Source organism: Vespula pensylvanica, chromosome 5 (assembly GCF_014466175.1).
Source record: "Vespula pensylvanica isolate Volc-1 chromosome 5, ASM1446617v1, whole genome shotgun sequence".
NCBI lineage: Eukaryota > Metazoa > Arthropoda > Insecta > Hymenoptera > Vespidae > Vespula > Vespula pensylvanica.
In genome coordinates, this window is record NC_057689.1 from 4,709,420 (window position 1) to 4,779,896 (window position 70,477).

At 37.7% G+C, this 70,477-nt stretch overlaps 2 protein-coding genes and 1 long non-coding RNA gene across 4 annotated transcripts; 1 reads left to right on the forward strand and 2 right to left on the reverse strand.

Moving 5' to 3' along the window:
* Window positions 1-8,089: 8,089 nt before the first annotated feature.
* On the forward strand, window positions 8,090-57,693 carry LOC122629395. Of its 2 annotated transcripts, XM_043812779.1 has the most exons (3): window positions 8,090-8,475; window positions 51,276-51,313; window positions 54,836-57,693. In XM_043812779.1, the coding sequence occupies exons 1-3, from the start codon at window positions 8,385-8,387 to the stop codon at window positions 55,769-55,771; spliced, it is 1,065 nt and encodes a 354-aa protein (XP_043668714.1). In that variant the 5' UTR covers window positions 8,090-8,384; the 3' UTR covers window positions 55,772-57,693. The 2 variants fall into 2 exon arrangements, with proteins under 2 accessions (XP_043668714.1, XP_043668715.1); XM_043812780.1 differs by lacking the exons at window positions 8,090-8,475; window positions 51,276-51,313 and adding an exon at window positions 53,752-53,843.
* On the reverse strand, window positions 32,764-33,746 carry LOC122629396. Its single transcript, XR_006327253.1, has 3 exons — window positions 33,497-33,746; window positions 33,235-33,424; window positions 32,764-32,958 (listed from the first exon to the last, which is right to left on the reverse strand). It is a non-coding gene; the product is annotated as an uncharacterized LOC122629396 (long non-coding RNA).
* A 35-nt stretch (window positions 57,694-57,728) lies between the features above and the next one.
* LOC122629194 (glutamine amidotransferase-like class 1 domain-containing protein 3A, mitochondrial) lies at window positions 57,729-59,626 on the reverse strand. Its single transcript, XM_043812327.1, has 4 exons — window positions 59,411-59,626; window positions 58,479-58,768; window positions 58,237-58,400; window positions 57,729-58,108 (listed from the first exon to the last, which is right to left on the reverse strand). Exons 1-4 carry the CDS (start codon window positions 59,564-59,566, stop codon window positions 57,894-57,896), a joined length of 825 nt encoding a protein of 274 aa, XP_043668262.1. The 5' UTR covers window positions 59,567-59,626; the 3' UTR covers window positions 57,729-57,893.
* Window positions 59,627-70,477: the final 10,851 nt, after the last annotated feature.

Here is a 70,477-nt window from a genome sequence, read left to right on the forward strand (position 1 = left end):
ATTCCAATAGATTCTACGATGAAAATTATTATATCTGCTTTTAGTTTATTTACACCATCATAGGTTTCATTAATTTTAATGTTAATTAAATGTCATTAATTTAATGTATATTTTATGTATGGTGCAAATTATTTTTTTTTGCATGTTGAATGGCAGAGTAAATTATAAAGTCTAATTCATTCTTTTTAAATAAAGACATATATATATTTTTTTCTTTTTTCTTTTTTCATCAAATTCAATAATACTAAGACTTTCATGTAATCTTCAGCGAAAGAAAAAAAAAAAAAAAAAAAGAAAAAAGAATGCACAAAAATTTGGCAATTGATGCAAATTAAAATAATTATTGGATCATAATATGTTAAATAAATTTCAAGTCACTTCGCACTTCGAATAAATTAGCAGTCAATCAAGTTACATTCAATTAACGAAACGACGATCTCCACGTTATTCAACGTGTTAACATTATGAACATCGTATACCAACATGTATTATCTTCTTTTTTTTCGATAAGCGTCGAATAAATATAGAAGATCGAAAGTTATTCTTTTTTATCTTTTTTTTCTCTTTTCTTTAAATCAACAAGATTTATTTTCTCTGCCAAAGCTTGAATATTTTTCGATCGTCCGATTACAAGTGTAATTTACAAGCCATAAGCGACCGGCGTGATGGTAACGATCTTTAACATCGTGCGGAAACGCTATCGAGACACGCGATCGATATTCTCGAAATGTAAAAGAAAAAATCGAGAAAGAAAAAGAAAGATAGAGAGAAAGAGAGAGCCTGTGAGTCGACACACAAGATATCTTCAAAAAATGACGGATATGTCGTTGTTCGTTTCGTGCTATTAAATTTGCTGGCTCGCGAACCTCCGTTAAACATTTTTCTTCCACCTTCCACCCCTTATCCACTTCCAATTCGAACGTAAATATCCTCCGACTGCAAATATCGTATCTACGTACATATAAAAGCTCGAGACAAAGGTAATAGTAAAAGAAATATGCTATTCTCGCGAGATCAGAGACGCAAGGAAAAAGGAGAAGGAGAAGGAGGAGGAGGAAGGGGCGGAGATAAAGTGGAGTAGGGGGAAGGTATAAAACCAAGAGCAAGAACGATTCGTGACTCCGATAACCCCTGCATGATTAATGAATCATTGTCGTGGAGAGGGATTGCATATGATTATAGGAGGAAAGGAAAAGGAAAAGGAAAAAGAAAAAGAAAAAGAAAAAGAAAGAAAAAAAATAATGCGATTCACGATGCAACTGTATTTGCTTCTTACCTTTCGTTAATGTTATACTGCATAAACGCATAATCATTATTTCTTTTCTCTCTCTCTCTCTCTCTTTCTTTTCTTCTTTCTTTCTCTCTCGTCATCATTGTCATCGAAACGAAGCAAGTACGATCGATCGAAGGAACGATCGAACTGAATCGAGTTACTATGTGTATGTGAGAGATCGAGAAAGACTATTCTGTACGCTTCTGTCAACGATATTGCAAATACTCGACCGCACCCACGCTTTAACTGACAATTTATTACGTCCACCTACGAGAGGTTGATCTTGAAACACGGTTAACGGAGGATCCGGAAACGTTCGGTGTTCGGTCCTGATTGTCAGCGTAAAGGAATCTCATTGCAAGGTCTCTCCTGAATAATTAATGAGAGATCTTATAAATTTATACGGGATCGAGAGACGTTAGTTATCGTTTAATGTTCTTCCGGGTCGATGCTCGATAGGATTTATCGAATATAAATAATATATGTATGTATGTATGTATGTACATATATAGGTATATACGTATTTACGATCTCACAATCGAAAAACAACGAAGGAGTTTGTAATGAATCCTATTCATCGATCAAAATAAGACGTTCGACGTTAATGATAGAGAAAGAAAAGTTGCTGATGATCGATTTATAGAGATAAATGATTTATCAGATGTTTCTTCTCATCCTTTTTTTATTATGTTTTTTATCTTTTATCTTTGTCTCTCTCTCTCTCTCCCTCTCTCTCTCTCTCTCTCTCTTTCTCTCTGTTAAGTACATACACACACTTTTTCTATTATTTTTTCTTTTTCTTTTTTTGTTCTTTTTTCGCACAAAGAAACAGGATTGTCACACGCAATGAATGGTGTCGCACGGTTCTTTGACACTGCACTTTCGTGGGTGTGAACACACAAGCTTGACGGACGTATAAATTAACGGTTCTCTTTCTTCTACGTTCAGAGATATATAACACGCAAACGTGATTCCCCTTCCTTTTGAAATCTCTACAATAATCGTGCGTGTCCCTTTGGATCGTGACATTTTTCTCTTCTCTTCTTTTCTTTTCTTTTAAGTTTCTTTTTTTCCGATCTCTTTTTCTTTCCTTTCGCGTAGATTAAAAAGTGATGAAACAGAAAAGGAAAAGGAGAGATTTAGATTAGAAATAGAAATGTAATAGAGAATTCATAAAAAAAATGCAATAGATTGAATATTATAGGCGTGGCTTCATACAGACTTATGCCCGATAAATTCGACAAGTAAATACTGTTCGCACTTTCACACGATCACCAGTGTTACCATCGGTGCAATCGCAACTTCGTTACACGAGTAAAACAATCAGGAGCATACTTTTGCTTTATACATACATACATGTTAGTACCTACGTGTCTCTCGTAATAATCGCGTGAGCTCGAATTCCAGTTGATTTAGCGTGCTATTTCTTTTTATTTTCTTTTTTTCTTATTTTTTTCTCATTTATCTACATTATATATATATATATATATATATATATATATATATATCCAGGATATATGTTCATAAGGATAGATTATGGAAATTTATGTTAAGGACACGTCTTTACAGGATCCCTTGAGATGCGTTTGATCTTTTTGATCATAAGGAGGTAAATTGTGAGACGTGGATTATAAACGCGACTAGGCTCATATAATCGATATCTATAGCGAATCGACGAATAAGCTATATTAAAAGTCGAAGTAAAGAGGTGAACATATATTTATGTCTCTCTCTCTCTCTCTCTATCTCTTCCTTTTTATTTCTCTTTCTTCCTCTTAAAGGAACACTAGGCGCATGAAATTACAGCTTCACGCTTTCCGCAAATTAAAGAGCATTAGACATTAAGGAGACGCACTTCATCTCGGCCCGGTAGAAGTAAGAACTACCGCAGGTGCCTCTCGTAGATGGTCTCACGACTTGCGAAACCATTTCGAAAGGCACACTAAAGGTTTCACATCACAAAGAAGTATTGCGATCGTTTCGTTCGAATCGAATTTGCGAAAGTGATGCAGAAAATATCTTAATAAAATATTATCGATCGTATTTATGCGAATAACTTGGACTATTTCGCTTATTTAGGAAGATATGACGATACGATTGGAGGTTACTCAATGAATTCAAGTGCAATACTAAAATTTATTGCTACGAGCGATACGCGTTATCGCGTTAAAGAAATCGAACATACATATGTAATATTCATGGTTAGTGGACTCTCTTCGGTGGTTCAGGAATGGAATTAGGAAAAAATTGACCGAACGAACAACTCTTAAGAATATAGAAAGCGTTTCGATCAATGATTTTTGCGATAGCATTGAAATTCAATTCGAGATTTAGTACGTAGATATTGGTACGTAGATACTTTCGAATAACAACGACGAACGACAATAATTCGTAATGAAAATTTCAAGCTAATTCACGTTCATTATTCGAAGACAGTACGTTTTAATTCTTTTTTTTTTTTTATTATAGCGTAACGAAACGTTTAACAAGCATTTAGAGCTATTTTATCGTCACGATAACGTGATTGCAAGGTATACTTTTAATGCGTGGAATCCGTGTACCATTCGCGAATTAAATGCTGGTACCGCTAATGGCCGTAATGATCGTAATAAAAGAACTGCGTAAAGACATTTGTACCTTTCGCGCTGAAAGAAATAGCAAATTGATCTCCCTCGATGACGCTCAACGTTGAGATTGTTTTTGACGTTATCGTTCGATACATTATTCAAGAGAACAATGATTGTTTTCCGACTTTATTGTTATATATATATATATATGGTGTGAGTTATTGTTCGGAAGAAAAATCAATATAGAGTATTTATCGTCTATTAACGTAAAATAAAACGCGAGTTATTAAGGAAACTCGGTTACGTCGTCCTTCATAATCGATCGCACGAGAATACAATCGAGAATACGGCGATGATCTTTCTATGATCTTACGTAGAAACGCGTCTCGAATTGATCTCGATAGGAATGGGCATGAAACGGATAACGAGCTTATTATTCTCGTTCATGTCTTAAAAGATAAATTGTAACTTTCTATAACGTTAGCTCTTCGTAAGAGAGTTGTCCTGTTTCTTTTTTCTTTTTTCTTCTTTTTCCTCTTTTTTTCTACGTTAATTAAGACCAGGGTCAAGCACTTTGACAGTCACACGAACGCATCTTGCGAAAGTACTGTTGCTCCTTCATAATTAAGAAGAAGAAAAAAAAAATGTATGAACGACCGAAAGTTAGGAGTGGGAAGAACGATAGCGCGAGGATCACAAGGATTTCATCATTTCCCGTGATACTGCTAATTATTAAGGATGTTTGCACCACCTGAGATTAATGCGTCGAGCATCGAGCATGCCTCGTATTTATGCTCGAAGCTATAACGAAAAGAAAAGACGAAGCGAGAGAAATAGAGAAAGAAAAAGATAGAAAAAGAACGAAGATATTGCGAGGCAAGATTAGATGAGATTAGATCAAACTTTCCAAATCGATTATTATTACTTAATTAACGAAATAACGAAATAATTATTAAACTCTATAATCATTATTCTTCGTTTTTCCTTTCTTTCGTATTTTATTAAAGATAATGATCTACGATCTTAAACTTAGAAATATATATATATATATATTTTTGCTTTACCTTTCTGAAAGATGTTTGAATGAATATACGATAATCTTAACGTCTCTCGATGAGAAGATATCATCGTGGACATCGTTCACTCGAGGCCAAACAGATATTGCGATCGTAAACTTCGTGCTCGATTTACTTTTCATTTGCATGAAAGAGAGAGAAAAAGAGAGAGAAAAAGAGAGAGAAGAAAGAGAAAGAGAAAAAGAAAACTTGTCTCTATGGAGACCAAGGAGATCTCACGGTTTCGTAGCAATCTGTTGTAGTTTACTACAAGCTTAGAGAAAAATAAAGAATGATCTCATAAAAAACAACGACGGAGTTACTTTCCCGTGAAATCGATCCTTCGGTATAGAAATCACGATGATCGTTCTTAAAATATTATATACCATTATGTTGCATACACGTTCAATGATAATAGATGAAGAGTATATACCTATCTCGTTATTAAGTATTCTGTGCCATCTAATCGACTAGAAACCACATTGAACGAGTGTCGTGGGTGTGATAGATCGAACGAGATTGATCTAACACACGACACGATCGTATCGTCGTTGCATCAGTAAGATCATCGCATCTTTCATCGTGTCCTGTATACGAACACGACCAGTTCCAATTTACACGTCTTACTATATATAGTCGATTTACTTCTCGATATCGACGATACTGTAGATACGATGACGAAGAATCGATGAACAGTACGACGAGAACAATGCTAATGATATATCTAACTTTCAAAATATATACGATTTTTAATATTCAAAGGCCGGATTCATTCTATTTGATTTGTATATATCGATAAATCCGTGTAATTGTGAGTTCCTAAGATTTATGGTGGGTGTTAACGTATGATTAATTTTCCACTGGAAGGTCAGCTCCTTCCGTAAACTGTGATTGTGTGTATGTGTGTGTTAAAGAGAAAGAGAAATAGAAAGAGAAGAAACGAATCGCGTTTTACATGCGGAAACGAGAGGATCGAAGGATCCTTCGTTTGATATTTAAAAGGACAACGAGTCTACCTTCTTGATAATATTTTACAAAGGATAGACTACTTGAGAGAGTATACGGGACCGGTTTGATCGAAACGACGAAGAAGGCGAAAACGTTCTACGAGGGTTATTCTACGTCCGGCTGATAATTAATGACACAATTAAAAAGTTCGAACACTCGGTGCTAACGATCGCGTTCAGTCTACTCAAAAAGGAGATCATCATCGACAAATCTTAAATAGAGGATCTCTGACTGGATCTTTTGACTGTTTCTATTCATCTATCTATCCCTTTCTCCGTCTCTTTTATTTTTCTCTTTCTTCTTTTTTTACTCCTTCTCTTTTTAGCCTGAAAACGTTGAAATATTCTTGACATTATTGCACGTTCAGAGCACGAAAGTGACCCATGGAACGTAGAGCAGAGCGCGACTTTTACGAGTTAGAGAGACCGCTGGTAACCATAGTAAGTCCCCGTAAGACACGCGTTAAGCAATGCAAAACGTATTCTCGAGCGAACCGACTCGGGAGGATCGCTGAGAAATCTTGCGAAACGCGACGAACGAATTATGTCCAACGAGCGTGGATAATGATCTCGAGCGTAATAATGCTTCATCTCTCTTGGGTAAAGAACGAGGCGCGGACAGTGATTCGAACCGACTATCCTGAACCCCAAACGTCACTATTGGATGTTGTATCATATTCGTGAGCTTAAGTATCAAAGAGGAAGCGTCAACTATTCGAGTGTTAACGAGTGTAAAACTCGAGTGTTCTGAAATACGCTTCGGCCAATCGATTACACAAGCTTGAGTTTGACCGAACGTTTCCGGTCAAACGAAATTATTTCTTGAACAGGACGCGCCAATTCCCTGTCAGTTAAGTCGAAACACGAAAAGACGTTTTTAAAGTTTGGTCGAGGAAAAAAATCGAGAGTTTCCTTTTCTTTTTTTTTTTTTTTTTCTTTCCGATCGTTCTCGCTGCAGAACTCTCTGTAGAAAGACCGGTCTGTTTTCTGGCCCTGAATCGTCCAACATCGATCGTAACTCTCCAACGATTTTACACGATACATCGATTCATATTGCCATCGATAAGGCCAGTTACGATAAAAGTCGATCGAAACGGACTATCGAGTTACTTGCGTCAAACGCGTTATAAATTGTTCTCCTTGTAACGTACTATTTTTTTCTTCCTTTTTCTTTTTTTTTGCTTTTTTTCTTCTTTTTCTCTATCTCTTTCTCTCTTTTTTCATCGAACCGTCGGCTGCTTTTATCATGCATATTTCTAATAAATTGTGGGGATATCTTATCGGCGGATCGCTACAATACTATCTACGCGTGCGATACAACGCTACTCTTTTGTAAGAGAACATGATAGTATTTTTAAAAGCAGACTAGTAAATAGTCTACACATTTGGGAGTAGAAGACCGATAATAGATCGATGACAACTTCATTGTTCGCCCGATGAAAGGAGAAAGGTGCTGTCCATAAAACAACGATATAGATTTGCGTAGCGTTATGATCTTTATTATACTTTAGTTACGACGAATGAACGTGTTCGTACAAATCGCACGTACAACTCTCTCGGTATCCTGGGAAATTACCGGTATAAATTGTTCTTGACATTTCCTATGATATTTTAACGCAATAGAAGAACTATTGTTTCATGGCCCATCCTTAAGTCTCGAGGAAAACGTAGTCCTATTATTATTGAGCTAACTGTACTGTAAAAGGCACCGTAGAAAGTTATTTCCACGTTCTTCCGTGAAATCAAGCGGGAGAGCTTGATTATCCGTTTGAAAATATATTGGAAGAGAAGTTTTCAAACATCATTCATCATTTCTACGATAATACTTTTACGCGCTTTTTTTTCTCTCTCTCTCTTCTTTTAATAGTTCTCAATGGTGTTGTTCAAAATGAAAATCTCGTTGCTGTATCTTTTCTTTTCTCTTTTCTTTTTTAAGCGTGAATTTTTAAGAGCAAAAAATCTTTAAGGATCGTCGAGGGAACTTTAGTCTCACATTAGAATGGAACGTCGGGAATTTCTTACGACAATGACAATAGATAATGGAAGTTGTAGTATAATACGCGATGGTGGCTTTGCGATGCTCGCAGCTCTATGGAATCCCCCTTCCAGAAGAGGTGCTTTCCTGCGCGCCGTATAAAACCGGTGAAAGCGCCAGTCGGCCCTCCAGACTACCGCACAGTACGACAGCGACAGGAGCTCAGCCGTGGTGGATTCCACGAGACGGATATTAGATTAACACAACAATCGTACATAATTGTAATAAAATCGCGGACAAAAGCGTGATTTGAAAGAACTAGCCAAAAGGAACGAAAAAGAAAAACAAAAAAGAGAAGACAGAGAGAGAGAGAGAGAGAGAGAGAGAGAGAGAGAGAGAGAGAGAAATAGAATTATAATATCATAGAACAAATATCGAACGTGCTTTCGTGTCTATTCGTTTCCGCGATTTTTGTGATTAGGCTAGCTTAGGATCAGGTGTGTCATCATGAAGACTATCCTTTTGAGGACTTTGATCGTCGCTGTGATTCTTGGGACAGGAGTAGTGGGATATCCTCCACAGGAGAGACTTATGCCAGGTAAGCTACGAATAGTTCGTGATTTGTAATTTTAAATAGAAACACTTTCGAGACCATTCTCACGATGTTCTTTAATTTTTTTTTTATTTTATTTCCTTTTTTCATTTCATTTTTTTTTCTTATTTATTACAAAATTATTCCTCGCTTTTTAGTTATTAAAATTGGTCCCACGTGATAAAGAAATTTCATTCTCTTATACGTCAATAATAACGAGTATAATTTATTTTATTTATCGATCAATAATAACATCGAATGACATTTATAAAATGAATTTTATTACCCTTTACTTGCCGTTTTCTCTGGTCAATGAAAACGCACGGTTGGCTTTGGCTCGTTTATCGTTGTCGATCCTAAGTCATACACTGTCGATGACTTAAAGTTCACGGCTATCACTTGCACAACGTGCTCCTATAGTTCGAAGTTGGACGGTCCGTTTCCTACGGGCTTTGCCATACGTCAATTAAAAAAATATACTTACGATTGCTCGTCGATGTATCGTTTTCATTATCCGCAATGATTTTCTATGAGATAACATAAAAGTTTCGAAAATAAATTTTTCTTTATCTCGAATTAATATTTTCTTTCATATAGCATACTTTTAACGAAAGTAGAACGTTTCCTTTTGCAGGATAACTAATCTTAGTAATCACGGAGAATGTAAGTACCTTCTCCTTCATGAAACGTGTCAGTATTTAAAACTTCTGTAGTTCAAGCGTATCCCGTAGATATCACGTTTTAAACTCTCCCTATGATCTTTGCAATCTCTCGGGAATTGATGAAACTAAGGTGCACTTTCCTTAGCCACACCTTTCGAATCTTTCATTTCGCGTTGGTTAATGAATAATTAGCGAAAGTTCCGTACGTTCTCAAAGATCGAGATTGAAAAACTTGAATGTGTGCGTACTTGTATGTGTGCGCGCGCGTGCGTGTATTGAGTTCTTTTTTTTTCCTTTTTTTCTCTTCGTCTTAAAATCTTTCTTACAACATCAATTTATTAACGCGATACAATTCGTATTTCTCCGTATACGTACACGAGTGATATCGAATCGAGTCGAATCGAACGTCGAAAGGAAAGAATTTCTTCTAAAATAGTCTAGAAATAGAATACCATTGATCGTCGATGATTCACGATAATGAAGAATCCATCTCGGTGCAGTGCCTTTAATTGCATCGATTGCACCGTGAATCGAAGAAGGTTAAAAAATCATTAAGGAGTTACGGAATCTATTATCGATTGATAACTTGGAAATTGATAAACTTATTGAAGATACTTGTTTGAAAAAGATTTCTTCAATGGATATATACGTACAAAAAAAAAAAAACAAAAAAAATCACGTACGGTTGCTTGTTTTTTATTTTCATTTATTTGCGATATTACAACTTTCGCGTTAATAATACGTAGATAAAAGAAAATAATAATAGATTATTTTTAATATAAATAATATTAGTTATTATTTTTTTTTCTTATATTTCCACAAAAAGACTTTCGACGTTCATTCGTTCATATTTCACTATTTGTATTTGCTATTCAACTCGGTCGTACTTTCTCAAAGGAAGATAATGGAACCATCGTGATCGGAGCCGCGGAGAAATGTGAAGGTCTTTAGAGCGCAGCACGTGAACGTGCGAGATGATAGTCGAAGGAAACTCGTGAGTTTGCACACGCGTATGCACACGAACAATCTTCCTCCTACAATCGCAAAAGAAATGTCGACAGTTACGAAGACATATCTACGTTAATAGGTGCGAATAATTGACTTGGTGACGACGATGTGGAGCAATAAAGGAGAAAATAAAAATTAAAATAATAATAATAATAATAATAATAATAATAATAATAAAAATAGTAATAATAATAGTTTAATTTCTTCGACGAGCGAGAGCACCGGAATCACGTGTGGCACGTGAATACACGTGCTTTTGCACGTGCCGTCTTTAAGGTCGCAGTATACGCGAAGGATCGAAGAGAGCTACAAGAGAGAGAAAGAGAGAGAGAGAGAGAGAGAGAGAGAGAAACAGTACGTTGTTAAACCTTTTCCTCGTACGGATTAAACCATCGAAGGAAAAGTCACGTGCTTGTGGACTCGGCCGATCGTCTGAAATCACGCGACCAGCGTCTTGTCAATTATCGACGAAGCTCGTCTTCTTTAGCCGTTATACATCCGTGATGTGGTCCATGAAGGCCACGACAAACTCGTTTCTACGGGTAACATCTTCGTTTTTACCTAGAAAGGACATATATTCTGTCCCGTAATTCGATATGTTGTAAAATGTTGATATTTAAATTATTTTATACATATTTTCGTGAAAATAATGAAGTACTTTTATCTTATCAAATTGCGTTATAATTATTATTAATAAGATATATATGACATTGACATTGACCGAGCATAGATTGACTCATAAAAAATGACGCACACAGATACACATACGCGTACAAAAACAATTGTTAGGTCTTCGGTCTTTGCTTTGGAGAAAGCGTTGTTAGAAATGACACATGGGAATAATTGCAAGGTTTATATTATAGCGATTTTTGTTGTCCATGGTACAGCGTTGAAAAGATCGTACTTACATTGCACCAACTATACTTCCCGTCATTGACACTGATTCTGTTCCTTGTCCTGGCACGTGATATCTAATTAACTGGTTTTACGCGGCGACTTCAATAATTATGGGGGCGTGAAGTTCAGTTTTACGACATTCGTCCATAATATTATACATGTCTATTTCTTTCAAGATTTTATCGATTTCGATCCGATCGATCTTTTTGTATATAATATGAAATATAAGGTATTTCTTTATCTCTTAACGAACCTATTTCAATCGGAATACCTAATGTTGTAACTAATTATACAAAAATGCAATATCAAGAGATTCCCGTAAAATGTCCATTTATATTTTCTCGTTTATAACGAAACGCGTAAATACATACAGAATACATATTAGAAAGATCACATATTAATTCCATATTTATTAGCCTGTTTCAGTACTTAGCGATCGTTCGATCAAGTTTCCGTGGTTTTTCCTATCCAGTTTGCGTTGTATTATACGTCGAAAGGAATTCACAGAAATTCTCGTTAATTAACCCGCTCATTGTTTTTACGGTAAAACGAAATCGACGACAGAAACGAGATCGAGTTCGATCTTCCGGTATCGATTTTCGTGGAACACGAAATGTCGTATGTCCTAAGTAAAAAAAAAAAAAACAAGAAGAAAAGGAAAAATTCAATTTCTAATGCGATCGTCGTGGGAATCATGTTGATTTAAACGTCAACTTTCGAGCGACAGTTCGAGCGTCGAAAGTGTTATTAAAGTCCGCAGGGCGTATGTTAATCGTAGCAAAGCGCGACGTTATAAGAGCAGAGTAACCCCTAGAGATTCGAATCCAGCTTCGAGTCGAGCAATTAACAGTCGTCGAGTCGTTAAATCGTATCACGTTTTGTACGCTGATATATCTCGTAATTTCGAGATCCTATAAAGATAGAGATAAAGAGAGAGACAGACAGAGACAGAGAAAGAAAGAAAGAAGGAAAGAGGATGGGGGCGAAACGGCACACGTCCGGTAACAAACTTTTTCGATCCTTTCATAAATAGAAACATTCTTTGCGACCAATTATGAACCATACATTAACCAGTGCTCTCCATATATCGCCAAAGGCAACACTCTTTCTTTCCTCCGAGTCTCTTTTTTTATATGGAAAAAAAAAAAGAAAAAAGACATAAAAAAGAAAGAAAAAGAAAGAAAAGAGAAAACACATAACGCGTATTATATCTTGTCAACGTAACAATGATACCTTAGCAATATTTTAAAAATCTACGCTCGTATTTTCTCGTTAAAAAGAAAAATGTTTGCTCAAGTTGAAAGTGGTTACACACATATACCCACGCATATTATTGCGCACGGCTAATCCTCGCTAATCCGTAATATCACGGGAATGAAATACCTAAGTTGAAATTCGCGGATAAGAAATAGCTAATCGGGTCGAACGTTTTTAAGTAATTAAATGGACGTGTAGTAACAGACTTTAATGATTTTCGTTTCGGTTATATTACGGATTGTTAGGATATATTGCACGATCTATCATGCATCCACACGTAATAGATGTGGTTGTTTCTACCCTCGGGAGTCTAATAGAAATCCAATGGACATATGTAGGACATCGAGCTATCTTTCTCTCTCCCTCCCTCTCTCTCTCTCTCTCTCTCTCTCTCTCTTTCTTTTTCTTTCACGTTTCAACGAACGTGCCTTAGATTTCTAGCGGCTTCTGACGTTCGATCAACGTCGATCTCGACGTTTTCCTACTGTCCGGTAGTTCTCGATCGCGCTTTCGGGCGAAAACTGAAAGACAACTACGAGGTGAGAACGCTCGTGAATGTTTTTCAGTGATTCGATATATGTATGTACCAATCGTATATCGATCTTTGTCGTCGTCTTAGTGAGCTCGATTCGCGCCATAAAATCGCGTTCTCCCTCGTGCACCATTATACAGAATTCACGTGCTCGAGAGCGTGGCGGCCGGTGCACCGTTCTATGCACGTGACGCACGGTGCAACGTGGTCACGTGCTCACGCAAGGCACCGGCCTTTGCTAGTGTATAGCTCGAAAGGGAACGCGATAGTGTCGCGACGGGTTAACCGCGGAACGCTAAGTGTTTCCTTCCTTTTCCGACTAGCCGCAAAGATTTCTTACCTTTCTTTTTCTTTTTTTTATTTTTCTTATAGATAGCTAGGTAGCTAGGTAGGTAGGTAGGTAGGTAGGTAGGTAGATAGGTAGATAGGTAGTTAGCTAGGTAGGTAAGTCGGTCGATAGATAGATAGATAGATAGATAGGCACTTGTAAATCTTTAGCTATGAAGCATGACCGTGATTAATACAATATAGATATATTTGTCTACACAAATGGGAATATTTATTATAGATCCTCATAAGGTATATAAGATTATATGACAAATACAGTAATGACAAATGGTATTAATGATCAATTGCAAATTAAGTCGCATTGACATCACGAAAAAATGTTTGTTTCTTCTTTTTTCCTTTTTTTTTTTTTTCTTTATTTTTCTTTTCTCCAAAGTCGTCAAGAAAATTCAAACGAGATTCTTTTCTTATACATATCTCTCTTTTTCTCTCTTACTCTCTATATTACTCATATATGACATTTTTATATAAGAAAAACGAGTTGAAGGCATTAGGAAGCGTACGTAGTTCAAAGTGTCGGCCAAGTACGTTATAAGATACGAACCGAGCGAGTCCGTTTTCTAGGTCGGCCTTTACAACGCGCCTAATAAGTAATTACTTTTATTGAGCGCTTAGAGAAAAGCCGACGTTGGGCTGTTCAACGATAGGAATGCGGTCTTATTCCCTGTCGATCGTCTAAAAGCAGTAAGAGTTCGAGCACTATTTCCGAGTCGATCTTTCTTTCGTTCGTTCTCGAAACGACAATTGATTTATTTCAGAAAAAGAAAAAAAGAAAAAGTTAGAGATAGAAAAAGAAAGAGAAAGAGAGAAGTAGACAGACAGACAGACAGATAGACAGAGGTAGACAAGTAGAAAGAGAAAAATGATAAATATGTCATTTTTATCCCCTCGAGATGAAAACTAGTGTAATTTTAATTATATACCTATATTCGCTAGCGTTATGTTACGTCAATTTCAACGACGAGTTTTCTAAGAGAGCTTAACCATTTTCGGTGGTGAGAACGTGCTGTCGCTTCGTGAGACATGATATGAGAAAGAAAAAAGAAAGACAGAGAAAGAGAGAGAGAAAGAGAAAGAGAGAAAGAAAAAAAACCATCGTTCACCTCGCGCGATCAGAGTGAAATTGAGAGATTACGTGGGATCATTCCTTGTTCGTCTTCTTCGTATAAGACGCGTTCACCATCAAGGAACTTCCCGATATACAGACTTTTCTCCCTTTACGTTACTAACTTCTTGTCTTAGTCGTCAGATTAGGCGTTGATCCGATTATATGAGCGGAAATTACTCAAATATGTGTTGACCCGATACGATCGAACGCTCTCTTTAAACCATTTTCGAACGTAAATAAAGAGGGAAATGTATCATGGTTTTTCGTGACGTTGGAGTTCGATGTTCCAGTCATCCTTGAACGCAAGGATACGATCGTCACGTGCTCAACCTGAACAAAGAGGTGAAGACGACAATGAGCAAGCCGTTGAGCATTCGAAAAATTCGCACCCACGGTCTTTCTCTCTCTTTCTCTTTTTCTTTCTTTCTTTCTTTCTTTCTCCCTCTCTCTTTCACTTTCGACACGACGAAAGGATTCTCTCTCTTTTTTTTTTTCATTTCTCTTTCTCTATCTTTTTCTGGGACATCTTGTAAGACGACATTCCATTGTGAAAGGATAAAGAGCGCGAAAGGCGATAACTTACCAAATTTATAAGCTGATGATCGTGGGCGAGTATCAGCTTGGATGAATCGAGTTACGAAAACAACTTTAAGAGGAAATTTTAAGATTCGAAATCAAGAATAAAATTGGTAGAAAGTGTAAGTCTTAACGTTCGCTATCGAATTAGGGAGAAATGATTTTACGAGCAGAGTAATTATATCGGTCTTTAATGAAAATTAACGAGCGGCTATAAACGCGTAAATGTTTTCTTGTTTTTTTTTTTATCTTTTTTTTTTCTGTTTGTTGTTACAAGGAATAGAGCGAGCAATAAATTTTGCTACGTAAATGATTTTTTTTTATGCGGCATACACACGCAGCATCTTTCATTAGTTAATTCGATATATTTCACTACTCGCGTTCAGGTTTTAATTAATCTATGGATTGAAAGAATCTATTAGGAATAATATCACGAATCGATTAGATTCTAATCCTCGGATTTTCCACGATCGTTTAGTATCAATATTACGCTATGGATCGTTGTTCTCAGAGATGCAGCGCATTTACCTAATGAATATTAATTAATTTCTGGTAAATGCTCGTTCGTCTTGCTTATAAAATAACCGCAAATAAATCGTCGGTTGACCGAAAGAAAACCCATAAAATAAGTTTGATTCAGCCAACGATCGAATACTTTTACCTCTTCGGAAAGCGAGTACGAGTGACAAATCGTGCTTCGTTTTACGACAGTTACGATCGTGATTCGTGGTCGATTCTCGTACACGTTTAATTAGTATTACTACTTGGTATAGTCGGGTTTCCTTGACGATGGTTTGCAACTATCGAGATTAATTGTAAGCATCGAAAGGCATAAGCGACAATCTCGTGGTTGTAGATATCTTTTTCTTCTCATTGTTTTTCGTAAAGAGCGAATTATTTCTAGGTCAACGAACGTTGGCGAACGAACGAACGAACGTACGTAAGTAATACCTTTTAAGTGCTGGAAAATCGTTTCTTATTTCTCAATTAACTCGAACGGATATAAGGAAAGAGAAAGAGAAAAGAAGAATGTTCGAAGCGATCGAGCGGCGGTGGTGCGGTATATATTGCTTTTTGTTCGTTACAAAGGCGTCGCGCATTTCGATGGTGAGAGGAAAAGGAAAATATGTGAGAGGCGAGAGTGTCCCGCGTGAGAGACATGAAAAATGGTTTAACAATAAGAAGAAACTTGGACGTGGTTTTCGGATTAAAAGAAAAAAGAAAAAAAAAAGAGTGGTCGCTCTTTTCCCTCTTTCTCTCTATCTCTATCAGTTTGCAGATCTTACGACAAGAAAGAGAATAAGCTAAAATTATTTTTATCTTTAACGCTTTGTGGTCACGAAACCGTAAAAATATTTCTCTAAATACATACATACCTCCGTACTTCTTGACTACACGGCAAGATACTTACTGGCAAGTCTAAGCGAGTTTCTCTCGAGAAGTTTCAAGTTGTTTTGATCGTATATTTTTCTTTGTCCTTTCTGATAACGAGGCAAGGTCGTGTTCTTTACACTCTTTACGCGAATTTACAAGTGTTTCCAAGTAAGAGTTTAATAGATTGTTTTCCTAGAAGGGAATAAAGAGCTACGACAGTTTTTATTTTCGTGAAGGTTATTGTGCTGTGTTGTATGTTGTTTATGAAATGTGTCGTGTGTTATATGTTGTTTAAGAAATGCGATCGTTTATATACATTAGGTACGTATGTAAGTATGTTGTGATCATAGTTCAAATACGTCTTAAATCAGTTGAAGGTCCTTAGAAAGTAAAAGCCCTGTGGATATCGCCAATTTATAATATCATTTTCTCTCTCTCTCTCTCTCTCTCTCTCTCTCTCTCTCTCTCTCTCTCTCTCTATCTCTCTCTCTCGTTTTTCTTTATCTGTATAGAAATGTCGAAACGTTAGCAGAATTTCTTGAATTACGAGACGATGTTATTTTAATGTACAAAAACAAACGCAGCATTAAAATGTTCTCGTAGCGTATCGTATTATAACGTAATAAATTATGTTAATTTAGGTGTTACTAATTCGTTCGTATATTTCGCATATAAAAAATTTTTAACGTAAATGGAAATCGATAATTTATAAGAAGGGTTATACACGCTCATTCATTCGTTGTAATTGAAACGATCTCGTTATCGCGACCCTCCATTATCTTCCTCCGACTATGTTAGTAAATACGATGATATAAATTATCTTTGTACGAGTATCTCTTGACATGATGAGATGTTTCCTCTGGCAAAATGTTCTCGTTAAGAGCATCCATGAGAAAATCTATACCGTTGAAAATTTATTAGAGGAATTTCTAACAGGACCTGCAACCTTTCGATTTGAGCATAATATCTGTTAGTAAATGAAGCGTAAACGAGTAAGGATATTAGGTGCGGGCGTGCGTACGCAAATAGGTACATTTGTATGATATCGAATCAGAGCGATAGTACAATCTACTTACATACTTACACACACATACACACACATATATATATATTATATGTATATATGAGATATAATGCGCGGCTAATAATTATCAGGACGGTCCACGTACGTATTCCAAAACTATGACAAGTGTTCATAATTTAGAAAAAAAAAAAGAAAATTCGTCAGATTCGGAGAAACGTTTTTATTACTACATTTTTGTTCTTTTTCATTATTACGTACAATCCACCCTCGAAGTTACGCTCGCGTATTACGCCACATCCTATATATTTCTCGCTGTGTACAATAAAGCGCCGATAAGAAAAAAAGCATCCGTTGTCTCAAATGGAAAAACTAAAATCGTTCTTTCGCAAGCACACAGTTAAAGCGGCGTCGCGTTCTCGGCTCTATCGTATTTTTACCCTTCCGTTGCTTATTTATTACGTACACGGAGAACGTTCCACGCGCGTTTGCCACCGTGGGCACGCTTTTATTCGCTCTCGCGGACTTGATCGATCGTAAATTCGAACACAAGGTGCTTCGAATGCGTTCGACCGTGCCAGATTTGTCCGCTTTTATAAAAGTTCATTCTTCCCCCTCATTTCTTTTTCAATTTTATCTTTCGATCGTTAGAACGTGAACTTTTCATTATTTTCTTCGTTATTACCGTGATGAATCGGCACTTTCTTAAAGCATGATACGTGCTCCAACTACGATTACATGTATAATTACTCTAGCGCGTGATTACGAGCATTTTTATTTGTTTTTTTTTTTATTTGTTTTGTTTTTATTTTTCTATCTTTTTTTTTATATTTCTTTTCTCCTTTTTGGCACATGTAATTATTAAAAGCAACAAAACGAAATATTGAAGGAGGAGATAACATAAACGGAAAAGAATCGGAGAATAAGTCGCAACGTAGAAATCGCATGAAGATCAGCGGGAAACTACGACGAGTTGAGCAAGTCCAACAAACATTGCTACACATAGTACTCTCTTGTAATTATACGAGGATATAGGCTCCGGTTTCAAGTGTGTCTAGAGCCCGTCGCGCAATAAAGTATCATCGAGGATTTATAACGGCTTGCAAAACGATCAACGCGGATAAGCTTCTTGGAGAGTATCGACGTAAGGAAAGGAAAAAAAAAATAAACGAAAGAGAGAGAAGAGAGAGAATCAGGAGGAGAGAAAAAAAAGAGAAAAGAAATGGATTCTAATCTTCTAGCTCGTTAGTTCTACCGAAGTAGACCGTAACGTCGTCTTAATTATGTCGTCAAGTGAACTCATCATTCTTCTGGCATTAATTAATAAGAGAAAAAGAGGGACGATTTTAAGACACGTCGTTAACTCGTACAAAAAGAAAAAGAAGAAGAAAAAAAATATCATTGAAAGTCACGTGATTCGTGACCCGCGTAATCCTTCTCACAGCTAAGCAGCTAATTGGCAGTAATGCCGAGATAACAAAGTCGCAAACGTTAGAACGCAAATCCTTGCTATATCAAAGAGATGAGAGAATATCGCGTGCCTCTTCGCAGTTGTAACTTCTATGGCGTTTGTTAACACGAAGAAAAAAATATGGCACGGCATGACACTTCGGGTCGTTGCATCGAATGCCGTGAGCGTCGTGAACTTTAAACGTTCCCTCGCGAGTTCACCAAGTCCTTGAATCGAATATTTCTTCGAGCTAACTATTCGTGACTCGTTTCTTTCGATGACCGTCTGTAAAAGTCATCGCGATCTAAACACCTTCCACCATTTCTCTTTCACATTCCTTTTTCATATTTCCTTCTTTCTTTTTCTCTATCTTTAATGATTCGATTTTCTCTTTTTACAGGACCCTTCTACTCTTTCGATTAAGAGAAAGAGAGAGAAAGATTCAATAGGAATATATATATATATATATATATATATATATATATATATAGAGAGAGAGAGAGAGAGAGAGAGAGAAAAGAAGGAACGTCGAGCACGCTTATCCTCGTTCTCAAGCACCTTTAATTGGCTCGAAGGATACTACCACCACTGTGATATGTTTTGCCTAACGATCGGCATTTGTACCTACTCGATTCATCGCTTTCCCATCCGATTCAAAGATTCGAAAAATTCACCGATTTTGGGGAGAAAGAAGGAACTTGTCTATCTCTCTGTGTCTTTCTCTCTTTCTCTCTCTTTCTCTTTCTTTCAACAAGAGATTTACGTTAGGCTCGTAGACCTTACATAGTACTTTAGCAACTCGGTCCTTGAGTCGAACCTATGGAATGTCATGCACGTTGCATTGTTCGCAATTCCTGTCTCCTCGAGGGAACCGTAAAAACTATCTAAGAGATTTATGTACTCTCGGTTAACTCTAACCCTCCTCGCTTGATCGACTATCGATCGATACGCTCGACGATCCTCGCCGATCGGATAGATCAAAAAGAATCAGTATTGTTCAGGAAGGATTTCAGCGTTCTTTATCAAAGCCCACGTCGGATAAGACAATGATCTGAGCCGCTAGAGATATCGAAAGTCTTTAATCGATATATACACAGATATATATCGTTGGTCTTTTGTTATGTCTTGCAGTCGATCATGATACAGTACCATGTTGCAAAGGTACATTTAAAAGGGATATTAGACGAAATCTTTTTCTCTACTTCTAATCGCGATAATTGAGATATTTAATATCAATGAAAAAACAAGGTACAACGAAACGATTCCTAACGAATGCATACATATATTTAAATAGATACTTCATCGAATATTTTGTCGATTTAACTGAAATTATTTTTAATCGGTCTGTGTATGTTTTAAGGTTCATTCGCGCGTGACACCAAAGGTAGTAACAATCACGAACTCCGTAAGCCACTGTTTACAGTTAAGACAATATATTAAATAGTAGCCGCCTTTATGGTATTACGCTTATAAATCAGACCTCCCACACTCGTTACACTCGAAGATATTATAATTCAATGACTAAAAATCAGACCGTGTTAATCAATTTACGAATAAATTCTCGCTAAAGGAGCGTAGCAATGGCGCGTGACGATATTCTTGGTTAGAAACGTAATCGCGTTTGTTCAAACGGAAAGTAATAGGAATAAAAAGGAAAAGAAATAAACTGTGCCACCGAGTCACTATGATCACAGTAACTTTTTCTATTTTCCAAACTCGTAACATTTCTTTCGAAAGTAATTTCGGCATTGCGACGAAAGCGATCGAACTTTTTCTAACGAATAAAAGCCGACGATAAGTTCACCCAACGAGCAAAATACGATGGATCGATACCAGTCTTTCTATCGATAAAAAGTCGTGCGTAGTTCGGTTTCGCGAGTCTGAAATCGAAGCCTATCGTAAAACTACGTACTTAGAAGTAAGTTGTGCCACCGATAGGAGCGACTGAACGCAACGATTTATCTCGTAAAATCTTAACTCGCTTTCGTCGAGTTCTCCTTCTTTCGAATTTCGTTGGATACAGCATTGATCGTTTCACAAATTCTTCAACGGATCGCGGTTTGGCCAGCGATCGAATTTCACTGAGGTCTCTCTCTCTCTCTTTCTCTCTCTTTCTCTCTCTCTTCTTTTGCAAGCCACGTTATCGTTCGGTGGAATGATTTATCGTGGTGGTTGTCAAGAATGGCGTGGATATCGATCCCATCGAATCTGATCATGGATATCTATCTTCGAATTCTTTATACTCAAGCGATAAAGAATCCAAACGTACATACGTATGTACATACGTACTTGCTTATGTTCGAACGAATGCGTCGTGTTTTATACGAAAGAAAAAAGAAAGAACCATGTGAAAAAAAAGAAAAAAATAAATAAAAGAGAGAGAGAGGGAGAGAGAAAAAAAGAAAGAAAACACAATGTCCAAGAGAAAAGTTACGTCTATGTAACGTCATATCTCTTAAGAGTAAACCGCGTTTTATTTCTCAACGGCGACTTCGTGCTTCGCAGGACAAGTTTTTTTCTTTTTTTTTTTTTTTTCATTCGCCTTCTAAACTCGGGAGTCAGGGACCATTTCGGTATCGGAACGAAGTTTCAGCAATCGTCGGCACGTCCAACGCTTACAGATGGATAGATACGTTCGTTCGAGCTCTCGACAAGAAGAAAGAACGCCCACCGGTCGAGCTAAGGTACGAAAGAACGAACGTTAGACCTGCCACCAATCCTTTTTCCAATTGGTAGCAAACGTCCCAGATCGAGGAGGCACGTGATCGATCGATCACGTGCGACACGTCGGAGGTGCGTGTGCGTAAGCGCGTGCGCTTTCCTGCACGCTCTGGTGAAGGGTTCGACGAACGTGTGCCACGATCGAAATACATCGGATTTAATCGTATTAATTTAATTTCATGCTAACACCTAATACGTGAGCTTCAATAAATTCGAAATAATATTTTCCGAAAATATGAGATTTACCTTTGAATTCAAGCATGTATAATCGTTTTGCAATTATCGCGTACGTGCCACCGATGGTGGTATGCCACGTGATCGTGAAGGATAGAAATAATAGTCGGTCAGTTCGAAAATGATACCACGATATTAACTTTGTCTTTTTTCTCTTTTCCTTTCTTTTTCTTTTTTCCTTCTTTCTTTTTCTTCGTTCTTTCACTTTGATCTCACGAGGCCTTGAAAGTTTACGCATTAATATATCCTAAAAAAAAAACGCAACATAATTTACTCTATGAGTAAGGATTTATCTTTAATTTCGAACGATCCCCTTCCACAATCGTAAAATCAATTAACGAGTAATTCCCTTAGAGCGATCACGTACCCGTACAGAGACGAGGGCTTAATGAGACCCTTCGAATCGAGACAAGAGGCCGTGGCGTTTACATCCAAGCGGATTTACGTACCAGAACAGAGCATACGTCGCTCAACGTGTCATAGTTCGAGAATGCGAGTGCACATACATATGTACGTGTACGTTCAATCCGAGAAGGGATATCGTGGTTGGACTGCTTCTACTGTTTGCATAAGACTCGTTAGATTAATGATCTTCGCATTGGACGTCTAGATACGTACAGTTAAACGTAAAATTGCAAGATATTATTAGAAACCATAATCGAATAAGGATTGGACAGTTAAGAAAAATGAGGAACTTTTTTGCTTTAACATATTTAAAATAAATAAATAAATATGTATAATATATATATATATATATATATATATATATATATATATATATATATATACGCTATCGATTTATAGTTTCAATAAAACCAATAGTTACATTTAAGCTTAAGCTTAAAAAAAAATTTTTAGAAATCGAGATACACGGATTATCTGTATATAAAAGGACATTTTTCACACCGATCAAAATAGCACGCTCGGATAAACTTGCTTTTAATTGCTACCTAGAAAGATCTCATCGAGCGATTCATTCCTGTTAGCGCAATTCGGTGATAAATCTTAACAGCCATTCCTTTATTTTCGTTTAAGTGCTGCGACGTAGTCTGTATTTTTCTTTATTGGACGAACACATAAATCGTTTCGCGGTGTCTCGCCATGGTACGTAATAAAAATGTTATTCATTCGTCAAATTTCTCGACGACTAAAAGACTCCTTCATTTTTATAGAGCCATAAGACGATTGGTAGTTCATAAAGTATATCGTACCTATGTTATTTCATTATTGTTTCATTTGTTCGTCTGTCGTACAATAAAATACTTACGAAATTCCAATGAAATTTCAACGTTCTTGGTCGAGTCCCATAAGTTTCTTGTAGAAGTTCCAAAAGAATCCACGTGTTTTCTCTCTTGGTACCTCCCATGAATTACCGTTAAAGAAGAATAGGCACACTGACGGCAGCAACGTATATGTATTTATGTGGTTTCACCGTAGATACAAGAAAGAGATATGAACTGTTCGATTTCCGGGTAGGTTGTGTACCGTCGAGCAAGCATGCGAGATCGCGCAGAAGCAGAACGCGACGTTATAATTCGCTCGTAAAATTCTCAGAGCCAATCGTCTTCCCTTTTATTTCTCTCTTTCTCTCTCTCTCTCTCTCTCTCTCTCTCTTCCTTTATCTCTTCTTTCTTTTTGACCTTTCTTTCTTTTCGACTTTCGTACGAAAAAATGTCAATATAAATATAATATAAATTACACATTCGTAGTATCGTGTCAGATTCATTAGTAGCTTTCTCGAGTGGATCGCGCAAAAGCATTTGACCTTACTCAAGGAGAAGAAAGAAATGAAAATAAAGAGGAGAAAAAATTTGTTTATATCTGCACGGTACGATCTGACTCTTCGGTGAAATCTTGCCACATGTACACGTATGTGTATATCCATGTGTTTATGTATATACATATGTACGTACGTACTTACCTATCTACTTAGTTCTTTCATAGCGAGAAATCCGTTCGTATCGCGTAACAGTGATCCGTAGACTTTCCATCGCTAATATTCCGATTATTTTTATTCCTAGGAAATAATTTACGATGGTTAATAGGAAGAATCTCTTACGTCCGGTTAGAATAACAGAAATAGAGAGAGATAGAGAGAAAGAGAATGAAACAGAGAGATAGAAGTTTTGCTGGCAGTTATTAGTTTATTTCCCGTTAGTTTGCGTTTGCCTCTTAGAACTGTGCGTTTACCACGTCCGCAAGAAACACGCCCGGTATACCGACCCGGATGTAAAATTCACTCGTTGCTGTTATAACTGCCATATTAGTATCAAGCGAGAAACTAACGTCTTACTAGTTGTTATTGTCTTGAAAGAAATCCGACATTTTTCTCTCCATTTCGAAGATTAGTTATAGAAAAGACAGTTTTAGAAAAAAAGATATGTTTCAACGTGTACGACTTCTCGTGGGTGATCCGTATGAGAAAAAGCACGAAAGACAGATGGAAACCGAGAAATATCTACCAGATATTTCAGTCGTTCTCTCTCTTCTTCATCTTCTTCTTCTTCTTTTTCTTCTTCTTTTTCTTCTTCTTCTTCTTCTTCTTCTTCTTCTTATCCTCTAGAAAATTTCCAATCTCATCGTTGCGATCACGGAAAGCAGATGGTAAGATGACGACGATAAAATCGATCTCCTCGTTCTTCGTTTGCATTTCTGAGTTCTCGAAAGTGGTCATTAAAAGTGATTAGAATATAAAGTCAATCGGGGGAAAGATTGGTAGAGGAAATTGAATGTATTTTTTAAGATTTCGAGATTGCTCCGGAGAACCGAAAGAAAGAGGAAAATCTCATTTAGTGAAATCTCAGTCGTAATTCAAAGGGTCATTATCCTTCGTGAAATATCCTAGACGATTAAAGAAAAATTGGGAATTCAGGAGACGTAAATACGTAAGTAAGTACTTATCTAGTGAGTTCATTCCCCCTTGGAAAGTAGATATATACCTTTCGAATGGAATGATGGTATTATAAATAGTAGTGAAAAGTAGGTGACTCATAAATCGTCATGATGGACGCGACACAATGTATGAGACATTGCTGGACATTAATTAATACGAATTTAAAGTCGAAAAGACCTAGCGTTTCTATGTACATGCAAGGAGAACTTTGTTGTTGATATTTCTTAGGATCTGCTAGTAAGTACGTAGATATGTGCCAATGCCTCAACGATAATTACATCAATTACCGTATATATATATATGTATATATATATATATATATATATATATATATATATATATATACATACATAGAAAGAAAGACAGATAGACAGTCATACAGTTAGACAGAGAGAAGAATCCCGACAAAGTTTCACTTTGATATAAAATTCTGTTCAACCGAGAATCTATCTACATAACTATAATTTCATTATTCGCTCGAATACGTGCGTTGTGCAGAACACAAGCACTTGCAAAACTTTAGGAAACGGAAAGACGAGTGAAAAAATTCCCATTCACAGTTTTAATTAACGCAAACTCGTGAGATTTATTAATGACAATCGATTTTAATCAAGGCAGAAAAAGAAAGAAAGAGAAAGAGGAAGGGTTGATAAGGTGGAGAACGATCGAGATCGCGAGAACCCAAAGGAATATTTTGTTTATATCACCTATCTATCTATCCGTCTATCTCTCTAACATGAGATATTCGAAATCGAAATCCCCAATGCGCAATTAGGCTTTAAATATTCCTTCTGTCCAATTATAAGGCAACGTGTGGTATAAGAAGGCCGATTACATCGTACTTTACTAAAGAACTAACTCGGTATCTAATGATAGACTGTAATACCTAGTGCAAGCCCTGCTTTCGGTCTATCCGCGCGTTAGACTGTCGTAACGTTGCGGTAACGCCGTACTACGAAATTATCGTCGATGGACAACAATGGCGATGGTAATTATAAGTATAGGTACGGCTAGTACTTAGTTACGAGCGTCGTCGCGTGAAACCTTCGTTGTAGGTAGAACATGGCGAACATTTCGGTCGTAAGCAATAAAATTTTTCTTACGTATCGTTTTAAATCGATCGAAGGTGTCCGGGGTCTTTTGCTCTCTCGTACACCCAAGAAAATTATTTTTCACGCGCTCCCGTTGGAAAGCCAGAGCGTAAAGACTGACATAAAAATCTTTTTACGATGCCACGCTATCTGCTCTCTTAATCTCTCTCAACAACGGCGCTTTTACTTTCTTCAAGATAGAAATGTCGCGGCTCAGCGAGTCATTTTATTATTAAAAATAAATCTGACGTATTTCGTCGTTTTGTTTTTTTTTTACTTTTTACTTTTCATTTTTCCTCTTAATCTCTCCCGACCATTTTTTTGCATCATATATATCTCTTTTCTTCTTTCTTTCTTTTTTTTTTTAGTCTTCTTGCCTTTCTCAATTAAAATAGAGAAAAAAAAAAGAAAAAACAGTAAAAAAGATTTTTATTATCATTTTTTTATTTCTTCTTTTTCTTGTAGGAGCATAAGATTCTTACGACTTAAAAAAAATGTTGTATAAAATTATGACCGCCCCGAGAAATCAATGGTGGACCGTCACACGAAAATGTTTCCAAAGTAACGATTACAATATCTTTTTCATGCTTCGTTGTTCACGATTCGCGATTGAGACACCGATCGCGGTTTGAATTTTTTTCCTGTTCTGTTCTTTTCTTCGTTTTTTCTTTCTTCTTTTTTTTTGTTAAGGTTCTTAATTAAATCGAACCATGGTACGATTTCCGAACGATCGCGGAACAATAGCCGTGTAACGCTTTCTAACGTGCCTTCTTTTTTCGTTTAACGAAAAGTAACGACGTAGGACATTATCCGTTCCTTTTGTTTGCCGTGTTTCTTCCGTGAAAACGTCGCTTTTTTCTCTCGATTCGATCGAATTAAGAACTGTCAGTAAACAAACAGACAACGTCCATCACCGTCTACCGTGAAATAGAGACAATGTGTCGTCGGTATAAGTAACAAATTAGATAAATCCAAAGCGAACGAACGATCGGACGTGTTGCGAATAAAGATGACGTCTTTAATCGTCCTCTTTCCGCTTCGCTTAGTCGGCGAGCTCCTTTCGAAGCAACACTTTCTGTCAGTCATATTTCAGCGAGCATTCGTAACACTACCCACGCCTCGTCTCACGATGTGGGTAATTCATCGACGATAATGTTTCGAAGGAACGAAGGAAAGTGATATTCTGGAACTGCTATTCTGAATTCGTTACATACAAGAGTTATTCGTGCGAGAAACGCTTCTAGATCTATCGTCGATCTATCACCATTGCAAATCGATCAGTTTGCCGAAGCATTTCTAAAGCTTCTCGAGCGAGATCATAGCTGCTTGAACAATGATCAACTGAGAATTAATTACGGTTCGTAACAACGAAACACGCTATTAGGTACGGTTATCTTCGCTTTTCCTTTCTCTGTTTAATATACACGTATACACGTACACACGTTCTAAGCGAATCCAAGATGATCATCGTCGTCGTCCTGCATCATCGTTGTCCTCGTCTAAATTCTCGCGTTTCGTCCGATCGTGCAGACGAATCGTGTCATGAATCGCAGTTGCTAAACCTCTTAGTTTCGTGTCGCCTCGGTGATTGGCTAATCACGAACAAGCTGTCATCGAGTTTCGCTATGGGAGTGGAGTCGATCGTTGTTTTCGGAGAAAGTTCATTTTTCGAACGATCGAGATCGAACGTGTATCGACCTCCTTCGATGCTTCTCTCTCTTCTTCCTCCTCGTCTTTCTCCTTCTTTTTCTCTCAAGATCCCATTTTTCTTCTCTTTTCAGCTGGAACGAGTAGAGCTACCGTGTTTCGTTTGATCTCTTAATCGCGATCTCGCAGCTCCTTGTCGATAGGCTGACTGACACCGGTGTAATTACCATCTAGAGAGTTATGTGTAGCGTATAGTGTATCTCGGAATAAGTTTCATATCAGGTAGCTCGTATGAATAACAAGAGAAAACGAATAATGACTTTCTTTCATTTTTCTTTCTTTCCTTTTCTTTTTTTTTCCCTGTACAATATTATAATGGAAAGAAGAAAATTTATTTTTTCAATAATTTATCTTTTTCTTCTTTTTTTTCTCCTTTCTTTTTCCAATTTATAGGAAGAGGAAGAAATGAAAGATAATCATTTTTACGGATAAAATTTTCTGCATACTTACATACAGTATTCTGAGAAATTAATTTAGAGGTGACATAGGAACGACAATTTCATGATTCTCATCATCTTTTTCTTGAAAAAAAGAAAAAATCGAGAATACGTGCTCTCTTCGAGGATTACATACTTTCTCTTTTTCGACTTGCATACTGTATCTTTGTAACTATGTACGTATACGTGTACGTCTATATATGGAGATATAGGAAAGAAATTACAGGGACAAGACGCGCATCTATCCAAGAGGTGCTCCCTGCGTGTCGTTAAGACCGTTAAATCCAAGAGATTATATTTAACTATTATAAAATTATTTCGTTTCTTACGTTGAAACGAAAATTTCATTTGCGATCCATTAACTTGCTTTGTAACTTCCCTACTTCGTGATTTAGAGTTATTAAGCTTTCAGGAAGAATGAAAAGACTTTCTCTCTCTCTCTCTCTCTCTTTCTCTCTCTCTCTCTTTCTTTCTCTTTTTGAACTATCACGTTACGCACAATTCAACCACATGATACAAAAATAAGATGAATCCATGCGAGACCGGAGCGATTATCCCAACTTGGTTCAACGATTACGGGATTAGAAGTAGAGCGCATTATTATCCTGTTTATTTTATTTCTAATCGAAGGAGTGTGCAAAATAAAAAAAAAATAAAAAAAAGAAATTCTTGAAAGTCTCTCATGATCCTCCTCTTTGCTTCGGGATTTCACTTTCTCCTACTACTTATCAACGAAGAAAGACATAATGACGGCTTATCCGACGAATGATTACAAGCTCGTTTTAAATATTATACATAAAATTTGTGAGAGTATTAAAAAAAAAAAAAAAGAAAAAGAAAGAATAGTACGTATGAAATTGATTCGTCGTTTAAATATTTATAACAAAAATGATGATTTTTGAATGGACTCGGCTATTTTGATTTCTTATGCTCGTGAGAGAAGAAGAAAGAAAGAGGGAGATGGAAGGCTGAGAGAGCAATTTATATTTTTTTTGTTACATATTTATATTTTATTTTTAGAATCTTTTACGTCGCTTTTGGAAAGTTAATATATACGACGAAACGAGTCTTCTATCCGTCCCTTTCGTTGGTCGTATATTTATAAGTAGACGACGGATAGTTTGGAAACCAGAGCAAACGAGTGTCGTCATATGAGGAAACGATCGGTAAAACCGTGTCATGGATATTTCAAGTTTCGTGTATGTACGTACGACTTGGAAGAAGCTGGTCTCTCTCTCTCTCTCGTTTCGTTGCTGATAGAAGAGAAGAGAGACTTACTTACTTACTTACTTACTAACTTACTTACTTGTTCATGAAATTTCACAACCATGAGGCGAGCGTCTGAAGACGGCGATTAGTGGTCCAGGAAAGAGTATCTAGGTGGAACTCGAGGGGGAAGATCATTCGTTTGTAATTTTACAATCATTACTTTCTCTTTCTCTTTTAGACGTTGTTAACAATAAAAGATTGAGAGAGAGGGAGAGAAAAGAAAAGATAAAGATAAAGAAAAAGCCAACGAAGCGTATCTCGAAATAGACTTTAGATTTAGACAACGTTAAGGTACAACGATGTGTCGGCACGAGAACTGTGGATAGGATGACAAATGAATCGACACTGAGGTTAAATAAAACAAAGATTAATGTATACACTTGAAACCAATTAGTAATTAGACTTAGACAAGTTGAACGGTATAACGATATATACGTGTATAATATACGTGAATGCAAAGGCCGACTAACATGTAGAAACCGTAAAAGCATTGCCAAACGATAGAAAATATTTATTTAAGTGCGATAAAACTTATTTAGCTTTGCAATAACAAAGAATCGCGCTGTTTCGAGCGGTATTTTAATTGTTAGTTAATTATCCGCCGGCAATTAGAGCCGATTCGATCGGTACTTGTTATTATAATTTAGCGTCGTTCGGATAGCTTGTATAAAAAAAATTATATATATACATTAACGTACGTCGATTGAGAAAATTCCTTTCGATCATCTCGCGTTTTGTCCGTTCGTCACGATTCCCATTTTACAGAGAAAGATCGTGCCCCGATCGTTAGAAACTTTTAATAATACGAATTAAAGTTTTACAATCGAACAACTTGGGTGGTCTTTTAGCCGTATCGTATTTTGTTCATTGCAAGTTCGTAAATCGAATTAAATCTTAAGGAGTAAAGGGTGTTAGACATAAATACATTCTCGCGCATTGAAATTACTTTAATTATCCTTAATAAGATCGGATTACGAGGTACCATCTAAGAAAATCTTACCTTCGCACTTTCCAATCTGTCATTACCAATCCGTTTCTCTATTTCCATTTTTTTTGAAAACCATTATATTATATAAGACAAAGTATTACTTATTACTGTTATCATTGTAAAAGGATCTCTCTTCGTAAAACAACGTTACATATCCGTAAGATTTTACGATCGAAGAACACTACTGTCGGCGAGTTTTCACGCGAGATTCGAAACGTTATTACATATAGGTAATACGTACGTCGATCGTATCGGGACAAATCGATGGGACTGGTACATCGTTAACGATGATGCACTCTTTCGTCATTAGAAAGTGTTTCTTTGACGAGCGAGAAAGCTCTTTCGGGTTATTGCACGAATCGCGTAATTGATCTCTCGATGAATCGTCGTTGATTAGACGACAAAAAATGACAAATTCGATGACGATCTATCAGTGTATGCACGTATTAAAATTCATTTTTTCTTTTGCGATAAGATTAATTACAAAAAATCTTATTGTACGAAATTTATGAAGTTCGTTTAGATTATAATTGAAATGATATCGTAGAAGGAAACATATCGATCCGACGTCCCAATGATTTAATTATCGTGATTTAATATTTTTTCTTCTTAATTTTTATTTAATTTTATTACGACTCAGATACAGTGTTGAACATCGTACGATTAAATAAAAATTATTCAGAACTATTGTTAAGATTGTTTAAATCGACTTTCTTAAAGGATGCTGATAATACTTATATATATTCGTAGGTATTACGTAGGAAATACATAAATGCATGTATCGGATCTGTAAATTAATTGAAAAAGTTTGATTGTTAGTTCTGCGTTGACGTTGTCTCGTTAGTTGAGTTTCACAAGACAGACTCCATCGCTTATTCATGGGAGTAATCGGATTTATCGATTCATTGATATTAATTAATCTTCACCGGTTCTGAGAACTTCCTGTTCTGAGAAAATGTGTTCGCCTTGTGATTTAGAGTTATTACCGATGATGACCGTCACTGACGCCGACATTCATTCATGTTTTTATTTATTTATTTATTTATTTATTTTCCATTATTTTTTAATCTTTATTGAAGAAAAACACACTCATCGCCCCACGTTTTACAAAATCGTTCGATAAAAACTATCTGCATTAAAAGATCACGTAACTTTATAATATTTCTTATATCATTAATAACGTATATTAAAAGACCGTTTGACCGTATAATTAAAATCTAATGATACCCGTACTAAATAGTATCAAATAGGATTAAACCGTTTCCTGCGATTAATATGCGATCCCATAAACTATAATCCTGTTATTCTCGAACGCTTTCTACTAATAACGATTCCGCTTGTAACCATCGTGGTAAAACTCGTACGCACGTCGCTACGGGCAAGGATTGCGTTGTTGGATCTTCGTCCATCCGTTAGGTGTACGCAGACTGAATTATTATACCTCCTCAACGGCAACCATGACCTGCCGTAACAGTATCGCGAGGAGCAACAGGTGCGAGACAAAGGCTGCCTCGAGGGATCGAAGAGAACGCGATCGAGCTTTCGTGAGTCATTTCGATCGGTGAATACGGTTTTAATAGCTTGTACGTACATATGTATATACATATATATCTACGTAAGTACTTACCTAAGTAAGTAAGTACGTCAACCGCGTATCTTCGCTTTATGATATAGCAGGTAATATCAAATTATTTAGTGATTAGACTTTATAGCGATTTGAAGTTCGTACAATTGATTTATACGTGGAGATACATACTTACTTGGACTTTTCGTATTTTCATTCTTGTCATAATCATTTGATGAGACGTCAGTTCTTGCGTTGAAGTTTCCGAAACGAAATTTATATTCGACAAGAGACGACTTAAAATAAGCAACTACGTTGCTCCGTGAACTAAAGACATTCTCGATCTCGGTGTTAATTGTTTAATAGAAGAAATAATGCTCCGAGGGCTTTTCCGTGATTACACAGAACGTTTCGAAACCGCACGATTCGTGTTATTGTTGCCCAAGGGAAGAAGTTCGTCGTGTGCTCCGTCTAACCTTTGAAGACTCATTAAAAGAAGCTTGCCGTGTCGTTCTACCGTACATTTATCTAATTTAAGCAATACCTTACTTTTAAAAGAATTTACATGTTGGAAGTAACAACCGATCGTAATTCAAATCGAACTTAACTCTGTTTTCTGCCATCTACATAGTCCTTTTTTTCTTCTTTCGTCTTTCCCATTTTTACCTATTCTTTCTTTTTCTTTTTTTTTAATTTTATAGATATTACAGACGTTCGTCCTCTCCAATGTACCTTCGATCGTTACCTGATTATTAGTCTCCGTGAATAGCAATCCTCGTACGCGATCGAGAAAAAAAAACGTCGATCGTCGATCGTTGATCGTCGATCGTATACGGCAAAGTATTATTTTCAAAACGAAAGCGCGCGAGCAAAGTGCAAGGCATGGTTGCTCTTGCGACACGACGCCTGCCGTCGTCGTCGTCGTCTCCGTGTGCTCCGTTCCGATAAGCGCCTTTCGTGTCGGCGCAGAAGAGCGCCTTTTCCTATTGCAACGCTCTCGTATATGCAATTCGTGCCGCTCGTTGCCATCCATACGTAGTACTTGTTGTTACTCTGTTCTTCTTGGAATATTCGATATATCTATGGAGGTCAGTTTCTTCTATAAAGAAAAAAAAAAAAAGAAACACAGAAAGAAAAGAGAAGAAAAGAAAAATATAAACGTGAATATTTTTGTCTATATTCCTAAGACTTTCAAGTATACATATAGTATGTATAACACAGGTTTACAAAGTCATTGCAAAGTCACAGGTTAGTCCGAACGATTTGGAAAGACTTTTGTTTACTTGTGCGGCAAGTTGGAGCAAAATGGGCGTGTCGTGTTTTGGTCCGTTCAATAATAACAGAGCGATCGTCTGGAAACATAACAGACAACGTTAGACCTACGAAGAGGTATAAGGCTCGCTGACTCTACGACCCGCGTTATTCCTATAATTATTCTATCGAACTCTAATAACTATTTCTCTCTTTATTTTTTTGTTCTTCAGGTAAGAATTAAAGCTGTCTGAGAAGGAGATAGAAGATCTTGCAGTTTCTAAGAAGGCGGTAACGAATAGGGGCGAGAGTTATCTTTTAATTCCTTTGAAATCACGAAAGGTCGTGGTTTCGATTTAAAGTGGCAATTTGCTCACCTCTAATTGGTCACCTTACAACTCGCGATACTAAAACGTTTTCCGCTTTATCGGATCTGTAACATCTGGTAAAGTCTCCGTAACTTCCATAATGCACATCAAAGAGCTACCTTGGTAGTTCTTAGCAACGTAGGAAGCTTCGTCGATCACGTTCTAGCTTGGTTGTCGCTGTGTTTAAAGTCTACTAAAACTGAAGGCAATTCTCTTTTGAAAGTAAGCCGATATATAGATACCTCGTACATATCCTTCCTAAATTGCATACCGACGAGCGCGTTCTCCATATCGAGTAAGATACGATTACCGCGATCCCGTTGGCAGTTAACGCGCGCTGGAACTTCCACCGCAGGAAGCTGATGTTGATCGTGGCGCAACGATCCTTTCGCTCTTGAGACTTACCCTTAACAAGGAATATGATCGGATAGATCTAGGTTAAGAGATCCTTCGAATCGTGATGTAAATTTCTTGCTCCTTCCCGTCTATACATTTTAATGAAATTATTTTTTTTGTTACTATTTTTATTATTGTTATTATTGTTATTATTATTGTTGTTATTCAGTAGTTTGTTATTATGTAGATCATCGTCATTATTTTTACAGGATGCATTTCTCAGCTTCGAGATCAACTATGTATATCCGATAATTATTGCAACACGAAACACATCCTTTTTGATACTCGCAGCAAAGTAAATCGTTGCACAAGTTTCGTTAGATTATCAGTGGCAACGATGCGAGTCGCACGCGATGTGCTCCGGAATTTCCTTTCGATTAATTTAGGCCGATTACGTCGATGAACGTAAGCTATGCTGTTTTCCACGTGTTGCTTTTAGTCGTTCGATCGAAACGTGCAACCTGTTCTCGTTCACGCACGCGTACGCTTTTACTATCTACATGCGGGAGTTCAAACACGATGGATTTTCGTTCTAGAGGCAAAACTCGAACGGAAGTACGAGTGAATTAATCGCTATATATAATAAGACGGAGTGTTGCGTGATATCTCTTAATTTATTCATTTACTTATGTTCTCTCATTATCATTTATCAATTTCATAAATTTACATAACGTATAGATAATTATATCGTGTGTCAAGAAGGTGTACTTTATGTTTATTTAAGTATTTAGATGAGTCATTAAACGCGTCATGATCGCTGGAACTGTTTAGAAGTTCGAAAATTCGATATGTAAATTATTTCGTCAAACGATCGTATATCGTATATATTTCATCGATAGAAGGAAGTATTTAATTCTTTTTTTCTTATTTTCTTTCTCTTTTTTCTTTCTTTTCTTCCTTCAATGGATCGACGTTACATTGAGAAGTCAATTATTTATGTGGCAACATACGCCCATCGATTTATAGACTTATTTAATACGCGAGAACGTAAATAAGTCAAATTGAAACTTCCGCAAAGATCGATATTTCGTTCTTAGATATATTAACGTATGGATATATTAACGAAACACGGAGTACGAGAGATATTATCTCAGATCTATGGAAATAATTTCAATTCGTCCTTTAAAAGGAAACGTTCGTAAGTAAACATAGAAATAGTGTATCGGATTACACGGATACATAAATAAATATGCGTAGAACTGCGAGAGGAACGACGGAAGATGAAAAAAAAAAAAACAAAAACAAGAAGAGACAAATAGAACGTTTCGCGATATTTACAATAGAATATGTAGCTACGAGTTATTCGTACGATGGTCCATCGAAGAAGTCGTCTTATAGTAGGAGATACGCTTGCAAAAGATTCTCTTGGGGTTCTTAAGTATATAGAAGAATGAAGAACGAGTTTGAAAAGGTTAATTTAGAACGTCTAATAACTTCGGCTTAATGAAAAAGTAAAGGAGATTCCGGAAGTCTCCTTAAGAGACCACTTACGAAAATAAATTGGCGTAGCAACGATTTTGTTGCTATACCACGGATCGCCTTATTTCTTTTTTCAACTGGCTTAACGCCTTATCTGCGAGAGAACTTTCGAAATGCAACGAGTACCACCTTCATAATTACGAGTACCAACGATTTCTTTCTCGAAAGTGTGCTCACGAAATGCCAGTGGTTAACAAGTTTACCACGTGCTAACCAATAGTGGGTGCCATCTAAACTCGATCCCTTCGATTTCATGATTACATTTTGCGAGTTCCACGAAGTTGGAAATTCGCAGAACAAGTGTTATAACATCGTTCGCTTTCTTTCTTTGTCTTTTCCTTTTACTTTTCTTTTCTTATTTTTTTTTTTTTTGTTTTAACCTTACGATCTTAGAGAGAAAGAAGAAGAAGAAAAAGGTGGAAAAGGTAAAATCAGAGGCTACGACAAAATGGCGGACATCGTCCAGTTTGTACCACCTCGGATAAGCCAGTTCCTCATATCTTCCACCTTTTAAGCAATCCGACCTGATTCGATGAAGCAACACGTTCCTCGTCACGTTTCTGTCTTTCTCTCTTTTAAACACGTGACGTGTCTCCTTGCTCGGCTTCTGGATTCAGGATCACAGACGGTCAACTTTAGGAACCGACCAGGCGAGAAACGTTCTCCAACGCCGTTCGGTCAACGCTTAAATAAGGACGCGCTATTTGTAACTGCTATTTTGTTCGAACACCGATCGCCTTTTCGATCGATCGAGATCGATCGAGTCGGTACGATTCGAGTGACGTTATCGATCTTTCAAATAATTTTTCTTTGTCGTTTCGAGATCGTCGCGCGTGTAACTCTTCTTTCTTTGTTTCCTCAAAGACACGCGCCATGGAGACATATTTAAAGTCGTAGATCTCGTAAGGATATGTACGAGGAATTTAAAGAAAAGAAAAAAAAAGGAAGAAAAAGGTCGAGTAAAGATAAGAATATGCGATGTTCAACATTGACGTAAACTCTCGACAAAGAATAATTATAATAGTTTATCGAGCGTTTAACGAACAAGGATAATTTTTTATTCATTCTAATCGTTCCGTATCGATTTATGAAACTTCCGATCCCTCGAAGTATTCTGTTTCCACGTCACGCAATCCATTGAGATCAAGTAGAAAAAGAAACATAAATATATATTCCGCGGTTCTTGAGTCATTTTCCGGAAAATGCATCAGCCTTGCGCTCGAACGTCCTTTTCGTGCGATTAACGTCAATATCCGCGTACCTTCACGATCGTAATCTCGTATCCGACGAAAATGGCGAATGAAACATTCTCCGACTGTGTTACCTAAGTAAGGACGCGTGATTTGTAACGATCACCAGATGAGGTATCACTCTCTTGGCACGGTCGAACACGGTAGTTGGAAAACAAGGAAATCGTCGTGCTTTTCTGGAATCTTGCTCTTTGAATATATTTTTGTTAAAAATAAGAAGAAGAGTATATAGTATAGAAAAAGAAGGAATTTAGAAAAAAGAATAGAATATTAATGAATGAACTTGTCTTTTGTATTGTATAAAAGAATATCCTATATAAAGAAGATGTTCGAAGGAAAAGCGATCGATTTGAGAAAACTTTAGGAAAATCGATAAAAATGATCGATAAAAGAAAGAAATTCATTATCAGGAAGCTCAACCGCAAATCGTGGTAACAACTATTTCGAGACAGGACGAGCGTTATCGCTTTCGAAAGAACGTGCCACCGTGTATATTGGATTCTGACATCGACTGTAACGGATTCCAATTTGTTCCGCGAATTAAGTGGAAAGGGTAGGAGAGGGAGGAGCAAAGAGATTCTATTATCATTTAGAGAGAAAGCTCTATAAACGAATTGGAGTGAATCAATCGGCTAAACTATAACGTCCTAATACGTTATTTCGTTGCGTTACAGGTTCGTTCTATATATTTTTTTGTTATCTTTTTTCTTTGACTACTATATATAGGGATAATAATAAATTCGTAGTCATCGTCCTGGAATATAATTATTTCGTTTGTTACGTACGAAATTTTAGAAGTTAGAATTTCGAAGAAGGAAGCGTTTAAAATTTTTCTAAGAGCTACGACGACGATTAGTCATCGACCGTGTTGTTGAGAATGTTGCAACGGATTTAAGACCGTATTACCTTTAAGAATAATTTAACGAACGACGTCGGCGATATTCCCGACGTTAAAAACGATTTCTAAAATTATGCCAATGAACAAAAGAGTTTCAAAAACGCGTAATCCGTATTCGGAACGCGTAACAGGCGAGTAACATGATCGTTGCAAATTGATATGTTCTCTGATACGTCCGAACTTGCACCATTCTATCATATTGTATCTAAAAAGAGTTATTATTTGCTTTCATTTCTTTTTTCTTTTTTTTTTTTCATTTGTTAGCGAAGCAAACGGAATCGTCAAGAAATAATTTATAGCGAAACGTTAAATAATATCGAGAGAGCGAGTAGTGCTTACTAATCGTAAGACGATTTGCAGATACGATGGAGTGGAAGGAAAAATAAAATAAAAAAAAAAAAAAAACAGGAAAGATGGAAGGTAAATCGTTGTCGAGGAATGGAAGAATATTAGAGGAAAGTTGTTTTCGAGTGGACGATGAATGGCCGTAGCAAATCTATTCGGTAGATATATATTCTCTGATTCACGGATTCATAATCTTCGAAGAGGAAGAGGAAAAGTCAGAATCGGGAAGAGATCTCTGTGGATAGGTACACGTACTTACGCATGTGTAGAGAAGTAGAAACGATCGGAGGTGCGATAAATAGTCACGGACGAGTTGGATGAGTCGAGAACCCAACACGGAGGCCAAGCCACTTTCTCCGCGTCTCTCTTTCTGGTCAGACCGGAATAAATATCTTTTATTCCTTCGCTTAGTCGAGAATTACTCATCCATACTTTAGTTTACACTGCGTGTTGTTCGTTTCTTTCGATCCGTCGGTCGATCGATCGATCGATGGATTGACCGACCGATCGATCGATCGATTACAGGATCGATAACAAAGAAAAAACTTGATATATAAGTTTGATTAATGGCGCTATTACATTCGCTACTTTTTTTCACACAGGGAAGTAATTATTCGAAGGAAACCGATAATCGTTTTGCGTCATTACGCTCGTTTCTAATCTCTCTTATGCTTTCTATCGCCGCTTCATTAACTCGGATTACGAGTTATTTTGTTAAACCTATTATCGAGATGGAAATGATATGGAATTAGCAACGTCCTATGCGTTATCCCTCTTTCGGGGATTTCCTTGTTAATTTACAAAAAAAAAAAAAGGAAAAAAGAAAAAAGAAAAGAAAAGTTTCTTCGAGTCTCTCAATGGTACGTAATTAATACGTCTGATTATCTATAGTTTAAAAATCTTCTCGTAAGCACGATTTCACTAATTATGAAAGACTTTATACATCATTCGCCGATGTAACGTTTATTGTATTCTTTCGTGAGAAATACTCACGAAAGCGAAAAGAAACGGCCGTAAAAGTAAACTCCATTTTCTTCCTTATCGTTCAAACAAATCCGATACGTCCGTTCTAATGTTACTACATTGCTATAATATATAATATCTGTATGTTTTATTAAACAGAAATAGAATTACTTATCATATTTTTCTCCCCTTTTTATTTTCTTTTTCTTTTTTTCGTTCTTTTCCTTTTTCATTCATTCTTCGTCACGCAGGCACGCGGCATAACAAGCATGTTTATTTATTTAAAAACTATATTTCAATCGAAAGCAAGATATATCGGTGTGGCTCGATAATCGTATTCAAGGATTTATAAATATAACATCCTTTACATCTAAACGCAAAGTAAGGAAGTCGTTAGAGCAACAAGAAAGAAACCTAAGGGAAAAATCAACTCATGAAAGTTATATCAATCAGGAAGCGCTCTCTCTCTCCCTCTCCCTCTCTCTCTCTCTCTCTCTCTCTCTCTCTCTCTCTCTCTCTCTGTCTCTCTCTTTCCCTCTTTCTCCCGATGTTCTTCGAATTTTTTTTCGAATGCAACATTTACGTTCACGGAAAATTCCGGACGTACACGAGCGTCGTGACATGGCGCGTGAAAGTGATTTGGCAAGATTCTACGTGAAGACATAAACATCGTAAACGTTCGAGACACGAGAAGAACCCGTTGGTATGGATGGAAAGGAGAAGTAGAGAGTGACCATGGCTACCTTGGCCGTGACGAATGCACCTGCTCTTCCAAGTTCGTCAACTCTTGGACTCGTATATTGTAATTTCGATAGTGGAAAGTTTTAATAGGATACGCTCAATTAAAATAATATAGGACGTTTGATAGCATGAAAATTGATTACTTTTTATTAAAGAAAGAAAAGGAGAAAGAGAAAGGGACGTGTTAATAAAAGTCATTGATTAGAATCATCCACTTACGTTATCTATTTCGAGGTGAGAGAAAGATAGAAGGCTTCATTCTTACAACGTAATTGAAAGCAATGTGTTATATTCGTACGATCGCGATAAGTTTACAAACATATATACACGTATGAGAATGAAGGTATGTAGCTCGGAAGAAAGAAAGAAAGCGTTCTTTCACGCAATAACCAGATCATTTTTCGTTCGCTTTCACTTGGACCCATTCGTGTACTCTTCTTTCACTTATATACATACGTACATCGCGGGACCTACCTTCTACTTTCATTATTCTTGAATTAATTTAACGTACGTTAGATACGATGATTCGTTCAAATATCGTGCGACTTTTGCACTTTCTAAGACGGCCCTTGTTAATTATACCTTTTGAATAAATTGGTTCTACGTTATTTAGAAAAATATAATATATCGTACAACCTATCTCGTCTACTCTACTCGAAAAAAGAAACTTCATGTATTTGTGACAGAACTCGGTTAATTATTTCATAAATCTAAATAGATATATATGACTTATGCTAATAGTAAATTTTGCTGATATGTTCAAACCAAGCAATCGTACTTTCAATAATTTTCTTTAACGTTTAGCCGACCCACGAAGGGATATGAATTATTTCCTTTTTACGCGTGTCGTCGAGAGCACCGGTATTCTGGCAGCAAACAGTAAGCTCGAAGAAAGGATGAAATATGTTCGAACGAGTCTCTTTTATCGGTCGCTTTGTCTTTTGAACGAGAAATGACGAGGACCGTTTCGTAAACCACAGACGGGGCATGCTCGATTTGCATACATATCGCAGCTTGGCGTACTTCACAATATTCTACGCTTGAAATCATGCAGGACATGACTAAAAAGAGAAGAAGAAAAAGAAAAAGAAAGAGGAGAAGAAGAGGAGGAGAAAAAGAAGAAGAAGAAAAAAAAACAACTAAAAGAAAATGTTTCGCGGTCTACGCGTATTGCTACGTGCATAGTATTATTACAATTATTATTATTATTATTATTATTACTATCGAAACGATTTCGCGGTTATGGGAGCGAGTGATTGATGTCGAAGTGAAACGATTTCGGTTTCTAAGAGAAAGAAAGAGAGAGAGAGAGACTCCTTTCATAATCCAAAGATTTACGTCGTAACGAAACGTCGAAGCTTTGAAAAAAAAAAAAAAAAAAATTAAACGTGTTTCGTGACGTCATCAATGTAATCATGTTAACCAATAACAACTATATCGACGGAGGCGATGCGCATACGATTGGGTCGAATTCTTTTCATTGTGACATTTAACGTTTATATGCAAATTAGTTAATAGAAAATGAGCGTGACGATTTACGGGTGGGTTCACTTTCGTTCGCGTAGGATGTTTCGAATGAACCGTGAATGCGCGTTGGTTAAGTTTAGTCTGTGTTTGCAAGAAGAATTGGAGCGCATTAAATCCGCCTCATGTCGTCTAATACCGATCTGACCATTGAACTTCCATGTAACGAGTAGGCTCGTAAAACCAGTATCCTCCTCCTCCTCTTCTCTCCTTCTCTTCTTCACTCTCCTTACAACCTCTTTGCTCAGGGCTCCCTCGTTGTTGTCCAACAACGAGCACCCAACCTTGCTACAGGTTGCTGCAATAAAAGACCCCGTCAGGCACGACAAATAGCTTAACTATGGAACTTGGACTACTGTTTGTTATCCGTGGAATCCAAGAATGGAATTTCGGGAGCACCTACCACTTAGAGCAAGCAATCTATCTATAGAAGCATCTATAAGATTAACGAGGTAGAGAAGGAGATCTCACGGTTGAAAGAAAGAAAGAGAGAGAGAGAGAGAGAGAGATTTCTCCTCTCTTTTACCTCCCCTTTTCTTCAAGAATAAGAAATAGATTAAGTACTTGGTTGTTTTCGATCATTAATATCGACACGCTTTAGCAACATTTGCATTTCCCTCTCATTAGCAATTATATTAAAGTAGTACGTTATACGCGGTATACTTGTTTCTTTTACATAATTGTGAAATTATTATCGTCGTCGGTATTATCGAGGACGACAATCATGAAAAATAGCGATCGTTGAGGTTCCTTTGGAAAATATATGGTATCGTAAAAAGGGTGGTATTTTCTTGAGGAAACGTATCGTCGTCTCCTTGGAAGTCTTCGTCGTATATCGTTTGGTATGACATTGATTAATATCGTGCACGATGAAAGAAAGAGAAAGAAAGAAAAAGATAGATAGATAGATAGAGAGATAGATAGAAAGAAAGACAGAGAGAGAGAGAGAGAGAGAGAGAGAGAGAGAAAGAAACACGCATAGCGATTCTAGTATTCGTGTCGAAGCTAATTGGTTTAGCTGGGAACTTTAATGATCGAGGCGTCCTTGTTCTCGCATTGGACGAAGTGTTTCAAATCAGCCAACGTGTTTGTTCGATACGACAGGAAGAAAATTGTAACAAGGATGCTGCGAGCTTGTCCTTGGTTCTCCTCGTTCTCCTAGTAATCTTTTTTCTTTCTTTCTTTTTTCTTTTCTTTTTTTACCACTTGTCATTGATACGATACCGATCGAAGATCTGAATCGTGCGAGAGAAACGACCTAACGGTTTTCTTTCATTGGTAAGATTGAATCAATCGTGCCAGGTGGTCTCTTTAAGTCTTCGCAATCCGATCGAAAGTGCTGATTATCTTCGGTTGATCTTCGTCGATCGATTTCGTTCACGAATCGTATAACTTGTCTTACGTCTTTTGACTTTCTTCGATAAGACGAAATGGGAAGAGAAAAAAGGAACATCGAACGACGAAGCGATCGATTAAAGCGACAAGACGTTCGAATCTTACATAGAATGAAGAACGAGGAAGATAGATAAATGACTAGAAAAAGAGAGAAAGAGAGAGAGAGAGAGAGAGAGAGAGAGAGAGAGAGAGAGAGAGAAAATCGCAGATTCTGGCGCTCTCGATACATCGTCATAATTTCTCGCTCTCGTGCGACCCGGAAGTTAGACGCGTCACGACGAAGAGAGAAAGTCGTTCGCTCATCTGGCTTCGCGTATTACCAACAGTTCTTGCAATGTTCTTCGAGAAAATTGCGACGATCTCTGGTAAACGATGTCTTTGAGTGACTTTAGACGACGATGCTATCGAAATATTATTTATAATGTTACCTTAAGAAAGAGAAAGATATATATATATATATATATATATATATATATATATATATATAGAGAGAGAGAGAGAGAGAGAGAGAACGAATGATCGACGGGAACGTTTCGACAGATTCGACGTTTTCTAAATAAGAAGATCGATCGGGGAGGAGGTGTGAAAGGGAAAGAAAAAAAGATAAAGAGAAAAAGACAGAAAACATATCGAATTTACGAGCATCTAAGAAAGGAACGAAACACTATAAACGAACGGGAAACCATCGAGTGGGCGATTAAAAGTCGTCGAAGTCGTTAATGTTAGTGGACTAAGAAACGATTAATGATCGTAATAATCTATTTATTTGAATAACAAGCAATTACTTGGCCAGAAGATAACGTATTTTATACTTGTTAGCAAAAAGCGACGTTCAATTAGCGAATCGTCTAAGAAATTGTTTATACATCCTGTTAAAAAAAAAAAGAAGGAAAAGAAGAAGAAGAAGAAGATAACGAGTTTTCTCGACGTCAAATTAACACGTTCCTGACGTTCGCCTAATCACGAAAAAGAGATATATCGATGAGTAACGAGTGGTATGAATCTTAGATCATCCTAACGCATGGTTTCCTCCCCTGTCTTGCTCCCTCCTCGATTATAATCTACTTGTTGTTGATCTCATTTTACGACGTAATTCGACGTTTAGTTTGATCGGTGGTGATAATTTGACGTTGAGTCATGTAACAGTCAACGTTGATAATCTGAGCTAAATTACAGGATCACGTAAGAGGAGATAATTCTCCTCGACATTAGAACGATTAGTATCGCTAAATTAAATAAATGACCGTGTCATCATCTTCCTTTTTCCAATTTATTTCGTATGGGGGCCTTGAGAACCGAGCTTGACCTTGAAGTTTGCCAGAACGAATGGCCAAAAATCGTCGAAGTCGTTCTGCGAAATGCATCGTCTCTCTCTCTCTCTCTCTCTCTCTGTCTCTTTCTCCTTTCCCTCTTTATTCTTTAGTTATTCGAGCGCATGAAAACGAGTTTCGCATCGAATCGCACCGCCGGATAATTATATAGTTTCGATCGTGAAAGTGGCATCGAACTCGAGCCGCCGACGCTGAGAGAGCCTATATATCCACCACGGGATACCAACCACATTGCCAAGGCCAATCTTAGCCAGCGAGACAAACCAGAACACGTAGCTCGTTTGAATCAATGAATAACCTGGTCCACTGGATACATCGGTCACGCTTCGAGATTTTAGTCGACGTTCCGGAAAAATCATTCGACGTTTCGCGATTTAAATCTATTTCATACGTGTCCGATTCTTTTTTTTCTTTTTGTTTGTTTCTCTTCTTTTTCTTTTTTTTTTCGTTTATACGAAAGTCGAAACGACTAGAGAGTTATCCGCTGTTCTATCTACAGGATGTTTGCCGGCCGTGGTCATTGTGATTTTAGTCGAGTTCGTCGGTGAAACGGATTTAGAAAGCGGATGCGAGAGTGCCAACTACAAAGAGCACCACGAATTAGAATCGTCGAGGCGAATCGTCGTTCGGAAATAAATTTGTTGTTCGGTCGATTTCCATTTTTCTTTTGGTTTTCTCGAACGATCTCTGTAAATACACGAACGTTATTTACAGGACCTCTCCCATAGATTTTAATATCGATCGTATTGACTGGTTACTCTGGATCCAGAGGTTCTTCCGCTCTCGAATCGATTTATATAGTTATATACGTATATCTGCTTGCTGTAAGCCAAAAGCAAGATCCATGAATTTTATAATTTTTATCAGAGTTTAACGAAGGCAATGTTTAATTAATTAGTCTATCTCACTCTCTCTGGGAGAAAGTAAAATCGAGGAGAGGATTGTATAAGCTGTATATGTACCAAAACCGGTAATTTCGTCGCGTTTGAATAATTTTTCTTTGATTATTATCGTTTATAAGAAATATAGTAGAACGTTTTATCGAGCGTTAGTTGAGAGCGGGCGGTAAAACGAAAATGTATCTAAATTTCCCTTTCTAACACGAAATATATCTCTCTAATTATTTCTAAATTCTCGTTTATCTCTTCCTCTCTTTTTTCATTTCTTTTTTTTTTTCGGTGAGATTGTCAGTAAACTAAGCCAATAATTGTATTGGATAGAAAACAAGAAAAAGAAAAATGATGGAACGTGAGTGCTGCGAATGTTAGACTGTGATACGTATTGTACGAAGATTAGAACTATGCTCGTTCGTGCCGATCAACGTTACTGCGTTGGATAATGCCCTCTGATTACTCCCGGAGCGAGTCTCATTATACAAATTGTCGTGGTCATAGACTTTATCCGTGTCATAGTTAGTACCATACCTATCCGCGTAACTTCCACGCGTACTTATCTACTCTTATTCGTTTAAAATGAGCAGGTATGTATATCAAATTGTAAAATCCGATAGCTTTCGTTCGATATTTCGTTCAATAGAATAATTTGTACGATACGATAAGTAGCTATCGTCTTAGGAAATTATCCGAAAGGTTTCTCGCCCGTTTAAAATACAAACGGAATTACACGTTCGTATACTTTTTGCTCCTTTTTTTTCTTTTTCTTTTTTCTTATTTTTCAGCGTAGAAGGAAAAGAAAAAAAAAAGTAGTGTACTCGACGATCAACCCAATTCTTCGACCGCAAAAGAAAGAGAGAGAGGGAGAGAAAGTTCCTGATTGGGATCCTCGATGGTACAGCAATAAATTAAACGAAAGTTTAAAGTCGTCACGATCCCTATGAACCGATCGAAGCTACCTCATGTTTGCGAGTTCTCCGTTATACGGCCGGAGGTGGTTCAACCGTATATCGTATTATCGCGAGCCGGATGCTTTCACTCTCATGAAATATTTTCGAGGGACGTTACTCCGTTCCTCTTACTTCGGAGCCTTTGAGATTACTCGTCCCTAGTCAGTTGCAATCTTCCAACGAAGCAAGAAGAAGGTGTGGCAAGCTTCCAACTCCCACGTTCTGTATCGAGTTATTCCCATGATACAGGGTACTTAACAGCTAATTTTCGAACATCGATGCGCATTTCCTTATGATAATTGTTCGAGTGTTCTCGAATATTCGAGAAACATTGTATTAAAGTTGAGAGAACAAATCGAATAATTTTTCTTCTTATCATTTTCGTTTAAATCGTTCTTTCGAGATAATCGAGAAGTATCATTGACTTTCTCCGTGAGTGGGTTTGGATCGATCGATCGATCGATTGATTAAAAATAAATCCTCTCTCTCTCCCTTTCTCTCTCTCTCTCTCTCTTTCTTATTATCATTCCTTTTTCAATACTATTGAATCACGCGAGAATCAAACTTGCGCAAATGATTTCGACATATAACGGAAGGAAAAGATATTTTTCGAATGCAATTGCTTAAAACGGTAGATCGATGACTCCTTCGAAGGATGAATCGATGAAGATAAATGAGAATCTTTCGAAAGAAAACGAATTTATAAGATTTAAAAGCGAATCTTAAATCTCGAGGAGCGAGCAACGAGCGATAGGTTTTTCAATTCGCACGTTTCTCGTTTGATTTCGATAAAAAGAAAAAAAAAAAAAGGAAAAAGAAAAATCTCAAGACAGAAAGCCGTGACGGAGACGAAATCGAGAAGATAACTGCGCTCTAAATTTCACAAATCATTTAGGTGTATGCACCTAAGAAAAGGAGAGAGGCGAGAGAGATAGGAGTTTAGGATTTTAAAATGATTTTAACGAGTACTGCTTGCGCATATATCTGCACGTCTGAATCGTTGCAATGAGATCGATGGACCGATCGGTCGGTCGGTCGATCGATCGATCGATCGATCGATCGATCGTTAAATACGACTTATCGTCACCATTATGTACATCCTGGGCGATTGCGATCTCGTCGTTTAAACGTCGAAAGAGAACTGTTCGGATAGACCGCAAGATTCCGTAAAATCAATCGTTTCAACGGTTAACGAGATAGTTCGCGCTAGTTCGTAAACGTTACTTCCTCGAAATGCAATCGTTATATATCGTCGTCTATCTGGCCGTCGATACTACCGAGAGATTTGCCGGAAGACTCTCTCATTAAACGTTATTCCCGTGGAGATCGCGCATTCCCCGGAGAAAGACCTCCAACTTGACGTTTTAGAAAACGTTTCTTGGATTACGGAACCTATTTATACGTAGTAAGTAAATACCACCTATATACTTACTTACGTACATATGTCAGTCGAGATTACGAGAGCATAACGACGATCTTGAATAGATACCTATATCTCTTATTCGTATCGTTAAGAGAAGATAAACGAAAGTAGCTTAATTAATTACAGAATCCAATTACTTCCTTCGCCATAAAATATAGAGTTATAATGTAATAGAAATAGTAGAACGAGATAATGGCGGATTTCTGTTTGTCTGTTTGGCTGAGATCAGAACGAGATAGATGAAAAAATCGAAAGTAGAAACGATCGGAAAACGATTCGCGGAGATACAAATTTTCTTGCGGTTTCGTTAGCACGATACGTAATTCAATGGTTATTTCTCGTTGATCGACCAGAGGGCGAAAAAAGGAAAGGGAGGAGTCTGCGGCCTCCACTTCGGTTCGATGGTAATCGCTTCCTCGTCGTTCCTTAGGTCGAGCTATAAGAATCCGGTCCGATACGCGATTTGATTATGTCGTACGTGTACCTCTACTACTGCCCATTACAATTTCAAACGAAGCTCGAGTTAGAAACGAGGGGAAAGGCACGATAAACCTACCGATCTACCTTTTCCCTTCGCCAGCCTTACCCCCTTTTCTCTGTTATATGTCATATGTTTTTTTTTCTTTCTTTCTTTTTTCTTTCTTTTTTTCTACTTTTATTGTCGATACCTCCTATGGTACACCGACCGTCCAATTCATACGGGAAAGTAAACGGATTTGCGACTTACAAATTTCTTTGCTTTTTATCGCCCTCGGATATATGTTACTATCGCGAATAAGACACACTTGATGATTGTCTAAGATCATACATACATACACGCGCACACACACATATATATATATATATTGTAATTGTCAATGAATAATTTATATATGAATCATGGATGAAGTACGACGCGTTAGAACAACGTTTCACTTTTGTTGCATATTTTACTACCGACGAATACTTTTATATCTAACGTGGAATAATAATCTTACTTTTAGATAACAGTGAATTCATCAAGTTCTTCAATCCCGGCATAAACTTAAGTACCGAGCAATTAACGCCTTTTCAGGCGACGATGAAAATATTCGTCATGCGTTTCACATCGTGTCGTGGGTTGTAAGTCACGCTTTTAATTAATAGCTTACGTTATAAAGTATTCGAGGTTCTTCGTTCTCGTAGCTCGGAGCGTTGAAAAAGTAACATCGAGAGTTTTCCATCGCGATCTTAATAATCCTCACGAGGTATTGCGATGAATTATTATGTCAATATCAAAGAGAGATTGACAATACCTTAATGATGGGACAATTAAATCTGAAGAACTTTATTAGACGATTAACGCAAGAACGAAGATGCAATCTTACGTAAATGCGTTCCAATGCATTTAAAACGAAATGTCAGTGTGCATTGACCACGCAGGAAATCGTGATCTTCGATTATAATCGGGAAATGTGTCGTCTCCGGTTTCTTTGGAAATTACGGAAGCTCTTATTATCTTGGTTATCATCATTGATTATTATTGTAAAAAAAAGTATTCAGACAACGTCTACGTCCATTTGGCGTAAGATACAACGTCATTGGGAAACAGGGTCACGTCCTCGTTGTATTAACATTTAATAACGAATGCCTCGCCATATAATGCTAGGGTACGATGAAAATGTCGACGTACGACACGGCGAAGGCATCCGCATGCGTTTCTGCCGTTACGCGAGAGAAAATATTGCACATTGTTCGTCTAGGAACTTGGTATTAACGCGCGATTGTTCCCCTAATTGCACATCGTTACCTATGCTATATACAATTGTTAGAAAATAGAGAATGTTGGTGCGTAACGTGATAGAGACGTCTTGAAGCGTCAGCATCTTTATTAATCGTTCGGTAATACACTTTATTACGTGGTTCGATCTCCTTGAAATTTAGATCGCAACGTCAGTTGGTTTAATGCGTAGTTCGTGATTATCATAGTGTAAGATCTTGGAAAAGATTTTGCAAGATATTCGTCGTACGAACGTTCACCATGTAAATTTCGTATCTAGTAGTAGGCAAAGTAGTAGGTATGGTTACGAGTTTCAAATTCAAATCGCAACGTCAGCACTCTTAATTCTTCCGATCGTGGCGAGGCATGATCAGACAGAAACGTTCCACTCGGTCGAAGTTTGAACGGGTCCGTTTAAAATTACCTTTCAACATACGCAGAAGTAACGCACTATTGTATGTACAGTACCGATCGGTGCTTTTCACCGTGTCACACGTAATTGGGAAATAGAATGGATTTGATGCGGTCAAGAGAACGGATTTAAGATATACGAATACGCATATATATATATATATATATATATATATATATATATATATAGAGAGAGAGAGAGAGAGAGAGAGAGAGAGAGAGAGAAAGGTATATAGGATTGTAAGAGAACGAGTTGAATTCTCGTCGCGGGAGATCCGAATCCATTTGCAACATTTACAAGTAGTAATTAACTCGATCTCATTAATGGCACATTTTCTCCATTAATCATAGGACGAAGGGGAGGTCTTGCCAAACTGAACCATCCAGGGCCAGCATTGCAATCGGAATGCCATTCTAATTGAATCTCAACCATAATAAGAAAGTCTACGAATACTTCTTTTTTTTTTCTTCTAAAGACAGAACGAAAGAACGACGTTTTACGAGCGATTTTTATTTTCCTCGATCTCTCGAAGTATCATTCTCACCCAAGTATATTTCTTTATCGGATATAAAACATTAAACAGGTTCGAATCCTTTTTACTTTCCTCTACATTTTTTCTCTCTCAATAATATATTACCATTTTTAGTTATCATCAAAGTGTCAACATGCAATTACGTATCGAATTATCAAAGTTCTTCTTACAAAACAAGCGTGAAATAACGCTTGTGGGACGAGCACCGTCTTATCTTTATATTCGTCAATCGTATCGATCATAAATCCAAGAGCTGTTTGCAACTTTCTTGTTTCTTGCATTAGCGACACTTTCTTCGCTTACGTAAAAACTATTACACAGAGATATTAATTACGTCGAACTATGCACGATATTTCCATTCAAGTAAGGACGACGCTAGCGGCTTCGGGAGAGCAAAAAAGTACGCGTCAGAATGTCGGAAGTGTTCGCGAACCTCGCCGTGTTCTCGAAGACTTCAACGACGACGATCGTTTTAAAAGAGAAAGAAAAGAAAACGAGAGAGAAAGAGTGTGTGACAGAGAGAGAGAGAGAGAGAGAGAGAGAGAGAGAAAGAGAGAGAGAAACGAGAAGAGGGTGTTCGACATCGACAATGCGTTTGAAACGTGCCAAATAGGTAGAGATTCTTGGAAAAACAGGAAAACTCCGGAGTCTCCTTTTACGGTGATAGTACGTGCGACATCCTTGAGAGGTTTTATACGAACCTACACGTTTAAAAACTATTTCACTCCGATGTATCGCTCGGAGCCATCTCTTATTCTATTACAAAGCCATCGCATTTAACGTTCTTTCTCCTCCTTTTTCTTTTTCTCTCTTTTTTTTTTTTCTTTTTATTCAGACTCGACCGATTCTTTTTTCTTTTAAGTTGTTTCTAAGGTAGCAGGTGTTTGCAATTTACGCGCGGGGCCACCTTTTAATCTTTATCTGCCATTCACTTTTCGTAATCGACGTAATCGCCAATAATTGACTTTCTCTGAGAAAATGAAAAGAAAATTACCGATAAAGAGATTCCTATTAATTAAGGACAACGTCGACCTTCGCGAAAGTTAATTGAAAACAATTCGCGTATTTCTAAAAATAAGGAAAAAAGAAAAAAAAAAAGTAATTCTTACTTTCTCGTCGTGATTAATTCCTTGTCTCGTACAATGTTTCGTTCTATTGAAAGAATTTATTTTCCTTCTATTTTTGATTCGTGATCGGTTTCAATTTCGTGACAAGTTATTAAATCGTTAATTGTATACTTACGTATATGATGAAAGTATATATACTTTCGATATAATGAAGGAGAAATAACGATAAGGAACGTTACATGGAAAAAATTATGGTTTTAGAAGACATAATTAAGTAATTTCATCATTTTAAAAGGACGATAGACGATAAAAATATCTTTACCATAATAATTAATCGAACTTGAAATATTTAATTTGACGTGAAAGGAGACGCAAAAGAACGCAGAAATGATAAATACGACCGGTTAATCGATTTGCATACGAGAATAGTCGTTAATTCACCAAGTCCAAGTCACTTGAAATCATTCGAATACCTGCCTTTTCTCTCTCTCTCTTTTTTTTTTATCCTTTTTTTCTGCTTATCTTTTGGAAAAAAAAGTAAATATATATACATGTACATATGTATCGAGAAACCTTCGAACGTTCGATAAAAAAGCTTGATAATCCGACCTTCGATGTATTCCCATTGATTATAAAATTCGATCGTGTTGCGTTTAATGCGTCCGAGTCTTATCTATACAAAGATTAACATGAGTCGGTCTCTCTATTTTCAGATGGTGCACCGGTTCCCGAGGACGCCGTCGCCCACGAGGTGAGAAAAATGGTGAAAGTTATTTCGAGGTTCAAGGACGTCGAGACGATGAAAATTTTCGAAAATCTTCGTTAATCGGTAGAAGTAGAAAGTACGAGAAAAAAAGGATCTAACCGATTAGTATTTTTTTTAAAGCTATAATTTTACCATAATTATCGAGCAATTGCATTTAGTATATTTCTTAATACTTAGAACGCGAAAACGTAAATCCGATATTTCTTTTTTCTTTTTCTCTTTCCTTTTTTTCTTGTTCTTTTTTTGTTTTTTAATGACTTAAACGAGAAACATTATCGCGATCTATGTACGAACTTTACGTCAGAAATAATTTCTCGAAAAATTAATCTCGTCCAGAGACCGGATCCGTGGTCTTTAATCAGCGTTAAGATAAAGACAGAGAAAGAAAGAGAGAGAGAGAGAGAGAGAGAGAGAGAGAGAGAGAGAGAGAGAGAGAGAGAGAGAAAGAGAGTGTGTATGTGTGTCTCAGATTTTATCAGTAATAACAGGTACCTACATTACGAGCAACGTCCCCCCTTGAAAATGCGTTTCATAGCATTATAACCTTATAGTAATTAATCGCACGTAATATAATGCATTTAACGAGGCGCGACATATTTTTGGCATTTAACTACATACACACGGGTATATATTTATCTACATGCATGCAACTCGTTGTGCGAGATCAACGATCCGTATCTCAATCAACGACACGAGACGACTTTCAAAAGGGACTCTAGATTTTTACTCCTACTTTCATTTTTAAATTCGCTCCTTAGCGCATTATTTCACGAACGTATTCGACGAACTAGAACGGTGAATCAAAGGAGGATTAGTTATATACATATACATATATATATATATATATATATATATATATATGCATGAATATCTATGGGAATCTTCTCTTCGTGATAGAAAGGACTCATAACGTATCTCTATCTCGCTCGTTCATACAACCGATCGTTTATTCGACGAGTTGATTGCCCTTAATTCACATATAATTCATACCGAGTCAGTTTGCCGCTGGTGGTACAAAGAGAGATAGAAAGAGAAAAAGAAAGAGAAAGAGAGAAGGAAAGAAAGACGAGACGAGTAATACATGCACGACGATGATGCTAATAGGGGAGCGCGTGCGCTCGCAAACGTGGAGGCTAATAATATTATCTTCGCTCGTAACGCGCATTTTGCGAGATCGCCGTGCGAGACTAATTTACGTCTCCGTAATCGCGTAATAATAACGTTTCCTTCTCCTTTTTCCTTTCGCGATCCGTCTTCCGTTCTCAAGCTGGGATCGTCTTCGTTCTCTCGTCATTCGTAATATTCTAAGTGTACGCTTTGTTTTCTCTCTTTTTCTCTTTCTCTTTCTCTTTCTTTTTTTATATATCTTGTCCGTCTTTTCAAGTAGACTTTTGCAAGAACCTACCTATCTATCTTTCGAATAATTGCCTATTATTCTGCATTAAAATGCTCGTTAAAAGAGTAATCGTCCTCATGTCTTTCTCTTTCTCTTTTACTCTTTCAATTTTTTCCTTTTTTTTTTTTATTTCTTTTTTTATTTTGATGTTCGTCTTTATGAAAATAGTTTGTAGTATTTATTATTCGGTATGTCGTCTCGTAAGAGTTCTGAGAGATAATTATCTAAGGATAGGATAAGTATAGAAAGTAAGGGTATTCTAATCACTCAGCAGAAATACTATCGTTTCATTTGCCTAGATGACGACGACAACGACGACGATGACGATAGCTCTATGCGTTCTTTCATTTTTTTTTTCTTCTTTTACTTTCAAGATCTCAATTATATTAATGATTTTAAACCAGCAGAAAGTTAAGAGCGAATGATTTACGATTAGCAATAAAAAAGAACAAAGCATTTCGGAATAATTTAACGAGTAACTCGTGCTTTTTATGTTCGAAAGGAGTTTCGTGTTCGTACCATACGGACAACGAAAACGATAGATTATTAAAGGATTACTAAAGGTAAAAGAAAATCGTAACGAGGTGATTCACTTGGTGATCGTAAAATCGTTGTTCTTTATTATGCATAACGAGCAAAGTATTGCATTACACGTTTCCTGCTTGGATAGTAATTAATAAGTACTTGTGGGATGTCTTCCTTTGATAGAGATTATATTTTTAATCTATATTACGTTATTCTTTTAATGTAGTATTAATATAGTATATATAAAAAAAAAATAAGAAAAAAAGATAGAAAGAACATTTCTCTTTTAGGAATAGTTTTTGTTTAGAATTTCAAAACGAAGTAATATTGCCATTCAAAATATTGCCATTCAAAATATTGCCATTCTTATTCATGTATACACGTGAATAGTGGTAGTAAATACGATTGTTTACACTGCGTAGTCGTAGATCTGACTCACATAAATTCGTAGAATTCATATAAGCCGGTGTCTCCCTTCTAAGAACCTTATATAAGCAGATCATCGATGTAAACAGTTTTTATTTACATTGAAACATCTCATTGAGGCTTAGTATTCGTCGAGACTTCGAACGAGAAACGTTTTAAAGGAAATACGTACGTACATACATATACATTTCTATATCTTTTTAAGTGGCAAATAAATTTTACTGTAATTTATCGATCCGTCTGTGGTTTAACGTTAAAGAAACTATTCGAATTATTCGCTATCAATTTTTCTTATCGTTTAATCGAAAGTTATTGGCATAGTAATTAATATCTATTAATATAATTTAGAGAGGTAAGAAACTATCGATAGAGAACGTAACGTAATTGACCCAAGATAGTTACATAGGTATGTAAGTGTGTCTATATCGGTAACAATGCTAGGCGTGTCGTCGGTGTGTCGCAAGTCGACTCGCGTGAACGCACGCACGCACGCGCGCGCACGTGCGAGAGAACACGGAGAAACGCGTGTTGGTGGCCAGTTTAGACGTGGGTACCTACACCGACGCATAAAGTCGCCGAGCCGACAAGATAACTAGTTTCGAAGGCGGTCGCTGCCACGAAGATGCCTTAAATGTCAAGGCGAAGACATCGTGGGGCAGCATCGTTCTTCAATGATCGGATGCTGAACTCTGCTGTGTTTTTCACTGATCCTCGAGCTCGTAGAAAAGATACTCGTTCTATAGATCGTTGATTATAATTTAATCGACGTTTCTTTAATAGGATACTTACGTATGTTTGTATATAGAAAATTCGAACGTGTTTTCTTATTCTGTTATTTTTTCTTTTTTCTTTTTTTATTTTAAACACTCGACAATTCAATATTATCGATCAGAAATATCAATTGCAATGATATCATATAGAAGACAAAAGACTAATAATCGATTGAGTTAATTCGCGTTATTAAAATCGAATTTATTTTGTTGTAAAGATCGTATTTATGCGTGTTTTATCGTTAAACAAGTAATGCAGGTATTTGTAAATGAAGCTTTCTAACTCGTTGAACTTTCTCTGACTTTTAAGGTAACTCTTATCGTTAGAAAGGCAGAACCTCGTAGGAGAGAATCAAGGTAACGAGGAAATAATTCTTCTTCCTTTTTCAGGATTCCATGGCGTCCGCGTCGGAAACCGGGGAGGATTATGGGGAAGTCGATGATTCTGATATGTATATGGAGACCGATGGCGCGGAAACGATGACGGATCGCGTCGAAGAAAATCGTACGGATAGGATCGAAATCGATGGGACGACGATGGCAAACGATGATAAACGTAATGAAACGAGTACGGAGGAAGAGAATGCGAATGATCAGGAAACGAAAAATACCGAATTGTCGCCTCAAACTCGGCCAACCGAGACCGTTGATAAAAGTTTAGAAACCGAAAGTCAAAACTTTTTCCCGTCGTTCGCTGAATTATTTAGCAATCAAAGATTACCGTTTACCGATCAGCAACAAAGATACAGGCCTAACAGGTTCCTAAGTTATTTTCAACGGGATCGTGGTGTATATCAAACATCTTCGTCGTCTTCCAAAGAGGTTCAACATCCTCTTTTGGGTTCCGGAAATTTCGGAGTTATTCGTGGTGGAACTTATTATCCCGAAGATAGGGAGAACGAAGAGTATGCCGTCGAAGATAGTCTTTATAATCCTTATTATCACGGTACGACTGGTCGTGCTCGTGCCAATTATTATAGGAACCCTAAACCGCAGCCGGTTCGTGGTGGAGATTTCTTCGCGAACTTCCGCGATTTCGCCGACATCACGGCACCGCCGAAGTCGAGTTTCTCTCATCTCTCTGTGGTTTACGCGAACAAGAATGGCAGTACGACGGGACGTATCACGGAACCTAGAAACATCATCGAAACTCTAAGGATGTTGGAGGAAGAGGAACGTAATAACGAAATGGAAATAACAACGACGGAAGTACCAAGGAAGAAGCTGAGCAAAGGAAAAAGGAAATTGATCAAGATGAAACAATACGAGGAGGACAAGGCGAGAAGATCTCGCGTTACAGTCGAGCCTCTTTTAGCTTTGAGTTGAGAATAGACTATGTACTTATTAGTGTGTACGTTTTAGGGGACGTTTTAGAAACTTTGGGGATCGTTACGTCCTACGCGCAAGTAATCTGGCCCTCGCGAGATCGGCAACCAAAGTCACTCCAGTCCTCTTTTGATTGTCGGAGGTAGCGAAAATGCGTGTGAAAGTTGGTTCAGTCGCGTCGAAGGAGATAATAGCTTTTCCTTTTGTATTTTTCTTTTTTTTTTTGTCGTACAATTGGTCTTTCCTCGAAAACGATTCAACGAAACAAAACGCGAAAAAATTTCGTTATCGATGATAAAATATATAAATAGATAGATGGATAGATAGATAGTATATATAAGATAGTAATAGCAATAGTAGTAGCAATAATAAGTCTCATTGACGAGTTAAACGAATTCGTAGGAAATATCTTGCTTATCGTGCGTATCCAAGATTGTCATCCAAGATGTCATCCAATAAGAGAAAATCTAATGATTATTATTGACCGATTCATGGGCACGCGCCAAATTGATCGTACGAGAGTGGCGCGTGCACTTTCGTTACGCTCGAGTAAGCCTGAATACCGGAACGAGTAAACGAGTACGGAGAACGACGACGAGCTCGTTCGCGCGATAAAACGTGGGCCTTCGAGACTAAACACAAGTCCGGACAGACGCACGCGACTTCACGTAGTTCTCGTGACCGCTCCTACAAGAAAACAAAAACCCTCGGCTATTTATTTGCATGCATGCCACCATAATCCATTGGTTACGCGCGAAACTTCTTCTAATGGAATCGAGAAAAAGGATATATGGTATTGGAATGTACAAGCGAGAAAAAAAGATACAACGATCGACGAGAACGAACTTTACGACTTTTACGAAATTCTGCCTTTTATCTTACTTTCGTGTTTCTTGTCTCCTGCGATTAATATCTTCTTCTGCGTCATACGTGCTATTCGTAAGTTGTGTCTTTTATGTTTTCGTATCGTTTCTTATAAGTATCGTACCTAATAGGTTCGTTATAAGTACGCCCTTTGTTTTCACTATGAGTCTAGAATAAGTCAAGTCGCGATAATTTTATTTTATTTTATTTTATTTTATTTTATTTTAATTTAATTTAATTTTATTTTAATTTAGGATATTAGTTTATTCCAGCAAGTAATTCTCGCAATATTATTCTGTTTTATGTCTGAACATCGGTACTTCGCCAGATCGTCTTTATTTTTAGATTTATCAATGTTTAAGTTGAAAGAAAAAAAGAAAAAGAGATAATGAAAAAAAAAAAGAAAAAATTAAGAAACAAGATAAAGGAAGAAGAGAAAACGATTACGTACGCATTCGTAGAACCACTAAAGACTGCTTATTCTCTTACAATCTTCGTTGATCTACGAAAGTAATGCTAATTATTATTATTATTATTATTATTATTATTATTATTATTATTATTATTATTATTATTAGTATTAGTATTAGTATTATTATTAATATCATTACTATTATTATTACTATTATCATTATTATTATTATTATTATTATTACTATTATTAATATCTTTTCTCCTTGATGAAACTTTTCACTATCCCGGATCTTCCTAAGTATAAATTTATTTTTTTTCCTTCTTTTAAGTACGATTGATCGTGACGCGTCGGGAATCACGAAAGCGACGATTTCTTCTTTTATATCGAGGACGAAATTCACGGCGATTAAGGATATCTTCGATCCTTCGTCGTAAATCTCGAACGCATTGTTATTTCATTTGTTGTTGACTGTTGTAGCTTTATCGATAGGTTTAGTCGATCGATAAGGAAACTAAACATAAAATGTATTCGTGAAAATTCGTGTCTCTCGTTCTCCCACTCTCTACTTTGCGAGGACACGAGCTAAACAAAAAGAAATATATATACATATACACATACATTAATAAAGAAAAAAAATAACGAAGTTCGTCTTCTTACGAAAATTAAAAAAAAAAAGAAGTAAAATGAAAAGAAAATGTCACTCGAAAAAAAAATACCATTTTTTATTACATTCAATGTACACGCTCATATATACGACGCAATTAGAAAAAAAAGAGGAAAAAAAGAAACAAAAAAAATAGTATAATCGACTCAATCAAGCTACTTTCCATCACTCGAAGACTTTCACTGACGAATACATTTCTTTAGCATTGTGATGAGTTTCCCGATGGCGGTATGTATATCGCAGTACGTCGCAGGCTTGTACATCCAAGCAGGCGTACTAAAAACGTTGTATTTTTTACACTTCGTTACACCTTTCACGTCCTTCATATCCACCTTCGCACCCATCTGTCTAATTATTTGAATCGCTTCCGCGTACGGCCACTCATCCGGCGAGCCTAACATTGTTTTTTAAGTTTTTAGTTAACAAGATAAAATAAGAAAAGGAAAGAAAAAGAAGGAAAGAAAGGGAAAAAGGGGAGAAGAGAACGATAAGATAATTACAATTAATTGCAATTGTACTCACAGTCTTTACCGAGTGTAACTTTAACACCCTCTAAAACTCGCGCAACGAGAACACCAGCGATGCATATAGTACCTATTGGCTTTTTTTCACAAGAGAAATCTTGAATAAGTTTTTCTAAGTCAGGTATCACTGTACAGTCGCAACCTTTGGTAGCAAAGTCGCTCCTATCGAAGAATTAAAAAATAACGACGATATAAGAAACATACCGTTAATGAAAATAACGTAAAATGAATATTACTAACAATGTTCTAACAGCACCAAATCCTCCAGGAATAATTAGTGCACCGAAATTACAGGCTTCGCAATCGCATAATGGTTGTATACAGCTACGTGCCAATCTAGCAGATTCGACTAATGCATTCCTTTGGCTGCAACTATTATCGGGTTCTTTTGTGTAATGATCGATCACCTCGCAAATGTCAGCGTCAGGTGCGAAAAATACTGGTATCATTCCTTTCTCAGATATGTGAATCGTCGCCGATATACATTCGGATATTTCCGAGCCGTCGAGATAACCGCAACCAGAAAGTATCTGGAATTAAAACAAAAAGAAAAAAAAATTGTCCGGTTATTATCGTGGAACAAGATCGAGGATCGTAGAACATTCGCAAAAATCGATATCGTTTTCTTTTTGTTATTAAAACGTGACGCTGAAAGATTTTCGAACGTATACACCTATGTAAGATCGAGAATAGTTGCTACTCCAATATGCCATTCTTTTTTTATCATCTTTTTTCTTTTCTTTTCTTTTCTTTTATCTTTCTTTTCTTGTATTTACCGTTCACGTAATATACAAATACGAGACACAAGCAAATAATTAATAGCCTCCCTCGTAATGACTTTCGCGGGTACGCGTCGCTACGTTTTCTTATAGTATCGCTATATAAAGGGAAACGTTAACAGTTTCTGGCTCGGGGCATCGAGAAAACGTCGTGTTACATCACGATGCGAAAGTGCATAACCGATATACTTTTTCGTTTGCATGCGAACCTAAGCGGTAAAAAGATATCTTCCATTTAACTTGTCATGTGTTGCAAAGTATTATCGAAAAGAATATTTTTGATTATAATTCAGCTTGTTAATTCGTTGTGTTTAGTCGTCGACGAGCTAATTCCTAAACTCAAATATTCAGGAAGTAAGTCAAGGAATAGAAATGTTGATATTATATACTCACTATAGCGATTTTGGGAGGATCGCAAGATTTATCACTCCTTCTTCTTGACAATCCTTTTATATTGAGAAAAGATGACGTATGAAGGTTAGATGAACCAAGATACATAAATTTGGAAACATCGCTTCGGATAAATTTTAATAATTGTGAATGCAACATGGTCTATTGACTGAAAAAAAGAATTAACTTAATATATAAATTTGATTTTTAATCACTGGATAATTTAGCAAAGAATATCGAAAGAAGACATTTGTCACGTTCCTACGATAGACGATTTTCTTCTGATAATTTTGATTAGAAAAAAAAGAAGTACAAAAATTAAAAGATTGAATCTATGGGATATAATTTGATATTTCTAACTGATCGACTGTGTATGGTGTACATGATATATACCGATGGTAACTCGGTAGTATATATAAAGAAGAGAGTTCAGCATCCGTACGAGAGAGTGCAGGACCGTTCGGAATTGCGATCAGTGCCCTCGGTGTTCATCTAAAGAACTTTTCGACTCTACAGGTATATTATATCGACATCAAAGAATTCAAAGTCTCTCAAATCGCATAGAATTTTGTTTAGGGTTGATCTCAAGAATTAAATTTTGAAGAATAAGAGAGAGTGAAAGAAAAGATAATAGAAAAAATTGAAAGGAAATGAAGGAGAAAAGGAGAAAATAAAAGAAGAAAAGATTAAAAAAGAGAGAAAAAGAAAAAAGGCGAATCGAACGAGCCTAAGGTATTAAACCCTTGTCTAAGTTTAACTGATGCGTATTGCTTCAAATAATAAACATCCACGAAATATGTTCGACTCAAGTTTATGACTCGTATAACGTTTATCGCGCTTTAGGAGGTATTTTTGCGCAGACTATGAATATCAAACGCATAATCGTCGGCAAAGGTGAGATTTAACAAGGCGTACGAGCTCGAGAGAAAAATAATAAATTTCTCGGGTCCGAAGAATAAAAAGAAGAAGAAGAAAAAGAAGAAGAAGAAGAGGAAGAAAAGAAGAAGTAGAAGAAGAAGTACGTAGTATTTACTACTACAACATCGTCGAATTTTTACGATCATGCCTTCAGTATTTTCTTCGATCCCACGTAGGTGAATTCATCTTGGGGAATCAATCTCCCTTCTCAAGTTCAAGAAAGAAAGCGATCATATCACGTAAGAAATAAGATAGACACGCAAAGATCTCGTCCCTCTTATCATCAATGTCGTCGTCTTCGTCGTCGTCGGCGTCGTCGTCTTTACATGGTGCCACTCGACGCGTCATATAAACTCACTTTATTCTAATTATCAGTCGAAGACGAGCGCACCCTTGAGTGCCGTTTCGTCGCTTCGCTATCTCGACGATCCCTTTTCGACGAGGAGTAGAAGGCAACGAAGGCTTACGCATAATCTTATGTAAATCCTTCGTTACCCTTATGCCTGCACGTTCTTTCGAGAAAGAGAGAGAGAGAGAGAGAGAGAGAGAGAGAGAGAGAGAGAGAGAGAGAGAGAGAAGTGAAGAGAGAAAGTGAAGAGAGAAAGAGAGAAATGCAAACTAGATAGATAGATGGATAGACAGGTAGATGGAAAGAGAAAGAAAGAGAGAGAGAGAGAGAGAGAGAGAGAGAGAGAAAGAGAGAAAGAGAGAAGGGGTTGCTTCTCGAGTTACACGGCGAAAGGGACACACATAGTCGAAGCGAAGCTGGGCTACGGCTTGTGCTGCTAGGGCGCGAGACTTATATGAATGTTAAAATAAGTTTGAAATTGTCGCGGACAAGTTCGTTCCCATGGGACATACCCCACGAGTAATTCGACGGCGTTGGCGGTTTCGGCCTTTCGCCGAGTTTGCGACCAGCCACCGAATTCGCCTCAACTTCCGCGTAGAACCATACCTATAGAACTCGCCGACCAACCTCTCAACCTCTTTTCCATGAACATCTTTGTCTTTATCTGTACATCTAGGATACGTAATTTCTCTCTGTATCCATAGTAAAGTAGAAAGAACTTGTGGCGGTATTCGTTCCTGAGAAAATCTTATTATATCGTCGCGTGATTGCTTCGTTCCTTTCTTCTCCTAAGCTTTATAGAATCTCCTGGCTAGCTAGATGAAGATAGGGTGGTGAGCGAAATAAACTTATCTCGAAGTTGAGCGAGCTAGACTGAAACCAAAGTAATATCTAGGAGAGGAAAGGAGAGAAAGAGAGAGAGAGAGATAACTGGAGTTGTTCCACGGGATGACGTCTTGTACACATCTTTGTCGTTATTAGAGAAAGAGAGAGAGAGAGAGAGAGAGAGAGAGAGAGAGAGAGAGAGAGACAGGGACAGAGACAGAGATATAGATCAATATGAAGTAAGAGAGAGAGAAAGAGAGAAGTCTCTATCGAGAAGTCGAAAGTTCGTGTCACGAATTCGTGAAGCACAGAAACGACGACAAGTTCGTAGCATGTATACCCTCTTTATACCCTTCACCCCTTTCCTCTTTTCACCCTCTCTTCCTCTCTCTCGCTTCCTCTCTTTCTCTTTCTCTCTCTCTCTCTCTCTCTCTCTCTCTCTCTCTCTCTCTTTCTCTCTTTCATAGACTGACGGGATAAATGCGATGTGATGCGAGTAACTGAGTGACTAATTGAATGAGGCGTCTCAGAGGACCTTCATGCGCGTCACACGTCAGAGTTTCGTTGGCGCACCGGGGAAACGCGAATAACTACGAGCTAACCGCGACGCGTGCCAATCATTTCGGAATAGCGAGAAATCATCGCTATATTCGGTGCCACGATAATACGTCGATCTTTTCTCGACAAAATCAGAAAAGAAGAAAAAAATATATGAGAGAGAGAGAGAAAGAGAAGAGGATAGGAATACGATCGTACGTTTCACGTTTGAAATCGTTAGACACGTGTCCTTCGATATTGAATCTCAGACTCGAGTTTACTACCCTGGGATTTTAATTTGTTTAGTTGGTAAGACGAGTTAATTCCTAGTTTTGAAATATCGTCCATCGATGACCAGTTAACTCGTCGGAAATATCTTATAACGTGGAAACATTTCTAACGTAAAAAAAGACATTTGTATGTCCGTTTATATATTTATTTTTTTCTATGTTGTCGCTAAATATTATATATACCTTTGTCGTACGATTTGATTGAAATTTGAAGAAAAATAAAAAGCAGCGGAAACAGACAGGAATAAAAGATGCTTGATTTTATATTATAATCGATACAGAAATATATCAAAATACATCGATATACATTCCAGAATCAATCGTTTTAATGAAATGTTCGTAGATATTTATAAATGAAATATAATATGTCTGTTCGACAATTGATCGAGTTAAGCGAGGGTGGCAAAGACCGTTAACATCATTCGGGAAGTTTCATCTTTCCGATCTTCGATATCACGATCGACAGCGTGATGGGCTTCAGAGCGTTGGCAGTTTTCAGTAACACTTCGCACGTCGCTATCGAAAGCGGAAAGAGGAGTCCTCCTCCTATTCTGCGGCATTGCGGATCGGTAAAGGAGGCTGTTTATGCATTCTTGGCGCGAAGGCAATCGCTGGGGTACCGGCACAGGGGTTCGGATTTCGTGCTAGAAGCAGACAAGAGAACAATTACGCGCCGTCAGCCCCGTTACCGGTAGGATGCCATGAGGTGAATCAAAACTAGGTGTGCGCCATCACCCCTGGGTCACTTCTATCTCTTCGTTTCTTCTTCTCTTCTCTTCTCTTCTCTTCTCTTCTCTTCTCTTCTCTTCTCTTCTCTTCTCTTCTTTTCTCTTCTCTTTTCGTCTCATCTCGTCTCGTCTCGTCTCGTCTCTTCTCTTCTCTTCTCTTCTCTCGAAGTCTACGGCTTTTTACTTATCCCAAGAGGAGGATCGAAACTCGATCGGCGAGCCAAGTGCCTATCGATCCGGTCGAACTTGATTTTAGTCAAGAATTTTTTCCATGAGATCGATTTCTTAATTAAAAAAAAAAAGAAAAATATTTACTGCTTTTGATTGTTAATAGCTCTATTTATTAATTCCAAGGAACGTCTAAAAGTTACTTATTTATTTATTCGTTTTTTATTTCTTTATTTTCTCGTTATCTCTTATCTCTTAGCTTAGAAGATATCGTTCGAGCACGACGATATTTCGTTCGTCGAACGCCTCCCTCTCGCGTTCTACTTCTACTTTCCCTCGTTCTACGTTGAGCCCAAAAGGAGGTGGAAAGGAGCGTAACGCTTGACTACAGTTAACCATTATTGGTAAGTAGTTGAGGCGGTGAGTAATGACCGTTGGGAAAAATTCTTCGAATCGGTCGCGAGAGTATCCGAGTTATCCGAGTGGAGAACGCGTTCTTTCGAATCCGTAGGATTTTCTTGGCAAGCGGAAGCTCATCGTTCCGTTAGATATTATATAAAGTCAGTAATAGTTTATTTTGAATTGGAATAACGCGATAGTGAGAATGTATTACGTCGTTGAAACGATACGACGTGAACGAACGTATCTAATTCGGATAATTACTCGTCTCCTATAATTAGAAACAACGTCGTGACTTAGCACCGTACTCTAATCAATTTCGTGGAAGAGGGTATTTTGTCTTCGGTGATTAGACGAACGCTTCGATCCTCGTTGACGGAGCAGATAATTTCAAAAAAAAAAAAAAAGAAAAGAAAAAAAGAGATAAAGGGGATGCTGGAGGAACGCGGATTCGTTGGAAGTCAGAGTGCTATTAAAATCTCCGTAAAGTTCATCTCGTTGGAATAAATGAATAAATAAGAACGTAGGGGTCTCGGTCGACGGTAACTATGGAGCGAAGGTATAAAGCGGTTTACACCATCACCTTTATATCGGGTCTTCTCGCTTCATCTCTCGCGAGAACAAAAAAAAAGGTATCTAGTGAAAACGAAAGAAGGTGTTCGAGTTTCGATGTCGAGAAGAAAAAAGAAAAGAATAAAGAAATATTTTTGGGAAATGTTGGATGCCAAGAAACAAGGCCTCCGCAAAAATGAAAATTCCAAAGTTTTTTTGCTAGAGAAAGAAGAAGAAGCAGAAGCAGAAGAAGAAGAAGAAGAAGAAGAAGAGAAGGAAATGGAAGAGAAGAGAAGAAAGAGAGAGTTTTATTGTATTTTTTTCATTAACAAGTCCAGCCGGTACCCAAGAGACCTGGCAAAGTTGGCTGCGAGTTTTAGCGAGACTTTTGTTAATGTTCGGAATTAACGGAGTAAGGAGACTTTAAGTCATAAGGTCCCATGGGAGCACGAGGTTCGACGCGAACTTTCACGATTCTTTATTTCTTTATCAACTCCGAGCCCTCCTCGTTCCCTCAACCTTTTCCTTCTTTTACTTCCTACTCCTACTCACTGCGCTTCATGAAACGCTCGCCGATCCAACGAACCGACGTTTTTTCTCGTTGCACACCGCGTTCCATAATTACTTTCTTCGACGCGTTTTGAAAACTCAAAAAACAAAAAAAAAAAGAAACAATATACTACGTTCGCGTTTATAAACTTTTTTTTTTCAAGAAATATTAAGATCGTTCACGAACCATGTTAGATAATTATTTATTACGTTAAAAAGGGATAAAAAAATATTTCACGTTTGTTAATTTTATTCGGTATCGCATGCTCTCGCATCCATTTGATTTACATAGATCCTAATTAGGCTTTAGCCATCAAAATAGACTCCTAATTATGGCAACGAAACACTGGAGACGATGTCGAACGCGATCGTCGTCGTCGATTGGTATGCCTTGCATCGAACTTGGAAGCCTCGTGTAGGTCGGCAAAACGGTACGCGTCACGCATAATGCAACATGACCGCATATCGTGTTGGTACGTTTAGACGTAGAATTAGCGAGAGCACTTCGCTCGACGCATGCATCATAGCATTGACGGACGCGGTTCGATGCTATACGTGTACACATACGTGTATCTTTCTCTGTGTGTGTGTGTCTCTCTCTCTCTCTCTCTATCTCTCTTTCTCTCTGTATCTCTATCTCTATTTCTATCTCACATATACACTCTCTCTTACACATCATGTAGTTGCGTAGATCGAAGAGAGGGTAGAACGGCGTTACTCGCTCTCGTGTAACTAATCAACCGGCTGTCGTGCCAAATCGAGTCCTCCTTGTGAGAATTCTCTCCTCTTTCTCTCAATCAACCTCCCTTTCAAATATCCATTCTCAAAGTTTATTCGTCGATCTATGCATTTCTTTTTTTTTCTTTCTCTTTTTTCTTTTCTCATGATCCTTCGATGATAATCATTAGAAAAATGTAACGAATGTGATCGAAAAAGAAAAAGCAAAAAAAAATAGAAATATTATTGCTTTATAAACATATTTTTTATATTCTCTCCTAGTATCTCTTTTTCTTTCGCTGTCCCTGTATATCTATCGTTTTGTCACTATATAGATGATTCGACGTTCGGACGATTTGCCGTATTTTTTTCGATCACCGTTTGCCCGATCGGCCAATGGTAGAAGCTATAAATTTCACCGACCGATGGCATTTTTTCGCGCGTTCACGAGAGAAACGTGATGTAGCGGGCCGATTACGCGACGGAGCCGTAATTTTTCGCGAAATAATGAAACGCTACTGAACCACGTTCAAAATGAAAAGGGAGTTGGGAGCAAGAGGAGGACAACGAGGACGAGGAATAGGTAGTACCACGTTGTATGTGAAAAGAGGGAAAGAGAGAGAGAGAGAGAGAGAGAGAGAGAGAGAGAGAGAGAGAGAGAGAGAGAGGAAATGAACGGCGGAAAAAGGGGACGAGAAGAATGTATTGCCCGAGGGGAAGTATTTCAAACGTTTTTGATTCACTTTTACGCTGAATTTAGTGTTTACTTCTGACATGGTAAAAAAGTGATAGAAGCGTATTATAACGAGGAGAAGTAACTAAAAGAATTTCAAGGGCGATGGTTTTGCGGTCATTGAATGGATAGATAGATATCTCGAAAGATATATTCTTGACGGAGTGTACGAAGTCAGAAATCGAATGAAAAAGCTTGCCGAGGTATTTTGTTAATGAGGCGAAAATTGAGACAGCTTTATTAAGTCGAGGGAAGAAGTTGCTGCTGATTAAGTTACAAGACGACCCTACGGCCGACCACCGAAGTCACCCTTCTCTCTGCTAATTTTATTTATTACTCAATTTAAAAATCGATACCACCGATACGTAACGATAAGCCAACGACGTTATGAATCATTGCTTGCAGTTGCATCTATGCGCGAAATTCTTTTATATTTATATATATATATATCTTTCAGATAATTTTAATTCTTAATCCTTCTTCTCGATCGTTCGAATAACATAAATAGGAAGTAATTTAATAGATACATCGTTGCTAAGTACCATCAAGATGACGCGTATTTTGCAGTTCGTCAAGGCGCATGATTTTGCTTCCTTAACAAGTCGCTAACTATGGGGATATAACGGCGAGCTGCCGCGAGCTAACCGAGTTAATCTAATCCGATTAACCGAAGACTAAGGGGCTGACTTGTTTCGGAAGGGGGAATGCAGGAAGGGAGGTAAATAGCTACGCTGTCAGCCTCCTTGCTTTTTAATTAATTAACGGTCAATTTGCAGGCGAAGCACGGTACGTCGGAATTTCAACGCGACGCTAGTACATGAACTCACGCGTGAGAAAAATAATCTTTCCCTTCGATATAGGAAAGTTATATTTTAAGCACTTATATTTTAAAGAAAGAGAAAAATTAAAGGGTTTGAAGAGCTATAAACGTTTCGCTTTAACGTTAAGTAATAATAAATATATTTTCTTTTATTTATCTATCGGATAGTTCCACGATATCACAAAATTTTCAGATTATGATTAGAGCTTAAGAGATACGTAGGTAGATCGTTGGATCTTCAAATCACGAAGTTTCCCCGTGAAGCACGTCATCAGGATGGACAGTGAGAGCACAAGAGAAGATTGGATCCTCGATTTAGTGAGCAGTTAGCAGGTAGCGCGAGAGTGGATTACAAAATTAGTCCGAAAGAGCAGCGTCGCCGTTTCAACCTTATACCTTTCGGTAGTGTAAAATCCCCTGGTGTACTGTCAATCTGGAACATCCTTCAAGGTCGTGCAGACCACGTTTAAGGATTCGGTCGTAAGTTCAAACGGTTATTAGTCTCGTTTCGAAGGTACGCCCTTTGTACGGATCGCGACAAATTAATATCTGATTTATAATTGATCAAGCAAAATGAGATTGATGGGATAAAGAATCTGAGGAATAAAGAGGAAGAAAACTGGGCCACGTTATCGAAGAGATATCGTCGTTGACTGACGCGTCCAAGTTCAGGACACGCGCAGTCGGTTACATACACACGTGTAGAAATATATAGATGGATACACTGATACATCGACAGCCAGTTCCTACATCGTGGGTAATAAAACATTTCGCGTGCGAGGGTATAATTGTCGGGGTCGGGCCCGCGTGTGCGGTTTATACGGCGCTGGATACCAGTCGAAGGGGTGGTGAGGGGTTTGTAGTCTAGCTTTAGGGGCCCCGGGAGGGCACCGCGCCCCCTTTTTCATCCTGTAGTTATTTATCGTCCTGCCTTCCTCTCGCTCTATCGCCGTATCTCTATATCTCTCTCTTTCTCTCTCACACTGTCTCTCTCTCTCTCTCTCTCTCTCTCTCTCTCTCTCTCTCTTTCTCTTTCACTCTCACAGCTCTCCATGCAGCCCTTCGTTCGGTGGATGGCAAAGGTGGTATCACTCGGTGATAGACGATGGATGTGTGTTGGTACGACGTTCTTGATAGTAATACTCCAGTGGTAGTATTGTCGATGATGGTACTATGGTTACTACTGGTCTTGGTGGTGGTGATAGTGGTGGTTGTGGTAGTGGTGTAGTGGTAGTAGGTGCCGTGCGAACCTTCGTCAAGTCGCTCTTTCGACCTTCCCGTATCAAGAATTGCTCGGCACGCTCTTCGTTCATCCCCGAGCCCTCCTCACGATCGGTTAGTCCCTCCTCTCTTTCTCTTTTCCCTATACTATCTTCCTTCTCCCCTTTTTTCTTTCTACTTTTTCTTCTTCATCCTTCCCCGAGTTTAATGCGAACTTGTAACGCAGTTTCGCGCCTCGCCGAGCGTCTCGTCGCTCGAACGAACTTGAAATTGGCCCAAAAAATATCCCGAAAACGTTCTTTCTATCTTCTATCCTATCGGTATCGGTTCGTTGAAGTTTCTTTTAAAGATCATTATTATTAGAACCGATTAGATCGCACTATGATCTATCGAAATATCGATTGGAAAGATCAGTCGATAAGTTTTCGATTAAGAATTTTCTCGCGAACGTTTTACGAGCCGCGGACAGAACGTTCTAGACAGGAAACTGACGGATTCGAGTGATCGAGGGGAAACATCTCGTTCAGGTTGCAACGTTCTGTCAGAATAGAGCGAGCAAGAGACAGAGACAGAGAGAGAGAGAGAGAGAGAGAGAGAGAGAGAGAGAACTCGGTATTCCGGATACGTAAGTGACACATTGACGGGAACTGACCGCCGCTTGGCAGCCCTGACCGTTTCCCCAGGGTGGCTAGTTACCGCATGATTGGCCCTCCATTACCATATACCGTGCGCACTAACGTGCTTGCGGTCCTCCACGATATCCGTCCGGCACCTTTGGAATGGCCACGATCACAGAAATCGAGCGAAAGGAGCCCGAAAGATGTTCCTTCGGGAGAAGATACCGTCGAATCGGCGTTCTTCCCTCTTCCCTCCTTTTTCAAGCCCATTTCCACGAACGATTGTCATTCGTGGAATCGAAGTTCTCTGCAAAAATTTCACGATTTTCATAGTCCTTTTACTTTTTGTCAAACCATACTCGTACCGAATTTTCGAGATACGTTCTCTCGATATTATCCTTTAACTTTCTCGTTACTTCCTCTTTTCTTTTTTTCTTTTTTATTTCTTTTCTCTCTCTTCTTTTTTTTATTAATCCTTTCATAGATGTCTCTCTTCGTATGAGTTTTAATGTAGATCTTTCTCTTTCGTCGTGACGACGGCAAGAAGAAAGCTTCGTATTCGGAAAGAGTGAACAGAGATAGAAGACAAGCGTAGAGGGAAATAATATTGATAAGAAGAAGAAGAAGAATGAGAAGAAGAAGAAGAAGAAGAAGAAGAAAAAGACGAGGACAACGAGAGGTTCGCGAGCGGCGCGGAAAAACGTAGCGTGCGGCGTCGGATCCCGGCGGACATCGCGAAGCTGAGATTTTTCTGCGCGTGCCGTTAAGCGAGTAGAGAGTAAGAGGTAACGTGAGTAAATGTGTAGGTAAGCTACGTATGTACGTCGCTCGACCTCGTTCGAGGTTTCAAAGCTTTTTGTGGCCTTATCTCTCTCTTTCTCTCTTTCTCAAACTCTCTCTACTTCTCCCTCTTTCTATCTCAGTTCTCAGTTTCTCTCCCTTACGCGTTACTCGTAGGTAGGTACATATGTGAACGAGTAAGAGAGGGTGAGAAACAGAGAGAGACAGAGAGAGAGAGAGAGAGAGAAAGAGAGAAAGAGAAAGAGTCGACGAAGAGAACAACCCTGCCACGGTTAGATGGATAGACGCGATGCGAACGTACGTAGACATGTGAGGGTGCACTCGCTTAATTACACCGGAGCCCTCGTGGGATACTCGGAGGCTGAAGCGACCTTACCCTCCTTCTCTTCTCTTCTCTTCTCTTCTCTTCTCTTCTCTTCTCCATCCCTCTCTCTCTCTCTCTCTCTCTCTTTCTCTCTATCTCCCATTTCTTCCTCACGTGACGTCTGCAACCTACCCTCCAGACGTATCGCATCTCCGCGCAGAGATTTCCAAAGCAGGAACGGCCGAACCTAAGCTGCCATTTCTCCTCTTCCTCTTGCCGTTGGTGTTGCATCCCTCCTGGGGACTCCTGGCCGGTTGCAGTCGAATGCACCGCTGTCTGCATCGTTGAGGAGCTCTGCAAACGAAGCACGGCTCGTAATGGCTCAGGAGTAATTTCCCGTATCCGACGCTTCGCCGCGAGAAGCGAAACAGCAAGTCTTCTCTCTCTCTCTTCTCTCTCTCTCTTCTCTCTCTCTCTCCTCTGTTTCTGCTTTCTCTCTCTCTCTCTCTCTCTCTCTCTCTCTCTCTCTCTCTTTCTCTCTC

Bases quoted from the DNA above. Each gene is read 5' to 3' on its own strand.
- LOC122629395 (XM_043812779.1), top strand. From the start codon at position 8,385: ATGAAGACTATCCTTTTGAGGACTTTGATCGTCGCTGTGATTCTTGGG. The intron at 8,476-51,275 runs GTAAGCTACGAA...CTCTATTTTCAG, and splicing joins ACAGGAGAGACTTATGCCAG to ATGGTGCACCGGTTCCCGAG. The intron at 51,314-54,835 runs GTGAGAAAAATG...TTCCTTTTTCAG, and splicing joins AGGACGCCGTCGCCCACGAG to GATTCCATGGCGTCCGCGTC.
- LOC122629194 (XM_043812327.1), bottom strand. From the start codon at position 59,566: ATGTTGCATTCACAATTATTAAAATTTATCCGAAGCGATGTTTCCAAA. The intron at 58,769-59,410 runs GTGAGTATATAA...TTTTAATTCCAG, and splicing joins ATCCTCCCAAAATCGCTATA to ATACTTTCTGGTTGCGGTTA. The intron at 58,401-58,478 runs GTTAGTAATATT...ATTCTTCGATAG, and splicing joins TTTGGTGCTGTTAGAACATT to GAGCGACTTTGCTACCAAAG.